The sequence below is a fragment of the Marmota flaviventris genome, chromosome 2 (genome assembly GCF_047511675.1).
Source record: "Marmota flaviventris isolate mMarFla1 chromosome 2, mMarFla1.hap1, whole genome shotgun sequence".
Classification (NCBI taxonomy): Eukaryota; Metazoa; Chordata; class Mammalia; order Rodentia; family Sciuridae; genus Marmota; species Marmota flaviventris.
Window position 1 is genome coordinate 32290239 of NC_092499.1, and position 72089 is coordinate 32362327.

General features: G+C 40.3%; 2 protein-coding genes, 1 non-coding gene and 2 pseudogenes across 3 annotated transcripts; 2 read left to right on the forward strand and 3 right to left on the reverse strand.

Annotated features, from left to right (window-relative positions):
* Nucleotides 1-260: 260 nt before the first annotated feature.
* Adam21 (ADAM metallopeptidase domain 21) lies at nucleotides 261-2713 on the forward strand. The gene has a single exon (XM_027931483.2). The coding sequence runs from the start codon at nucleotides 325-327 to the stop codon at nucleotides 2491-2493; it is 2169 nt and encodes a 722-aa protein (XP_027787284.2). The 5' UTR covers nucleotides 261-324; the 3' UTR covers nucleotides 2494-2713.
* A 15637-nt stretch (nucleotides 2714-18350) lies between these two features.
* On the reverse strand, nucleotides 18351-38334 carry LOC114089596 (disintegrin and metalloproteinase domain-containing protein 29-like; annotated as a pseudogene).
* LOC114089797 (U6 spliceosomal RNA) lies at nucleotides 21102-21204 on the reverse strand. Its single transcript, XR_003582239.1, has one exon. It is a non-coding gene; the product is annotated as a U6 spliceosomal RNA (small nuclear RNA).
* A 69-nt stretch (nucleotides 38335-38403) lies between the features above and the next one.
* Nucleotides 38404-40319, forward strand: LOC114089595 (sorting nexin-5 pseudogene; annotated as a pseudogene).
* Nucleotides 40320-50270: 9951 nt separating this feature from the next.
* LOC114089594 (disintegrin and metalloproteinase domain-containing protein 20-like) lies at nucleotides 50271-52502 on the reverse strand. The gene has a single exon (XM_027931470.1). It carries the CDS (start codon nucleotides 52500-52502, stop codon nucleotides 50271-50273), a length of 2232 nt encoding a protein of 743 aa, XP_027787271.1.
* Between the last annotated feature and the right edge of the window lie 19587 nt (nucleotides 52503-72089).

Genomic DNA, 72089 nt, shown 5'->3' on the forward strand with positions numbered 1-72089 from the left:
TATACCACTCCCAACTCTCTACTCTCATTTTTTAAAAGCAAATCCAAATAATTTTCTTGATTCATTACTCAATTTTTTTGCTACTCCATGCTTTTTCTCTCCTGATTTCCTAACCTAATCCTACCACTTGTCCCACCCTTTCTTTTGTTTTATTTATTTTATTATTTTTATTCTCCCTTTCAGCAGTGCAGCTCTGATGCTCCGACTCTGCCAGGACACAGATCCATAAGGTCAGCCCTGCACCCTGAGCAGCTCAGGGGGAAGGAGTCACACAAGCAGTGCCTCACATCCTGTCCTCTTCTGCTCTGGATAGATGGCTCCATAATGGTGGCTATGGAGGATGGAGCATCCATGAGAGCCACTCTTCTGCTGCTCTGGCTCGAAGTGTCTCTGTCCCCTTCTAGCCTCTCCCAAGCTGGGCCTACCCAACATCTCAGTTCCCCAGAAGTGGTGATCCCCTTGAAGGTGACCAGCAGAGGCAGAGGTGCAAAGACTCCAGGATGGCTTTCCTACAGCCTGCTGTTTGGTGGCCAGAAACACATTGTGCACATTAGGGTGAAGAAACTATTAGTTTCTGCACATCTTCCTGTGCTCACCTACACAGAGCAGCATGCCCTCCTGGAAGATCACCCCTTCATCCCAGATGACTGTTACTATCATGGTTATGTGGAGGGGGCCCCCGAGTCTCTGGTTGTTTTCAGTGCCTGTTTTGGGGGTTTTCGGGGAGTGTTACAAATAAATGACCTCACTTATGAAATTGAACCCATTAGGCACTCTGCCACATTTGAACACCTGGTTTATAGATTACACAGTAACGAGACACAATTTTCACCCACGAGCTGTGGTTTAACAGAGAAGGAAATAGCACGTCAACAATTGGAATTTGAAGTGATTGAGAGCTCAGATTGGAAACAAAATTCTACTGGGGACTGGTGGACCCACACATGGTTTCTGGAGCTGGTGGTAGTGGTAGATCATGATTTCTTCGTTTACTCTCAAAGCAACTTGTCAAAGGTGCAAGAGGATGTAGTTCTTATTGTCAATTTAGTGGATTCCTTATATCAGCAGTTGAGCACTTATGTAATTTTGGTTGGGATTGAGATTTGGAATCAAAGAAATGCTTTCCCAATGGTAAACATAGAACAGGTTTTAGAAGATTTTTCTCAGTGGAAACAAGTCAGTCTTTCCCAGCTACAGCATGATGCTGCACATATTTTCATAAAAAATGCACATATAAGTATACTTGGTCTAGCCTATGTTGCAGGAATATGTCGTCCTCCTATTGATTGTGGAGTTGATAATTTCCAAGAAGACCCCTGGTCTCTTTTTGCTAATACTGTGGCCCATGAATTAGGTCATACTTTGGGTATGTATCATGATGAGGATTTCTGCTTTTGTGGGGAAAAAGGCTGCCTTATGAGTACTTTCAGAGTACCAGCAGAGAGATTTACCAATTGCAGTTATGTTGATTTTATGAAGACCACATTAAACCAAGGATCATGTCTGCACAACCATCCAAAACCAGGGGAAATATTTTTGCTGAAGCGCTGTGGAAATGGTGCAGTTGAAAGAGAAGAGGAATGTGATTGTGGATCCATACGTCAGTGTGAGCAAGATCCTTGTTGTCTGGTGAACTGCACCCTGAGGCCAGGTGCTGCTTGTGCTTCTGGACTTTGTTGCAAAGACTGCAAATTCGTACCATCAGGGGAAATCTGTAGACAACAGGTCAATGAATGTGACCTTCCAGAGTGGTGTAATGGGTCATCCCATCAGTGCCCAGAAGATGGGTATGTGCAGGATGGGATCCCTTGTAGTGAAAGTGCCTACTGCTATCAAAAGAGATGTCATAACCATGACCAACAGTGCAAGGAAATTTTTGGCCAAGGTGCAAAGAGTGCATCTCAGAATTGCTACCAAAAAATCAACTCCCAAGGAAACCAGTTTGGCCACTGTGGTATAAATGGCACAGTATACCTAAAATGTAACATGTCTGACATCTTTTGTGGGAGAGTTCAGTGTGAAGATGTGGAAGACATTCCCCATCTCCAAGATCATTATGTTTTGCAGCACACTCGCATCAATGGTGTCACCTGCTGGAGTTCTGTCCATCATTTAGGGATGGACATACCTGACATTGGTGAAGTGAAAGATGGCACTGCCTGTGGAACAGGAAAGATCTGTATTGATAAAAAGTGTGTTAGTTTGTCTGTCTTGTCACAAGACTGCCTTCCTGAGACCTGCAATATGAAGGGGATCTGTAATAACAAACATCACTGCCACTGTGGTTATGGGTGGTCCCCACCCGATTGTCTGCACAGAGGCTACGGAGGTAGTGTTGACAGTGGCCCACCCTTAGGAAAAAAAATAGCTTTATTACCAGGAATCGTGATTTTTTTATTGTCTGTTTTGATTTTTCTGTTGACTATTGGGCTTTATGGATATCCTCGAATGCATTCTAGTCCCAAGGAGACCAAAACGCACTCACCAAGTTAAGAAAAAGTTTCCAATTTGATATTCCATGCATTATTAAGTTGTAGTTTCTTGGCCACAGAAATGTTAACACATGCCTGAAAGTGAGCACATTCCTGACATTTTACCAAAAGATGCTGGGATCTCCCCTTCCATCGGATTCAGAAGCATTGTTGTTAAGTACAGGTATTCTTACCTACTGTTCATTATTTTAAGTAACAAATAAAACTTTGTCTCTAACCAGTGACCCAAATTAATCCTTTTTGTGTTTTTCCCCTGCATTTTAATTGTGCATTAGAGTTGTACATAATTATGGGATTTGTTGTTACATATTCATATATGCACCCAATATAACAATATAATTTGGCCTGCCTCTTATAACTCATGGGAGAGACAAGAAATAGACATCAGTGTGTCCAGGAGTGACATTTAGAAATTTGGGCAAATTATTTAAATATTCAGGTGCTCTGTTTAAAAATCTGTAAAGAGGGATAGTAATAATTGCCCCACCTAACTCATTGTGTTTAGTTGGTAAACAACAGGGAGAAGTGAATTCTTGTTAAATATAAACAAATTGTTGTTTATTTAATAAAAGCTCCTGAACTTGTTTCCTGCGTGCTTCCTAGTCAAGTTTGCCTAATCTTACTCTTTACCTTCATTTGGCAATTTGGGTATCCTTTTGGAGAATTTGCTTTGAATATCGAAACATAAAGTCCTTGAGGGATTGTTTTAATCTGTTTTGCTCACTATCTTATCCCCAACACCTGAATTAGTGCTTAATACATAATAAATATTTGAGTGAGATAATGAACTTAAATGGAGTATTAGGAAAAGTAAAAATAATATTTTATCTGTCACCTTAAGGACATCACTCTGGTCCTCTTTCAAAAACTACTAAACTTCAACAATGATTATTTAAAATATGCTCATTTCAAATGCTCCCGTTTGTACCTGATAAAATTTTCTAGCTGTTTTGTACCCAATCTGTCTTCTCCTTAGTCTGTCTCAGCAATTTTTGAAAGCCCACCTTTTAAAAATGTAAATATAATCAGATACTCTTTTTATTAGCCAGAAAATTTCTAAATGGCACTCTATAAATTGAGCAAAGTGACCTTTTTGATACACTTTTTCATTATGCTTTACGAGCTTTGCATTCTCTAGCTGTTTTCTGTTTAGGATATAATTGTCTGTATTATTCTCTGCATATCCATCTGTACATGCAATTTCCATTTCCAAACTGTTGTTTACTATTCTCCCTGACTCCTTTTGCCCTAGAAAATTTCTGCTTTTGTCTCCATAGAGGTTAAATGTTATATTTGGGGAAATGTATTTTCTTTATGCAATGCTAAGTTTTCCATTTATGTGCCCCTGTCACTCTGTGGTTACTTTTTTTATGGTTTGATGCACTCTAGGAAAGAATGTGGAGAGGGCTAACAATGTACCGGTTAAGGATAAAAAGAATTAGTAGTGAAGTCATAGAAACAGGGAAGAGTAGACTAAGAATATAATCTGATTAAATTTGGCCATAGAAAATACATCGGAGATTCACATGCTTTAAGTGTATGTGTTTGTATGGAGACAAAAGATCAGTGCTCCAACTTGTTGACTCTCTTTTTGAAATTTTTTGTTGTAAAAAAATATTTCAATTGAGTTATAGTCGGATTTATCAGTCTGGTCTACTTATATATTTTCTGAGATTTTTATTTCTGCTTGAGATTACTTTGAAATAATCTATGTTTCCTGGGATAATGCCAACATGATTCAGAGTTTTTATGTATAAATTTGGAATTTACCTTGCCAGAAGCAATGAGTCAGGAATCCAACACACACTTTTCCAAATGGGTCGCCAGTTACCCTAATACAATTTATTTAATAAGCCATTTTTCACAGATTTACTGTAATCCATTGGAATTTACTGATAATTTATTGGAGTGAATCATTTTACTTGTAAACTTTTATAAGATGCAGCACATTTTGCTTCTGTGTAGTTATTTTATATTGGTTGAGTTAATTCAGGCTAGATCAGTCAATTATATCAAGGTTATTGGGTAGAATTAACCTCCTGTGACAAATCTAGGGTCTTATCTATTGTTTTAATTTGGATTCCTCAAAAAGTCGACCCAGAGACAAGAATTTAGGTAGACTGTTTATTTGGAAATCACAAAAGATAGGTTAATGGTCAAGTTTCCTCTCTGAGCTACTGGGGTCATTCTTTGTGGATAGACTCTCTGGGAATTCATGTGAAACACTGAAATATCACTTCATGGTTCTGGAGAAAAATATCAGGAAGAGAAGACATGAATCATCAGCATTTGAAGTGGGAAATTATCAGAGCATGGAAATTACCTGCTGTGGCTGCATGTAAACTCAGGTGGGACCAGGGGATATAGGATGGGGCATCAGCATCTATTGCATCCAGATTCTCCAGAAGGCAGGTACTGAGTAAAGGATTAAATTCAAATTCTTTATTTGGGAAATGCAGGGTAAAAGTAAAAGTAGAGAAATGAGAGTAAAGTAAAGGTGTTTGAGGTTGGAAAGAACAGTACAGCAAATGCTGGCAGTGCCCATTTATATTCTTTTAGACTCAACCTTGAGATTGTTTTATAGTACTGGTGACAATTCCTATACATACTAATGGCTTTCTACTTGACAGTAGAGTATTTAGGTCATTCATAGAGCAGGAATTGGAAATATGAGAATTATAAAATTAGATGGTTAAGAAGCTATGAAGAAAGATGACAATAGGTTCAGAACAATTAACTTCCAACTTGGGGAATGGTATGAAAGTCCTGAGACCTCTATGACAGTATTTAAAAAGAATTCTCCTTATAGTCAGAGGAAAGGCTGAAAATAATACCCAAGATGTGCCAGAGAATTATAAATATTATTAAATTTAGATCTCTGATTTCCCTTGTAATAAACAGAGGTTCTACTAGGAAAGAAATGTTACTCTGATACCTTGGATAGGGGAAGTTGAGTGGATACATTTGAAAAAACTTCAATCCCAATATTCTCATGAGTGTTCTAGCCAACACAACTTACTCTTCACCCCTTGATAGAAGAGAGCAGTCTTATTTCCTGCATACCTTGCTTTGCCAAAGATTATGCTTATCCTCTGGAAGACCCAATGTACCTCCCCTCACTACATCTAAACCAATAATTGTTATCAGTTGAGTATGAGAGGATCGGTATCATTGATCAAAAGAGCTTTGGGAGCTGGTTAATGTATACCAATAGGAGGCAGGAAAACATATATAAATGGATCCTGATGCAGGAAAAAATGGAATATAAGATTATACAAGAGAAAGCTTTTTAAATAAGGGGTAATTTAGGATTTAACATCTTTACAAAGATGCCCAGAGCTTATCTTAACATGCTTTTGAAATTTTTGAATCTTTGAGGCTTAGATATGTTAATAGATTATAATCATCGAGGTGAAGTTGCTAGAACTGTTTTGGCCCAAATGTGACAGAGGTCAGAATATTCAGAGAGGAAGGCATTTTAGAATGAATTTATTACAAAAGATTAGAGAAAGGACCACTGACTCTCTTACTGGAGGTCCTAGGGGGGCACTGTTGTAAGCATGAAGAAATGAAGTAGGAAGATGGGTACAAGTGTCATTAGGAATCGTACATCACTGTCTTTATGGGATTTATGAAAGGACATGGTGTTACAGAACTAGGCTTCCTAATATCAGTGGAGGTGATAACATTTCAGGATAGTAGAAATAAAGATAGTAATCCTTAACAAAAACAAGATGGGCATAATTACCATAATCGGCAACAAGACAGGAAAAGCCAACACTAGGCCCTGACACAAATGTATCTGTGGTCATGACTTAAAAATTTTGATGTTCCCAGTGTTGAGACAGATGGCCAAACAATGAGCGCTTTTTTTTTTGGTCTTGTAACCAAAATAGTTAAAAAGCTTATGATCAGTAGACTGATGCTACTTTCTGCCATGGGCATCTCTTGCCCATTTTTTTTTTTTTTAGACTGAGATCAATCACTGATCTATTGCTTATAAGATTTTGAATATTTTCCCCTTAAAGAAATGATAAGTGTTTGAGGATTTATCATAATAAATATTTGAGGATTTAAAAAGAGCCACCAGTAATTAATCATGGGCTCTCTGTTCTGATGACCTCATATAATCCTAATCACTTCTTAAAGGACCTACCTCTAAATACCATAGTTGTATTAAATTTCTTCCTTCTCAGTATCTAACAATATGGATTAAATTTCAACATGAAACCAGGCTTTGTGGAAATGCCTATAATCCAGCAGCTTGGGAGGCTGAGGCAAGAAGATTGTGAGTTCAAAACCCACCACAGCAGCTTAGCGATCTTGTCCCTAAATTTAATAATAATAATAATAATAAATGGGTGGTGATGTGGCTCCGTGGTTAAGTGCTCCTGAGTTCAATCCCTGGTACCAAATAAATAAATTTATTTTAACATGGTTTTGGGGAGGACAAGCCACATTCAAACTTTAGCATTTGGTTCTTGTCCCACCCTCAAATTCATTCATGTCCTTCTCACATGAAAAGTACATTGTTCAATCCAACAGTCCCAAAGTCTAAATTTATTTTAGCATTAATTCCAGACTCCAAAATGCAAAGTTTCATTTGAGACTCAAGGCAAACTCCTCTGGCTTTGAGCCTATAAAATCAAAGTTATCTACTTCCAATTATCTGTTTCTAATATACAATGGTGGAACAGGCATAAGGTATACATTCCCATTTCAAAAGAAAGGAAGGGGCAAGTATGAAAGAGAACAGACCAAAGCAAGATCCAAACCTAATCGGGCAGGCATTAATAATTTATGATGTGTGGGTTTTTTTCTGATAAAATCTTAAGGATCCACATTAGGCTTCCTGTGCACACTGCAATGGGAGATGGGCCATAAAGGCCTTGGGCATCCCTGTCCCCATGGCTTTGCTGCCTGCATTCCACACAGCTGTTCTGTGGCATATGCTTGTGGCCTTCCAAGGATGAGGTGGGGTGCTTTTGAATACTCTACCTTCCTGGGGTCTCAAGAATGGTAGTCCTTCTCTACCATGGCTCCGCTAGGCATTCTAATGGAGAACTTCTATGACAGATTTGCCCATATACTGTGTCTCTGCATGGCTTCCCAGTCTTTCCCTTGAAATATCATTGGAAACTGCCAAGATCTCACAGATCTTGGATTCTGTGCATCTGCAGAATCAGAATCCCATGAATGCCAAGGTCTGCCTCTTGTTCCCTTCAAAGTGATGACACAAGCCATATCTAGATTGTTGAACCATAGCTGAAGTAGTCATGGGTAGTCATGGAGTACTATCTGTAAAGCAGGTAGCCAAATCCTGCTGGCAGAGTTCAAAGTTAACTCTGCAACATGTTTATGGAAAAACAATATGGAAAGTTATGGCGTTGGAAAGAGACAAGTGGCACTTGGAGATGTAGAAGAGCAAGGTTTATTTCTGCACTGGTGCTGGCTCAGCGGAGTCTTCTCCGAAAGCTGAGCCCAGCCTTTTGTTCTCAGGATCTTTTATTCAAAGTTTTATTCAAAAGTTTCTCATGCAAGTAGCTTTTTTATTCCCCCCACCACCACCCAACCTCTAGGCAGCTCTGGTTCCTGCCACAGCTTCTGAGCAAGCATGATTACAGAAGCAAAAACTATCAGGTTACAGATATTATCAGAAATAAAAATGAACATCTTAGGAAGAACTTGAGTCATCACTTCATTCCCCTCTCTTGATACTCAGGATGCATCTGCAGCCTTCAGAGAGCATCATTTTACCACTTGTTGGTATCCTCTCGTGAGTAATAGATGAGAGGCTTTCTCGTTTTTAACAACTGTTTTCATTAAATTTCTTATAATGCTGTTAGGAGGGGCAGGAGGAAAGGAATAAGTAGACACCTGAAAATTTAGCCAAAATCACCCCCATTGTTGCCTTAATTCCTCCTGTCTAAGGACCCCATTCTCCAAATAATTGTTGTCTTTGGGACACAACTGTCTGTCCCATTCGTTCCAAGTCTGTACAGACACATGGCAATTTTTATCATTTGATCTACAATCTCTTCTATAACCTTCCCTGTGTCATCTATTTGTAAACAATAGTTACTCAAGTTCCATGCAACTCCTTGGTCTGATCCAGTTGCTTAGATACTTGGGTCACATGACGATGTAGAATCTGGTAGGACTGTCGGGGACCAAATTAATAACAGCAAGCAATAGCAATAAGCATTCATACTGAGAAAAGGAAGAAAGTATGTAACAATAAGGGAATATTGTGAAGAATAAAACATTTTTTTTTAACTAGGCAGTCAACTCCTCAGGCTTTAGCCGTGTATTGACTGAGCAGCTTCTGGTGTGGCCAGAGCAGGCTTTGAGATCATTGTCTCCTCTTTTGTAGCATCAGGTGCAGGAGTCTCTCCAGATTAAGACTGTCCTCCATTTCCCCCATTCTCTGTTGGGCCAGCATATTTGGCTCTGGAGTGGTGGATCCAGGTGTCTATTCCTGTTACTTTGAGAGAAATAGAGGTGGTTAAGATTACAGTGTGGGGTCCCTTCCAAATTGGTTTTAAGGGTTCCTTTTTTTTAGTCTTTTATCCATATTTGCTCCTCAGATTTATAGGGGTGAAGAGTTATACCCAAAGATATGGCTATTCTGTGACCCACTTATGTATTTGTGAGACAGCGAGCTCCAAACTTTATAGCTGTTTATATAAATCTAAGTCTCCTGAATCTCTGGTGTCTCCCTTAAGCTGACCAGCAAAGGTGGTTGCCCATACAGGATTTTAAATGGCGAAAATCTCATGTTTGCCTGGGGCAAACATCTCACTTTTAAGAGGGTGATGGGCAGCATGTAGTTTCCACCAAATTTTTAAAGCCCTTGTCTATTATTTGATCCTATGATTAGAGGCATCCCATATCTGGGAATAATGTCCCTAGGAGAGACTTAGTTACCTCTTTTGTCTTTTTAGTTCAGGTTAAAAGACTTCTATCCATCCCACAAAAGTACACACAAAAATAAGTATATCCTCGGCTCAGGATGACTTCAGTGAAGTCCACTTCCATATCCTTAAAGGGGAACAGTGCACAGTGCACAGTGCTGTGTTCCCACTAGTTTGTTAGGTCCCTGGCAAGCATTGTTTAGTAAGCTGTTCATGTAGCACTGGGAGACAGCAGAGCAGAGTGCTGGGAGATGAGCAATGAGGTGGTACCAGCCTAATAAGATTTCCATGGCAATTTTCCCCATGTGGGTCTATTCATGTTGGTGGACCAGTCTGTAAGCTAGTTGTCCCAGATTATAAACTCAGTAGTCTCATGTGAGCCACCAACTTGTCCTGGCCTTGGCTCCCCTTTCTTCTTCTTCTTTTTTCTTTTTTAATCTATTTCTCTTCCTAGGTAGAACAGCTGGCATTTCTGGGACTAGCAAGACTTTGGATTTTTTTGTCAACTGATTCTGGGCAACCTGTTTGGTGGCAGCCTCATTATGGTGGTTCCCTTTTGACACTGGGTCATTTCCCTTTTGGTGACCCTTGTAGTGGACAACTGTCACCTCCTTTGGCTCCTATACTACTTCTAGAAGTTTCAAAATTTCAGCTTGGTTTTTGATTCCTCTCCCTTCTGCAGTGAGGAGTCTTCTTTTCTTGTATAAGTTTCCATGGACATGTAGAGAAGAAAAGGCATAACATGAGTTGGTTAGATATTGACCCACTGGTCTTGGCTGAGTTGTAATGTCCTAATTAATGTCCATAATTCTGCTCTTTGTGCTGACCATCTTTGGAGAAGTGCCTCTGCTTCCACCACTTTAGAGTCAGACACCACAGCATACACAGCCATCCTCTTTTTATCTTCCATAAAATTATTTTCATCAATAGGATCAAATCTGGGTTCTGAAGCAGTCTATCAGTCAAGTCTGGTCTGCTGAAAACCAGTGCTTTTAAATAGTTATGGTCAGGGGGCCCTGTTTTGCCCAGTAGGAAGGGAGCTGGGTTTACAGTTTGTACAGCTTCCAGTTTCACCCCTGGATTTTTATATAGCAACCCTTAATAGTGAGTCATTTCTACATTTGTGAGCTATAACCTCTGATGTTCATCAGGGTTACAACTGAGGGTGAGACTTTAACATTGAGGTTTTGTCCCAGTGTTAGCTTGACAACTTCCCTTATCAGCAAGATAGTGGCTGCCAGTGCTCTGAGACAGGGCAGCCATCTGGCTGTGAGTGAGTCTGGTTAGGATTCCCAAGGCCATTCCTTTCTTTTCATGAACAAAGAGGTTGAACCCTGGTTATGTCAGGAAGTCCTAGGGCTGGGGCCTTGGAGAATTTGGCCTTGACTGTTTTAAAGGTCAGTTCCTGGCTTGGTCCCCACTCAAGAGTTGGGGAGCCTTTTTCTCTCCTTTTAAGGTATCATATAGGTGTCTGGCCAAGTCCAAAAATCCAGGGATCCATATTTTGCAGGAACCTGTTGCTCCTCGGAATTCTTGGACTTTTGGACACATGGTGGAGGTGAGGATGGCACAAATTGCACATTTTCTTTTAGTCCCTGCATGATGTTAAAACCTAAGTATTTAACCTGTCTGACAGATTGGTGCCTTTTTCTTTGATACTCAATATCTTGCCTCTTTTAGTATTGAAAGGAGGGCTTTTGTTCCTTGTAGGCATTGAGCCTGTGTTGAGCTGGCCAGCAGAAGGCCATCAGCGTATTGTAACAAGACACAGTTTAGTTCCTTTCCTGGAAATGCATCCAAGTCAGTGGTTAAGGCTCCACTGAGGAGTGTAGGGGAGTTCTTGACCCCCTGAGGAAGTCTCATCCAAGTGAGCTGTCTCTTAGTTCCCATGAGTGGGTTTTATTTGAAGGCAAACAATGTCCCAACTGAGTTGTGGAAGGGTCACATTGATACTAATGGCATCATGTTATTTGTTTGTTTATTTATTTATTTATGCTTTGAGGAAATCTCTACCATATTCTACCCTTTGAGTTTCAGATCCTTTTAGGGCCAAAGAGCATCCTCCTGATATAATGGTTTATATTTCTATAACACCATGAGCAACCACTTTGCTTTTAATCAGAATCTCTATGAAACTAGAAATAGATCTTATAACCAGGGGTAACAGGCAAGGCAGGAGACTTATGAGACTCTTGAATTTCCCCCAAAAGTAGAAAACCATCTTCCAAATAATTTCCTGGGGTTTTAAACTGTTCAGGTCTAGAATGGGATGTGGGTGACCTTTTAATCCAACCTGTAGGTTCCTGAGATAGTTCCCTGGTAGGAGAAATGGGTATGATAAAGTAGGGTTGTGGTGATACCTTGGCCTGATTGAGTGATTTGAAGACATGGGTCACAAGGTGAGAGGGTCAAGTCCACAACGGGAGCCAGATCAAACACAACCAATAGTAACAAAGCATCCTGTCAAAAGGAGGTAAAAGTCTGCTAGCAGAAGCTTTTCAACCCAGAATCAATGAGCTGGAGCAGTTGCTGGTAATCCTAAAGTGAAAACTAAGGCTAAGACTGTGGCAAGTGAGACAGGAAAAGTGTGGCAGTGTCAAAGCATCACAGTAAATAGACCAATATAGAGTAGTCCATTTATTCCAGGCAGGGTTGATATTTCTCAAGCTTAGGCTGTATGGAGATTAGTCAGCTTCTGGAGTGACCAGAGCAGGGCTGTTGTCCTCAGTGGCCTCTGGGGGTGTCTGTCTAGGACTAGACCTAATCCTTAACAAAGCAATTGACAACACTTGATCTAGTGTAGGAGGGTTTCCTGACACAGTTTGCTTATTTGTAATTTCCAGATGATCTTCAAACCCTTTATCACCTTAGAATGAACACCAGCCTATGGACGGCTGTGCTTTGGTTATAACTCTCCTGCCAGGTGTTTAAGGCCAAATTGGTCAGAATGACCTTGTTCCTATTTACTGTTAATAGTCAGATGAGATTCCTTGGGGGAATTTTTCTTGGTGGCTAGTGAGAAGCTTCTCAGCTCCATTAGAGCCATCTCTTCCAGTTGTGCCATCTGCCAGGATGAGTCACCCATGTGTGGCTTCCCTTAGAAGCATTAGAGGCATTTTCCTTTTATTTACCAACTTATAAAAACACATATAGTACTTAAAAATATATTATCTATGGAATTCAAGAAGTCAGGAGTACTAGAGTTTATAAGTAGCAATTGATATTTAGTATTTTATTTTAATATTTATTTTTTAGCTGAAATTGAACACAATATCTTTATTTTATTTATTTATTTTTATGTGGTGCTGAGGATCGAACCCAGGGCCTCGAACATGCTAGGCGAATACTCTACCACTGAGCCACAATCCCAGCCCTGATATTTAGTATTTTAACTTGATAAATTAACTAAATGTCTCCTCTAACAAACACATTTAGGAAAAACAGTCTGTTTATTTTTAGTCTAATTTACTTCATTTTAATTGTTAACTGTAGGCTACCCATAAAAAAATCAACATATCAGACCAATGTAACTAACAGTATAATCCATGTGCTCCTGCTAAAGAAAAATCCTAGAAACAATGGATATTACATTTCTAAACATTTTATAGAAACCAAACACTCTATTGATTCACCACCTAGAAAAACGTGTGGGTAATTTTCAAGACATTTTTATTCTTATCTGTTTAACCAATTTAAATTAAACTTTTTCTTAAATGTTTAAGTCATGTGGACTAAAAAGTCTTTGTTTAAATTTGTTAAACAAATTTATTAAATTTAGGAGTGCTCATTTATCTATAAGCCAATTTTGATACCAGGTACATGATACACACACACACACACACACCATATAATACATTGATGTACACAAATATATAAAAACTATCAGGAAACAAAGACTTCATAGCTTTTCCTTGAATAACTTCTGAACAAAGCAGGAAAAACATAGGACTAAATAAAAACTTCAGTTGGACAAAACAAGACTAATTGGAACAAAACATATTATTCTGGGCGAGCAGAACCAAATGTGAATTTATCACAGAAACCATGAGCTTAAACAACACAGGTTTTTTTAAAAAATATATTTATTTTTTAGTTGTAGTTAGACACTGCCTTTATTTATTTCTTTTTACGTGGCGCTGAGGATCGAACCCAGGGCCTCACACATGCTAGGCATGCGCTCTACCACTGAACCACGACCCCAGCCCAACACACAGGTTTTGAAGAAAAAAATGACATGACTGGAATTACTCCCGAGATGTTAGGTTGTCCTTCAAATCAGTCCTTGTTCTGCCACCCAAAATAAAATTTGAATATATTTTGCTCTAATTCCTTCCTTAGCTTGAATGGTGAAGGATACAGAGCAGGTGGAGGAATGGGAGGCTCTGCAGCTGGCTCAGATTTTCTTTCCCCTTCATTGTTTGCATCATTCCTGAAGGCAGAAGTCAGGGAGTTTGGGCCTTTAGGAGGCCTAAACTTTGAGTCAGAATACTGAAGGCTTTAGGATAGTTTCTCGAGTCCAAATAAATCAACAGTATTTTTATCGTCTTTTGGGTTCTTTTTCTCTTTCATCCTAGGACTTTTTAAAATATTTCAACATAAGGTCCAGAGGAATATCTGGGGGGATTTTGTTGTCTTTTCCTCTACCAGCATACTTTTTCTCTAGACTAGAAGTTTTGAAGCTAAGCTGCCCATTATGTGAAAGTTCCCACCTGGAGCTGGTGCCGCACAAGGAGGAAGGAATGCACACCTTTGTCCACCTGTCCACTCTCTTTGCAGATATTTAGCATCAATGGCAGGTCATTGCCATTGACCTGCCTGGACCAACCCTGCAGGAAAGGACTCTGGACCAACCCTGCAGGAAGGGACTCTTGATCTCCTTACACCTTATGAGGTCACCCGAGAACTGCAGGTTAGGACTCACTCAGATTCTCTAGTCCGAAGATGGTGGAGCATGGACTCTTGTCATTCCAGCCCTCACCCCCAACACACATACAAAATAGAATTGACGACCTCCTGAGGAAGCCGACACTCTGGTCACTGGGAAGTGATCAGTTTCCCCTTCCACCATAGGGCAGGACCTGACTTGGGCAGATTCCTCTGAGGGACTCACCAGTTTGGTGTCCTGTCCTGAAACCTGCTTTTGTTCTCCTTCTGAGTCTGACCCAGGAAGCAGTGGGAGCTGGGACCAGCACAGCTTAAGTGAGAGTCAGGATCTGGCAAGTGGCCAGGTGGCACCTATCCATCTGTCACCAGGTCTACAGCCACAGCTTTCTCCAGTTCCCCCACAACAATCATTGGTTTCCCAGACCATACACGAAAATGTTACGGAAAATTATAGTGCTGGAAAAAGACACGGGGCACTTGGAGATGTAGCAGAGCAAGGTTTATTCAAGCACTGGTGCTGGCTCAGTGGGGTCTTCTCCAAAAGCTGAATCCAGCCCTTTGTTTCAGGTTTCAAAACTTTCTCATGGAAGTAGCTTTATTTTTTTCCCCCATCTCCAAAGCAGCTCTGATTCCTGCCACAGCTTCTGAGCAAGCATGATTACAGAAGCAGAAACTAGCAGGTTAACAGAGATAAAAATGAACATCTTAGGAAGGACTTGACATTTCAATGTTGCTTGCAAGAGATGTGGTCTCTCCCTCTTATAAAGCCACTAGTATTCACTCGTGGACACTTTTTTAAAAAATATTTTTTAGTTGTAATTGGACACAATACCTTTATCTTATTTATTTACCTTTATGTGGTGCTGAGGATGGAACCCAGCGCCTCGCATGAGCTAGGCAAGCTTTCTATTGCTAAGCCACAATCCCAGCCCCTCATGGGCACTTTTGATATCCTTATCTAATCCTAATTTCCTTGAAAATGCCCCAGTTGTAAACATCATAGATTAAGTTTCTACCTTCTCAAAAGTTTCTTCCCTCATAAAAACCTCACAATGTGGATTGAAATTCAGTATGTGTTTTGGAAGGGACAATATATATTTAAACCATAGCATCCCTGAAGTTTTTGCCATTATGTTATCTGGGAGAAAATCCAATCTTGTTGACAAGGGCATGATGAATCTGTCTCATACTTCAGAAACCAACTATAAACCACTTTTAAGCAATAAGGTTAAAACTCATGCCTCTAGTGAGGACCTCCATCTCCAACTGTACTTCAGGTCTAAAGCCAATATTAGATACTGTTCAGAAACATAAAATAAGTCAACTGGCCATAGCCATTCCCAAGTTTCAACTTGAATTTCACCATTTTGAAGATAGCTTGCCAAAGAGAAAACGAAAACAGAAACAACAGACTCTTTAGGAATATAATTCAGATCAAGAGGAATACATACAGATATGGAAGGGTGAGATGGGAAGGACGAAGGGAGAAGGACAAATGCTGCACAGGAGAAGGGCAGGGCTAGTTAAGTACTAGGAACCCTGGGGTGACAGGCATGTGCATGGGCTTGCCTACACACACACTTGCAGCAGTCCCTGGGATTCATGGCCAAACTTTCAGAGCCATCTCTGACACACCAAAGAAAGGCAGGCTAGATAGATACTGTTAGCCCTGAGGGCACAGGTGTGTGCACACTGGCCACAATTGCTGGGATTCCCAGTGAAATAAGCCAGATTCAGAGAGTAGAGTTATATGTTTTCTCTCAAATGTAGATGCTAGAGAGAAAAAACATAAAAGGATCTAAGGAAAACAGAAGGGAAACCAGTAGGATAGAGAAAGGAATGGAGGAGGGCAAAGGGGGATGGGGGAAGGTACTGGGAATGAAATCAATCCAATTATGTTCTGGGCTTATATGAACATGCCATAATGAAACACCCTTCTGTACAATTATCATACACCAATAAATTTTTGGAAATACCATGAATCCCATTTTAATTGCCAAGACATTTTATTTCAAAATGGCAACCTCAGAATGACTAAAGGTTTGTGTGTTTACCAAAGTGAGTGATAATCTTTCCCCTAGGATGTGTCAATTGTACTTCCTCTGATGAGTGGTCTTCCATTAGCATTTAAAAGACATAATTTTTCTGGTTTAAAAGATATTTTTTTCTGAGCTCCTTCAAGTTTCATTCATTTTGGAAGTTTTATTGTTTTTCTTTTCCCTGATGTTTTAGTTTATCAGCGTTTTCCTGAATTCTTTTCTATAATGGTTTAACTATATTTATATCCATAAGGGCAACAAAAGAAAGTGAAAACAGAAACAGCTAAATGGAGAAATACTGTAAATAGTAAACCTACTAAAGATTTTAAACCATGGACTATTTTGAATCAAATATTGTGTTATCTGTTGGTTGAAGGGCTACACTCTGTACCACTCTCTGTCACAAAATGTTAGTCTGTGAACACAAAGACAGTTGCAATTTTATTTCTTGTTACATACCCCATTTGCATCAATTCACATCACAGTAAAACCCCATATCTTCCTAATAAATACAATTCTGTAATATATAGTTTTTCATAGGCCAAATGTTATATCATCTACTCCTTTGCTCATGGGGCCTGTCTGGGCCCAATCCTCTGGGAACTCCCGTCCCCTGCCTGCTGTTCCCATGCCCCACCAGGGTAGCATTTCTCTTCCTCTGAAATCATAATCCCTAGAAAGGTGTCCCACAGAATGGGTGGAGTAAGAGGTGAGATGCCAGACCAGTTATGCCCAAAGTGTGCATCATATCAAAAGCATTTTTCTTCTTTATTGCCTTGCACTGTAATATGAAAAAAATGTAGTGTTCCCCTTCTCTAGGAATATGTGTGACACTACTGCAATGCAGCATTGGGCAAAAAAGATGATCATTGTCACACTTTAAAGGTTTCTCATCCTCTCATGTCCAACATTGCCTCATAGTTTCCAAACCGATTTCCCATTAAATTGAATTTCGATAGAATGCTGGTCTAACATCTTTTATTCTCTAGTAAAGAAAGGCTTGACATGCACTTCATGATCACTATAGTTTCTTTTCACACATATATCTAAGGCTGAACCTCGAGTTCCTAGATATAAAGGCATGTGGGCACCAGTGCATTTTCCCATCACAATATTCTGGAAGATCACAAATACAAACTGTGTTTCTGCAAATCACTATAGGGAAGACAAATTTGGGTCCATGCAGCAGCCTTCTGTGTCACATAACAGTGCCAAGGGTAAGAGCACAACTGGTCTCATGACCCTCACAATTAGTATATTCTTTTAAGAAGCTGTAGTCATTTTTTTTTTCTGATTTATGATCTTGTCTCTACAATAAGGAGCTACAAATGAATACTATTGTATGGAATATTTGGCACAAGCAAAGATCCCAAGAATAAAGCTAATTGTGCAGTTTGTCAAAGGAATAGTTGCTTAGCATAAACCAAGGAACAGACAACAAGATTCATGAAATAGTTGCCTGTTCAAATAAGAACAAGGAATTTTGTCATATCTGAATCCAATGACATCTGTAGCATGTGTTGAAAGATTTCAGCCAGAAATAAGTGATACCTTGATTAAAACCTAATGATACTTGTTAGTTTGGGGCTGCATACTCCAAAATGATAAAAACAAAGTGAGGCCCCTAAGATTTCATGCCTTCTAAGAAGAAGTAAAGTGTCAGGAAGAATCTTATCTAAAACATCCTTTATATTTTCACAAAACAAAATCAGTTATAGATATTGAACTCTATATCTGCATACTAGTTTCAACTTACTTTTTTAATCCAATAAGCACAGAAGATGTATGTAAGCATCCACACAAATTGTGTAGCAAATAGAATACATTTTGTAGTTTATACTCACTACATTCTATATTATATGTGTGATATTTGTTATTATGTGCAACGAGTTAGAAGCTGTGTGATATAGCTTGAAGTGTTTTATATTTGCCACAAATGAATTGTGCTTGTTCTGGGATTTTTAGCAAGTTTTACTTCTTCAAATGCTTGATCTGTCTTTTCCCCTTTAATATCATACCTTTCAGCTTCTTCTATCTTCTGACACAAGCAGAGAAACCACATGCTCAAATTTGGAAGAAGCCTCCCATGGTTTGATTTCAAAAGCGAAGTCATCTGCCTGCAGCATGCCACACGGACCTCTGTAGCAGGTGTCCAGGGTGGCTGTTGCTTCAGGAGCCCTTTCCAGGTAGCTGTAGTAGTAACAGTCATCATTGGTCATAACAGGAAAATGTCGGGGTGGCAAGTTATTTTTGAGCTTCATATAGATCATGTCTTTAGCCCCAGAAGCAAATGCTGCAGGAGAGAAGGTTTTGGCATCTCACTTCTACCCATTCTGTAAGGCACCTTCCAGGGAATCACACCCTCAGAGGAAGTGAAGCAGCATCCTAGTGTACTAGGTGCTTCCTCCTAGCAGAAGACAGGGGAGAGGAGTACCCAGAGCACAGGCAGCCAGAGAATACCTGTCTGAAGGATCAGGCCCCTTGAATGAGGGATACTGGGACAAATAAATAAATAAATAATAAAAAAAGAATGCAATCAAGTGGGAGGCAGGCAAGACTATTCTTGAAACACCAGGTTTCATAATAAGCTGGTCTTGTGGAGATCAGAGAGAGGGCCCAGGCTTGGAACCCTCTGAAGGGGGAGGCCAGGCTATTACATAACAATGCTGTGCTCATCAGGGGAGGCTGTGCTCAGTGAGCTGAATACCCTAGGGCCTCTGGGGGGCGGGGGAAGAGGTATTTGGGAAAGATAGTATATACCTGGGCTAAAAAGTCTAGTTACATAGTGAAGCAATAAATAGGGGAAGAATAAATGAGTTTGGTGTAATTTTAGGATAATTAATGATTTTATCAAACAGAAAAGAATCAAGGGATCATTTGTGATTGAAAGACAATCTTTAAATAGTAGCAAGATAAGTGTACACTCCTCTTCACAGAAATTTTGATGGGGGAGAATTGGAGTTTGTAGAAATTGAATGGAGTTGAGGTGACTGATGAAATACAAGAGTAAAGTGATGTTCTCTGTGGGAAATGAGGATGTATGACAACAGTGTCCCCAGGGAACTATGCCATTTACATAGTCCCGACACATGTGTGTCCTTTGATTACACAAAGTGTTAATGGGTGGGTTCTTTGTCTCCTGAATTTATTTATTTTTTATTGGTTCTTCTTAGTTATACATGACAGTAGAATCCACTTTGATAAAATCATACAAGCATGGAGTATATCTTATTCTAATTAGAACTCATTATTGTGGGTGGGCAAGATGGTGGGATTCACTTAGGTATTTTCATATGTTCACATAGGAAAACTATGTAAAATATATTCTACTGTACTTCCTATTTCTATCCCACTCCCCTCCTTTTTTTCCCATTGTCTAATCTACTGAACTTCTCCTTTCCCTCTTGTGCTTTATTATGGTTTAGTTTTCACTTATCAAGAAAAACATTTGACTTTTTTTTTTTAGATTGGCTTATTTCACGTAGCATAATAGTCTCCAGATCCATCAATTTAAGGATAAACATCATAAAGTCATTCTTCTTTATGTCTGAGTAATAGTCCATTGTGTATGTATACCACATTTTCTTTATCCATCTGCTGAAAGGCATCTAGGTTGGTTCCATAGCTTAGTTATTATGAATTGTGCTGCTATAAACATTGATGTGGCTGCATCCCTGTAATATGCTGATTTTAAGTCCTTTGGGTATAGACAGAGGAGTGGAATAACTGGGTCAAATGGTGGTTCCATTCCAAGTTTTCTGAGGAATCTCCAACTGCTTTCTAGAGTGGCTGCACCAATTTGCAGCCCCAACAATGTGAGTGTTCCCTTTTCCCCACATCCTCACCAATATTTATTATTACTTGTATTCTTTTTTAATATTTATTCTTAAGTTTTAGGTGGACACAATATATTTTACATTTATGTGGTGCTGAGGAACGAACCCAGTGCCTTGTGCATGCTAGGTGAGCACTCTATCACTGAGCCACAAACCCATCCCTTTATTATTACTTGTATTCTTGATAACTGCCATTCTGACTGGAGTGAGATGGAATCTCAGTACAGTTTTAATTTGTGTTTCTGTATTTGCTAGAGATGTTGAACATTTTTTTCATATATTTGTTGATCATGTCTCTTTCTTCTTTTGAGAAGAATCTGTTCAGATTCTTTGCCTATTTATTGATTAGGGTGTTTGTGGGGGGGGTGTATGTGTGTGTGTATATGTTTGTTTGTGTGTGTGTGTATGAGAGGTTTTTGTTGTGTTTTTTGTTTGTTTGTTTTGGTGTTAAGCTTTTTGAGTTCTTTGTACAAACTGGAAATTAATGCCATATCTGAGGTGAAGGTGGCAAGGATTTTCTCTCATTCTGTAAGCTCTCTCTCCATGCTCCTGATTATTTTTTTTGCTGTGAAGGAGCTTTATAGTTCGATGCCATCCCATTTATTGATTTTTTTTAAATTTTATTTATTGTGCTTTAGTAGTCCTGTTAAGGAAGTCAGTTCTGGGCTAAGGTTGTAGCTCAGTGATAGAGCACTTGCCTTGCAGGTGTGAGGCACTGAGTTCAATCCTTAGCACCACATAAAAGTAAATAAAAGTATTCTGCCCATCTACAACTAAAAAATATCAAAACAAAACAAAAAAACAAAGGAAGTCAGTTCCTGTGCTAATGCGTTGGAATGTTGGGCCTCCATTTTCTTTGATCCTCTTTGGGCCTCCTAGGTCTTTGATCCACTTAAAGATGATTTTTATGCAAGGTGAGAGATAAGGATCCACTTCAGAAATATGGAATGCTTCATGAATTTGCATGCCATCCTTGTGCAGGGGCCATGCTAATCTTCTCTAAATTGTTCCCATTTTAGTATATGTGCTGCCAAAGCAAGCATTGTCTGGTGAATTTGAAGATTGAAATCCACAGACCCAAGAGGGAGGGAGGGATGGGGGGAGAGATAAGTAACAGGATTTATTAGAGCAACAGAAAGAAAGCAGAGCTCCCAAACATGGAGGAGACCCAAGAAAGAGGTGCCAACCATTGTCTGTTGTCTAGGGGTTCTTATACTCCGTTAAAGAGGAACTAACCTTTCATTGGAAACTCTTCTCTTATTTGTTCTCTTTTTGACTCAATTGAAAGTATACAATTTAAATTTCTTATTCCTGTAATGGGATGGTTTGATGTCTTTGTTTACCTGAGTTTGTCCTGTACTTGTTCCTTAGAACAAAGGAACTGCTTGAGTTAAAAACAACTCTTTGAGGTTGACTAATGTTAGGGTAGTCAAGAAGATATCATTACCATTGTAGCCTTACCTCCCAGGAATGTATGGTTACCCAAGTGTGAGTGGAGATTTCCACTCAGGCAGCTAAAAACAAACACAACACAACAAAACTAGCGTTAGCCTAGGGCTTTAGTCTGGGGTAGTGGGACCCCCATTCTCTGAGGTCCCTATTTCCATCTTCTTATAGGTAATCTAGCTCCTGCTTCACTTCCACAATGTCAGAATTTATTGAATAACAATAAACTCACCAGCTATATAACATTCATCAGCATTTTTTGAGAAGTGATTTTATGTATTTTAATTGAGTTTATTCAATTATGATTTATTTGAGTTTATTCTTTATTCTTTAACAGTAAAGAAAGAAAATAGTAATTGACATTAAGACTGCATGAAAAACGTTACATGATTAGAAATCGAAGGTTACAGTTTATTAGCAAGGAAAATGAAATAAACCTCTTTCTGTCCCCCCCTTTTCTTAATAAACATATTTTTTTTCTAAGAAAAGAATAGGATATCCATACTTGTCATAGGCTAGTAAGAAAATCATAACAACTAACAATAAGTGATTTTAGAATAGCCCATTAATCACAAAACAAACTATGTAAAAAAATTAAACCTAACACCATATTGGAAGCACACTTTGATTCACCCAACCTATATATATCAAAATACAAAGAGAAAAATCGTACTAACTCACTTTAAAAAAAAATCACAAAACACCTCCTCTACTATTAAATCCACCTACTATTGCTTAAAGAATACTTAATCTTATTTGCAAAAAAAGAAGAAATCAAATGTACATATAGATGTCCTAGGACCCTTTTATGAAGGCCAGTGTGTGTGTGTGTGGGGGGGGGGGTGTATCAGGGAATGAGATGAATTCACCAAGACAAAGAAAGCAATTAAAAGAGTTTATTGGCAGGAGATAGTCTGCAATAGCCACAATAGGAACAGAGAACTGGGGACTGGGCTTATATATGCTTCTGAATTCTTTGTTTGTCTTTGGTGGGCTGTTTGCTAGGAGTGGTTTATGCTGAACTAGAGGTGACAGGGTGATTGACAGATTCCTCTGCCTTGCCCAGAGTGCTTATTATGCATGTGTCCAAACCTGTTTCCCTAGATTTCATTAGATGTATGAGATGCAAGCAATAGGTATCAAATCTTGAAGGGGGGTTCTCCCTTATTAAGTTACTCTAGATCCAGTTTGGATCTCTGAGTATGCTCCTCAACAGTGGTCAGGCAATCTTTTTAAAAAATAAGATCTTGTTATTTTCACTTTGGGGACTCTAGCTCCTCTGATAACAGCAAGAGGGCAGGACGAAGGGGAGGTCCTTAACTTCACATCAGTTCTGCTAATTGAGGTGGGGTGGGGCCTGAGATAAGGCTAATCTATCATACCCTAATAGATTCATATTAAAAATGAGTCAATGGGTCTAATTTTTTGAGTTCCATTGACTCATTTTTAATATGAATCTATTAGGGTACGATAGATTAGCCTTATCTCAGGCCCCAAAGAACTCAAAAAATTAGACAATAAGAGAACAAACAACCCAATCAACAAATGGGCCAAGGACCTGAACAGACACTTCTCAGAGGAGGACATACAATCAATCAACAAGTACATGAAAAAATGCTCACCATCTCTAGCTGTCAGAGAAATGCAAATCAAAACCACCCTAAGATACCATCTCACTCCAGTTAGATTGGCAGCCATTATGAAGTCAAACAACAACAAGTGCTGGCAAGGATGTGGGGAAAAGGGTACACTTGTACATTGCTGGTGGGACTGCAAATTGGTGCAGCCAATTTGGAAAGCAGTATGGAGATTTCTTGGAAAGCTGGGAATGGAGCCACCATTTGACCCAGCTATTCCCCTTCTCGGTCTATTCCCTAAAGACCTAAAAAGAGCATGCTACAGGGACACTGCTACATCGATGTTCATAGCAGCACAATTCACAATAGCTAGACTGTGGAACCAACCTAGATGCCCTTCAATGGATGAATGGATAAAAAAAATGTGGCATTTATACACAATGGAGTATTACTCTGCATTAAAAAATGACAAAATCATAGAATTTACAGGGAAATGGATGGCATTAGAGCAGATTATGCTAAGTGAAGCTAGCCAATCCCTAAAAAACAAATGCCAAATGTCTTCTTTGATATAAGGAGAGTAACTAAGAACAGAGTAGGGTCGAAGAGCATGAGAAGAAGATTAACATTAAACAGGGATGAGAGGTGGGAGGGAAAGGGAGAGAGAAGGGAAAATGCATGGAAATGGAAGGAGACCCTCAGAGTTATACAAAAGTACATACAAGAGGAAGGGAGGGGAAGGGGAAAAATAATACAAGGGGGACAAACGAATGTCAGTAGAGGGGGCAGAGAGAGAAGAGGGGAGGGGAGGGGAGGGGAGGGGGGATAGTAGAGGATAGGAAAGGCAGCAGAATACAACAGACACTAGTATGGCAATATGTAAATCAATGGATGTGTAACTGATGTGATTCTGCAATCTGTATATGGGGTAAAAATGGGAGCTCATAACCCACTTGAATCAAATTGTGAAATATGATATATCAAGTACTATGTAATGTTTTGAACAGCCAACAATAAAAAATTAAAAAAAAAAAATGAGTCAATGGGGCTGGGGACGTGGCTCAAGCAGTAGCAAGCTCCCCTGGCAAGTGTGGGGCGCTGGGTTCAATCCTCAGCACCACATAAAGATGTTGTGTCCGCCAAAAACTAAAAAATAAATATTAAAAAGTTCTCTCTCTCTCTCTCTTAAAAAAAATGAGCCAATGTAGAACATGATATATTTATAACTTTTACCACATTTTTTCATATTGTAAATTTTTTAGGGAATTACACATGAATTGGTTTTTAATAGTTTTTTTATTACTCACATTGATAAAATTTCTCTCTTGTGTGATAGGGCTTAAAATATTGGTAAAAATGAAAAGTGTTCCTGTATTTTAAAAATTAATAATGTTTCAATCATCTGTGTAATCATACATTTTTTTCAGGATGTAGCCACCAGAAGTATTGAGAAACTGTGAATATTCTTGAAGGCTCTCACTACAGTGATTGCTTTTATGGCTTTGATTTGTACTGAAATGACAGAAGACTTTCATATTTTAATATTTATAGGATATCTGCCCATTTTCACTTTTCTCTGTATGAAAAAGTTGATAGAGGAGTCTGTATGCAGTCATTTGCAGGAAAGTGAATGGAACTGGAGAACATCATGCTAAGTGAAGTAAGTCAGACTCTGAAAATCAAGGGTTGTAAGTATTATTGCATATATAGAAGTAGAGGGAATAAAAATGGATTGGAGGTGGATGGAAGAATCTAAAAAAAAATAGAAGGGAGACAAGTAGCACAGAGAATGGGGATTTAGGAGAGGGAAGATGGGAGGGAAAGGGGAGGCACAAGGAAATGAAATTGACCAAATTATGCTATGCAGAGGTAGGAATACATCACAATGAAAATTAATATTATATATATTATAATTATTTAATATATAATTATTATTATGTACAATTACAGATTCCCATACACATATGAATACGTATGTGTATGTGAAAATATTTTTGTGTGTGTGTGTACATGTAGTACCGAAGTTTGAATGCAGGGGTGCTTTACCGCTGAGTTACATTTCCTAGCTTTTATGATTTCTTATTTTGAAACATGGTCTTGCTAAATTCCCAAAGCTGGCCTCCAACTTGTGATCCTCCAGCTTCAGCCTCTTGAGTTGGTGGGATCATAGGCATGCACCATCACCCCTGGCACCAATAAAAATATTGTTTCTAAGTGAGCTAGAATCACTGAGACCTTTCCTACATTCTTTATATTCATAGAGTTCCCTCCTCAGTCTGAGTCCTTTCGTGCCATAAAACTGAACTAGGAGAATTAAAGGCTTTCCCACAAAAGTTACATTCATAAATTCCATCTCCGGTATTCAATACCATGTATCTTCTATAACTTTCAACAGAAAAAAGTGATTTGCCACATGCCTATAATCATAGAATTTCTCTCCAGTCTGTGTCCTTTCATGTGTTTGAAAGGAGTAAAGATCACTGTAGGCTTTCCCACAGGTCTTATTGTTACATATTCCTGAGTCTCATACAGATTGTACCTAGTTTCTATCAGCAGAATTCTTCCTATTAAGGGATGAGTGACACATTAAGAATATTCCAGGTACAATGCATTCATATCATTTTACTCCATTAGAACTTCTTTTGCTTACATTAGGATTTGGAACCTGGCTAAAGATTTCTCCACTGAGATAATGGTCTTTGCTTTCACAGGTTGCTCTCCATTGTTATTACTGTAAAACATGAGTTTTTACTTTGAAGATTACTACAAAAACATCTGTCTTGTTTTTGTAGTAATCTTCAAAGTTCCTGTCTTTACACTTTTTTCCTAGGAAGGCGTAGTTACTGAAGATTTCCCACATGACATCACATCTGTAGCATTTCTCCTAGGAAGGGTCCACCAGAGCCCACTCCTCCTGGTTGAAGTCCAATGACTATATCCTCTAAGGCCACTGAGCCCATTTCTGGCTTCCAGAGTGTTCTGGTGTCCTCTCCACTGTTCCCTCAGTTACTGCAGGTCATGGCACATCACAGCTTCACTGGCAGAGCCACCTCAGTGGTTATGGTCAGCTGAGATGTGCTGACAAAGGCAGTTTTAAACCATACCCATCAATTTTAATTCTCTGACTCCTCATGGTTCATTTGGTGTCATGACTATGGCAATTATAAATTCTCTTATTTCATTCCAATCTTAATTACTAACACTACAGTACACGAAGCACCCATCGCAATTTATAAAATGACATATATGTCAAAGTGTGGCTATGAAAGAGTTAACAGTGACCATGTGATTTGAAGACAGAACCGAAAGCAAAGGCAGAATGCTGATTTGGAGCAAAAGAGTCATTGAAGGTAGTCACATAAGGGACAACACAGCCAGGGAACTTGTGGGAGGCATGGAACTTGTTCAAGGAGTAGAGTTTTTCAAGTGGGGAGCTGTTCAAGGGAAGGCCAAGGTCCTGAAAGCAGGCAGGTTGGCAGGCAGTTTTGATGTGAGCCAGTCAAGAAGGGAGGTAGAGCAGAGATGAAGCCCCAGGCTTGTCAGGAGTCCCTCGCCTATTGCATTCATGATTCATTGATTAGGTCGACTGATAAGGTGACAAGTTGGTGTGTACCACTACCTTAATTGCCTCTCCTTTTATACATTTCAGGTGAGAGGGTTTCACTATTCAGCCATTTGGTCTGTTTGATAAGCTGGCAGACCTTTTGCTAATATGAGTTTGATATGCCCATGTATTCATGTGCTTCTGGTTTCATTGTGTAAGTTCACAGGTGGTCATTTTCTGTTAGCATGATTAATTTATCAGTTTGGGTCTTACGATTGTGCTGTGCCACTGGTGGTTATTCCTTTTGATATGTTCTGCATGTCCTACATCAGGAATACATGGTGGTTATCTTGTTTAACCCTATAAGTTAACTCGTTCAGCCTTAGTACTTGTACTTGGTGGAGTAATCCAGGGGAAACTATGCTTTATAAAATGGAGTAATTCAGGGATAGGTGCAGCCTGAAATCTGTGTTCCATACAACACAGAGTAATTCAGAGCTGGGCACAGCCTGCTCTCCAGTAATAGGTTTTTTATCAAGTAAAACCAATACGTACTCAATGATCTGCAAATTTTAATTCTAAGAACTTCTACATGTAGTCTTGTCTATGAATGCTCACATCTGCATTATTCATAAGCTTATTCCACAAAGTAAGCAAAAATGTGGACCAACTTGGTGACTGAATAAGATCTTACAGTAATCGTCTCCCCCTCCACACACACAGAGATACACCAATTTGAACAAATATTCACCCAAGAAACTATCTTCACAAGAGCTGAGGAAGTCAGATGAGAGAACATAGTGCCTGGTTTTAGTATAACAGTAAAAGACACATTGCAGAAGGCACTAAAAAAGAGTTGTGTCTGTCACTTATCACTTATCCCCCAATTCTAAGCAATGCAACATGGAAAGTCTTGTGTCTTTCACTTAGTGAAAGGAAAAATAATTCTTTCTAATCCTAGGGTTAATATCCAGCACCAGGCTCATGGTTGTGCAACCTAGTGCCAACAAGAGCCCCATGACTCCTGCCATTACCATGGACTCAGCTGCTGGAACTGTGTCAGTCAGGTGACCTAGAGACTGCCTCCACCACCCTACCCACAACATTGGGAAGCAGAATGATTGCAAGACTCCACCTACTAGGGTGCAGGGTGTAAAAGGTAGCACAGGACTTTGCCCTGGAGCTCTGTGCCAAGCCAATTCAGAGAGACCTAGCACAAGGGCAGAAAATAAAGGCCCCTCTACCCAAGGCAGAGCTTACAGAGAGATCCTTTAGAACTGTTCCAGCATTAGGAGGAAACCTGTGCCCTGTGAGACAGGCTAGAGTTTGGAGTGGGTCTGGAACATAAGCTGTCTCACTCCCAACTGCACAGGTGCCTATGGCTGTGTAACTCAGCTTAATGTCAGACTTGGAGATCAAGGACTTGGAGGTCCTCTGACACTCCCTCCTTACATTCAGCAACACACCTATCCTCAGGCCAGTATTCTCAGAAGGACTTCACCTGTCTCCTCTTGACAGACATGCACCCCAGTGGTATACACTCATTTCTTCCTGTATCACTGCTGTCTATAGCATGGTACTGCTGCAAAACCTAAGACCATGCAGGTCTTTGTGGCTGCGAGATTAGGTAAAACTTAGCGTCAACCTTGGTGACCAGCACACTGGCACGTCAATATCATGCAGCACAGAATGGAGCAAGATTCCATTTGCTGTGAATAATGGGGTAGAAAGTACAGGACTTTGTCTTGGAACTAAGTGCTGGACTGGTAAAACCCAGTAGTGAACAGGTCTTAACAGCTCCCATTCCCGAGCCAGCACCTGCAAATAGAGCCTCTGGAACAGTCCCAGTGCCAGGCATAGACATGTAATTCCGGTCTATTCAGAAGATATTCCAATCAGCATCACCTGTGCCTCCTTATAGACAAGTAAATTAATGAAAAAGAACAGAAGACACAAGAGACAAACCCACTCAGATATAGTGCTCTAATCCCTGACAAAGATGTGAAAACACACACTGGAGACAAGACACCCTTTTTAAAATGTTGCTGGAAAAACTGGTTATCCATATGTAGAATAATGAACCTACATCCTTATCTCTCAACCTGCACAAAAGTCAACTCAAAATAATCAAAATCATGCAGTTTGTTACTATAGCTTATAATATAAATTGAAGCACTACTTTTTGGCTTAGAATTACTTTGGTTATTCTAGGTCTTTTTTTTTTTTCTTTTCTTTTTTCTCCCAAACAAATTGTACGACTATTTTTCTAGTTCTCTAAAGAATGTCATTGGAGTTTGATGGGGATTGCATTGAACCTATATATTGCTTTTGATAGAGTTATGGTTTGGATATGTGGTGCTCCCCAACAGTTCATGTGAGAGACAATGCAAGAAAATTTAGAGGTGAACTGATTGGTCTGTGAGTGCCTTTACCTAGGCAATACTTTGGTCCCTTTCTAGGATGGCAACTGGGTGGTAACTGTGAGCAGGTAGGTTGTGGTTAGAGGAGGTAGATTATTAGGGGCATGCCTTTGGGGTATATATTTTGTTAGCTGAGCTTAGTCTCCCCTCTCTGTTCCTCCCACTTACTGATACCTTGTCCCCAGGTGTTCTCCTCTACCATACACTTCTGCCGTGATATTCTGCATCATTTCAGGCCCCAAGGGATGGAGTTGGCCATCTGTGGACAGAGACCTCTGAAACTGTGAACCCCCAAATAAACTTTTTCTTCTCTAATTGTTCCTGTCAGGTCATTTTGGTCAAATGGTGAGAAAGCTGACTAAAATAGATAGTATGGCCATTTCAACAATTTTAATTTTGCATATACATGAACATGGGAGGTCTTTCCATCTTCTTGTGTCTTCTTCAAATTCTTTCTTCAGTGTTCTAAAGTTTTAATTGTAGAGATCTTTCACTTTGGTTAGATTTATTCCCAGATATATTTTTGAGGCTATCGTGAATGAGATTGTCATTGTGATTTCTTTTTCAGTAGATTTATTCTTGGTGTATAGGAAATGTATTGAATTTTGTAAGTTGATTCTGTAAACTGCTACCTTGCTGAATTTGTTTATTGGTTCTAGAAGTCTTCTGGTGGAGTTTTTTGGATCTTCTAAGTATAGGATCTTATCATCTGCAAACAGTGATAATTTGACTTCTTGCTTTCCTATTTTTAGCCCTTTTATTTTCTTCTCTTACCAAATTGTTCTGGCTATAATTTCTAGTATATATTGGATAGGACTGGTGAGAGTTGAGTCCTTGTCTTGTTCAGGATTTTAATGAAAATTCTTTCAGCTTTTCCCTATTCACTACTATGTTGGCTTTGGGTTTGTGGTATAGCCCTATTTTCTTTAATTTTTATTGTAAATGGGTATTTTATTGAAGGCTTTCTCTGCATCTATTGAGGTGACTCTGTGATTTTTGTCCTTAGTTCTTTTATGTGGTAAATTACATTTGTTGATTTCTATATGTTGAACAACCTTTGAATGAAAACTTTGATCATGATGTACAGTCTTTTAAATGTGAGTTTCAATATGATTTACTAATATTTAAAAATTTTGCATCTGTGTTTATCAAGCATATTGGTCTATGGTTTTATTTCCTTGAAGTGTCCTTATCTGGTTTTGGAAAAGCATTATAATGCTTCATAGAATGAGTTGGGAAGTGTTTCCTGCCTATTTTGTGGAACATTTTGAGGAACACTGACATGAGTTGTTCTCTGAAGGTCTGGTAGAATTTATGTGAGAATCCATTGGGTCCTGGGCTTTTCTTTGTTGGAAGGCTTTTGACTACTTTTTCTATCTCATTGCTGGTTATTGGTCTGCTGAGGTTTTCTGTGTCTTCTTGATTTAATTTTGGCAGGTTCTATGCGTCTAGAAATGTATCTGTTTCTTCTGGGTTTTCCAATTTATTGAAGTATAAACTTTGAAAATAGTCCCTAAAAGTCCTCTGAACCAAAAATAAGTCTGTCCTCCTTTAAGTTGATTTTTACATATATTTTGTAAAATATATAACAGGTCTTTGGAGGTCTCATTCAACAGGTTTCCTATTCTATCCCTTCCAAAGACCTGTTCCCTTCTATCTACTTTGTTTCTTTTTCTTATAACCTCACTATTTACATAGGCCTTCTATCCTGATCCTGGTCTACTTTTTGGCTCCTTTCCATATCCCTATTATGCATTATTAGTATTACCATTGGACTCAGAACATTAACTCCCACTGTATATGACAGAGTTCTAGAAATGGGGGGAGGAGAATCCTGTAAAGGTTTCTTTTAAAGTTTTCTTTCCTTGTGTTGACTAAGTAAATGCAAATGTGTTGACAATGGTATGATGAGTCTATCTCAAATATCTGGCACCAATTAGATACTGCTTTTCATATATCACCTTAACAATGACACTGCTGCCTTTTAATTTATGGCCCCAAATCTGAATTATCAAATACTACTCAGAAACTTCAGAGACATGACAGATCACAGCTGCCTCTAGGTACAACAGCTTGGTCACTATTTTGAAGACTGCATGATAAACATCAAGTAAACCACACTGGTTCAAACTTACCATACCACAGAGCATAGTAATGGCTCAAGGGAAACAAAGAGGCCTGAATAAACACAAACCACATACATAAGGATACCAAGCGAAATGAGGAAAGAGGTAAGGGGGAGATGAAGGCTTCTGAGCCCACGGTTATCATGCTTTGGCAAACAGGCTGCTCAAACAGAGCCTGCATGACTGCCCTTCTATAGAGAATGACAGGCTGTAGTTTCATTTATTGCCTTTGGATCAAGAAGAAACATCCCTACTTTGCAAATGGTCACACAGACTTGCTTTCAGTAGGTGCTGGTATTAGGTGAAAATGCAGCTACTGATATTTGAGAAGGGCTCAATAAACAGGAACTCAGACCCATCTTAGAGGAGCATGCAACTTGCTCTATCACATAAGCCACCTGGGCAAGAACTGCTGGCCCACAGAACTCTGGAAAGATGGACAAACTATAATGTCACCCTGGCAACTCCACTGATTCTCTCCTTCTGTATCCTTCTTCTCCCCTCTGGTACTTACCCTAATCCAGACTCCCTGTGAAGAGGAAGAATTTGAAATGAGACCTTTTAAAAGACCACCAGACTCCAAACCCTTTAAATGAGACCCTTGAAAAGGCCACCAGATTCTGAACAAGCACACTGTTTCTGACGTGGTTCTTCCTGCCCTATGGTTAGTTGCATGCTACAATTTGTAGCCGGGCTGAGTTTTTGCAATTCCTGGGATTTTGTATGACTTTGACTTCAATCATTAGAAGCATTAAGAAGTGCTCTATTATTGCTCATGATTTTTCATGTGATTGTTAATCAACAAAGTGTCAAAGACTTTGTGCATAGAATATCACAGGTTTAGCACAAGAGAATAAATCTGAAGATAATGAGACTGATGGCCACTCGCATGTACTCAGTCCTAAAACGTTCCAGGCTTTCCTTAGGTGCCATCATTCCATTTTGATTGCTTATATGGAGAAGTACATTTCATGTCTCCATGATAAATTTAGTCCTCAAAATTCTGAAAGATTAGTGCTTTTTCTATAAACTCTTGGTCAGCAGGTATCAAAACCTGAAATCAAGATGCCTGTAACATAAAAGTTTTCGTCCTCCTTGTGTATCACTGACAGATGTCAATTTTTATGTTTATTAGTTTTATACTATCAGTAAAAAGAACAAAGAATAAGGACAACAAAAACCCGATGCTTACCATTTGGAAACAGACTGTGACAATGTTACAACCAGGCACAGTGATGCAACTAAGATTTACTACAGAGGCATCTAGAAGACTTAGAACCCACATTTTACAAACATATCTCCTTTTGCAAGTGAGTCTGAGAGTTTCTGTTTCACCTCTACCAATATTCAGAATATGACCAGGGATGTAGGGTATAAACTCAGTAATAGAGCACTTACCTGGCATGTGAGAGGCCCTGGAATCTATGCCCAGCAACACACACACACACACACACACACACACACACACACAAACACACACACCACCAGATATGAAATGTTAAATGAATGTGAACACAGAGACCCATTTTTTAATACCCCAGTGGTTTTATTTTAAGGTGACAACTTCCAGATGACAACTTCAGAATGACTAAAAGATGTGTAATTGTCAGAGTAATTATTGAGCATTTTTTCCAACAAGTGCCAGTGTGATTTTCTTCATTTGATTTCTTCATCTATTTCCTCTTTTTTTTTTTTTTTGCTCTGGTATTTCTTCATCTTTTGTCTCTATAATTTCTTCATCTTTGTTCTCTAGTATTTCTTCAACTTTAGTACTCTCAAGTCCTCCTGGACATAATTTCCTTATTATACTGCTCTTTGGTTTTATAATTGCACCAGCAGTAATTGAAAGCAGGAAAAAAATGAATGAAAAATCACTAAGACTACTGGCTGGTTTATAGTTACAATTATTCTGACTTGCATATGTGGTTGTCTTTGAGGTGGAAAGCCACTATCTATACTACCACCTGTTCCTTTCTGTTCACAATTTGGTGGTTGGCAACCCTGCATATAGTGACAGTATTTTTTGTTATTATACACACCTTTGAATCTGCATGTGTTCACATCACAATCAAAACCCATGTCTTAATGAAAAGTACAATCCTGGTTCAAACAGATTGCACCATCCACTACAAGCCACATTTCTGGTATTTTTGTGCCATAGTGTGCATCATATCCAAAGTATCTTTCAGGTTTGATATTGTGAACTAATATTTGATGAAATGTGGTATGTTTGCCTCCCTCAGGAATACATTTAATTTTACCATAGTGCAATATTCCACATAAAACATCGTCTATTTCACATTTCATAGTTTACTTCCCCCTCGTTGCAACCTAATCCCACAGTTTCCAAATCAGTCACCCATTACATTCAATTTTTCATAGCCTGCTAGTGAACCATCTTTTACTTGGGTATCCAAAAAGGGCTTGACACTGCATATCACGGTCACTGCAGTTTCCTCTCACACAAACAGCCAGTGGTGAACACGGGGTTCCATCCTGGATGTAGAAGTCATTTGGTCAAATCTTCATTTTTCCATCACAGTACTCTGGAAGGTCACAAATACCAAGTGTGTCTCCTTCGGAGAATATTTACAGTTTTTATAGCAACGTCCTCAATCACACACACTGCCAAGAGTGGGGGCACAGAAGTTAGTACAACACTCATCATGGGAACATTCTTTTAAGGAGCCACAGTCACATTCCTCACCTATAGTTATGTTCTTGTCTCCACAATGAAATGAATAATAAGGATAATTTTGGTATGGAACATTTTCACTCAAGCAAGAATCCCATCCATGAACATGAACATGTCTATATTCATAAGAGCAATTGCTGAACATATCTAGAAGGCCAGGCCCAGGAGCCATGGCACAATTATTTCTTCGAAAACAAACACAACCAGGACCATCATGGAGTGTGCCTATATTATGATCAACGGCGTGAGCTGTAATAGTGGTGGCCAAAAATATGATACTTTACTGCATACACATACAGTACTCCCCAGTTGAGGCTGCATATTCCTTGATAGCTGGCATAATAATCTTGACTTGCAATTCTGTGTCCTATAGAAAGCTAAAGTCGAATGTGGAATTTCATCATACCATCCATGCAATTTCCACAAATCGAAATCAGTTACACACGTTCAGCATGGTACCTGTTATCTAAGTCAACCCAATCTCACCCATCCCATATACACAAAACATGTATGAAGACATTTAAATTGGTTGGTTTGAAAATGGTATCTAAGATGCTGTTTTTAATTACTACATTCTCTATGGTAAGGCTAATGTTTCTGGCTTGCTGAGCTAATGAGTTACAAACAGTGTAATGAAGTCTCAAGTTTTTCATATGGGTGTACCACAAATATGCCGGGCCTGCTCTAGGACTTTCAGCTAAGTTTACCCCTTCAAATGCTTGATCTGTCTTTTGCCATTCAGTGTCACACCTTTCAGCTTCTTCTGCTCTGTCTTCTGACACAAGCAGAGAAACCACATACTCAAATTTGGAAGAAGCCTCCAATGGTTTGATTTCATAAGTGAAGTCATCCACCTGCAGCATGCCACACAGCCCTCCATAGCAGGTGTCCAGGGTGGCCACAGACCCAGAAACCCCTTCCAGGTCGCTGTAGTAGTAACAATCTTGAGGGACATATGGGTAGTCCTCCTGCTTGGCCCCTTGGTCATTATTAGTAACAACATGAAAATGTCTGGGCACCAACTTCTTCTTGAGCTTCATGTGGATCACATGTCTTTGGCCCCGGAAGCAAATGCTGTAGGCAAGCTGGTTTGGCATTTTAATTTCACCCCTCCTCTGGGGTACCTTCTTGGGAATCACAACCTCAGAAGATGTGAAGCGCCATTTTGGGGGGCCATGGGAGCAGCAGACAAGGCAGAGGAGTACCCAGAGTACATGCAGCCAGAGAACTCACGTCAAGGGTCTCTGGACCCAAGCAGGCCCCATGAATAAGGGAGCCTCCGCCCAAAGTAAATAAGGCCAAGTGGGAGGCAGGCAAGACTGTCCCTAAGGTGGTAGTAGTCTGGAGGACAACAGTGACTGCAGGCCTGACCAATTCTGAGAGGTGGAGGGAAGAGTGAGGCTATTATATCACAATGCTGTGCTCATCAGGGGAGGTTGTGCTCAATGAGCTGGGTACCCTAGGGCAGAGGATACTCTAAGGCAGGAAGAGATATAAAAGGTAGGGAGGGTATTTGGAAAAACAGTGCATACCTGAATTGAAAACTCTCCAGTTCTAAAGGGAGTCATAATCAGGGGAAGAATAAGTTGATTTGGTGCAATTTTTAGACAGTTATGGCTTTTTATCAAACTAGAATGAACCAAGATATTACTGTGATTAAATGATGGACCAGTAAACAATAAAGTCATAAGTGGGGGAAGAATAGGTGGGTTTTGTCCAATTTTAGGACAGACATGAATATTTTTCAAAGCTGTATGAGTTAAGAATTCAACGTGTAAGAAAGACAGGAAACTTAAACAACAGAGAGCAGATACTCAACCTTTTATAATGTTATGGAGGAACCAAACCTGAATATAAAATGAAATTATAAGAACATTATGATGAAGAACCAATGCCTGGGAAAGGGTTAATTCCCCCCTCCCAGCCTCTCTTTAGGGCAACTTATTAGCCGTGGTGAAGCCAGAATTAAAGACAGGCAGTTAGTATAAATAGACAATCTGATCAATTGAGAGAAGACCAATTTGGGTTCAGAAAGACTGCCCCTGAGGAACTGAAATGTTAATGCCTTCAGAGGCCTTCCTTCACTCTTATCAAGATAAACTGCTCCTGCTCCAATCGGTTGCTAAGGTAACCTGTCCCAGGAATTGTCCCTCCTTATAAGGAGTTGTAAAAGTTGTTAATTAATATGTCCTGGGCTGCTTCCTGCCTGGATCACTCCAGTTGGCCCTTCCTACAGTCCATCTGCTTCTCACCTTTTGGCTATCCCACCATAGCATCTCCTGGGCCTAGATACATATGCAGGAAGGAGAGAACTCGGGGTAAGAGAGCAGGAGAAAAAAAGCCTAGGATGTATAAAAGCGTAAGAATGCTCTCACATCACAGAAAATTTGAGGGAAGAATGGGAGTTTATAGAAATTAAATGGAGCATTGATAAAATTCAAGAGGAAAGCAATGTCATGTGTGGGAAATGAGGGTATATAACAATGGTGTTCTGAGTAAGTTATGTCATTAATGTAGTCCAGAGACATTTGTGTCCTTTCACAATGTCAGAATTTATTGAATACCAGTAAATTCACCAGCTACAGAATATTTTATCAGCACTTTTTTTTTAAAAGTTGTAAATGGACACATGCCCCTATTTTATTTGTTTATTTTTATATGGTGCTGAGGATCAAACCCAGTGCCTCACACGTGCTAGGCAAGCCTCCTACCACTAATCACAACCCCAGTCCTCAGCACGTTTTTTTGGACTTTACATATTTTAATTGAGTTTACACAGTTTTGAAAGTAGTTATGAAAATAACAACACAAGGCTAATTGATAAACATAGTTAGAAACTGAATACAGCAATTTATTGGATAGAAAATGCAAGAAAATTTTTCTGCCCTATTTATTTTTTTACAAAACAGTTTTTGTTTTTTTTCATAAGGAAAAAAATGAAATATCCATTGCCTGCCACATAGGCTGGTAGGAAAATCACAACTGACAAAAAGTTATTTTAGAATATCTCTTTAATCACAAGACAATTAAACTATGTACAAATTAAACCTACCACCATATTAGAAAAACACTTAAATTTACCCACCTACATATATTAAATGGAAGGATAATTGTATTAAATTGCTAGGAAAAACACCCAACCTATTACTATTGCTTAAAGACTGCTTAGAAAAATATCTCACTTTAATTTTATTTGTAAAAAAAGTGAAATCAAATATACATAGATATATATCAAAATTGAGCTAGTGTAGAACATAATATATTTATAACTTTCAAAGCATTTTTTTCATGTTATGGATTTTCTAGAAAAATACATAGAGATCCATTTTCAACAGGTTTTCCTAATCACTTCATTTAAAAACTTTCTCCACAGTGTGATTTTTTTCAGATGAGTTAACATACTTAGTAAATTGGAAAATCTTTCCACATTATAATAATTAGTTGTATTTCAATCCTCTATGTAAGCTTACATCCTGCTGGAAAGGGTATAGGCTACCAGCAGCTTTGACACACTGCATGTATTCATAGACTTTCCTCACCAGTGTGAGTTTTTAATGGGTTTTATTTGAACTGAGAAGACAGAATGTTTTCCCATATTTTCATAAGTATGGAGCATCTGCATTTTATGCATTTGTTTCTTTGTTTCAGAAGTTACAAGAGAAATTAAAGGATTCTCATGCAACTTAAATAGAATTTCTCTGCAGTATGAGTTATTCCATGAGTTGGAAAGAAATTAAGAATTTTCAGGCTTTCCAAATTTGTTCAATTAATTTGGTTTGTCTCCAAGATGAACTGTTATTTCTGATACTTAAAACTAAGTAAATCTACTCACGCTTTTACCACACTACTTACATTCATAGTAATTTTCTTCAGTGAGGCCTTTTGGGCCTGAGAACTGAGCTGGGAAAGTTAAAGTCTTTCCCACAAAACTTCCATGTATAAGGTTCATCTCCATTAAGAACAGTCATGTGTCATCCAATGTTTGCAAAAGAAATGAAGTTTTCCCCACATTCCTAGAATTCATAGTTTCTCTCTTATGTGCATCCTTTTGTGTACTTGAAAAGAGTGAACATGAACAAAGGCTTTCCCCTCATTATTAATATTTGTAGGGTTTTTGACCAATGTGAGTTTTGTCATGGACTCAGACCCAGAACCACACATAGCTTTCCCACATTGCATATAGTTATACAGTTTCTATCCTCGGTGAATCCTTTCGTGAACCCCAAAAGAACTAGAATCACTAAAGGATTTCCACGTTTCCTACATTCATAGAGTTTCTCTCTAGTGCCAGTCCTTTCATGGACTCAAGCAGAACCAGAATCATTGGCACCTTTCTTACATTCGTAGGGTTTTTTCCCCATTGTGAGTCTCTTCATGCCTCAGAACTGAACAGGGAATCTTAAATGCTTTCCCACCAAATTTACATTTATATGGTCCATCTGCAGTATGAACTATTGTGTGTTTTTCAGACCTTTTAGAAGTGAATTCTTTCCACAGTGCTTGCATTCACAGGGTTTCTCTCCAGTGTGAATCCTTTCATGCCATCTCTAATATGAAAAATTCAAGTCTTCTGTAGCTTTAGGAGAAATGATTTCCCACATTCCTTGCAATCACAGAGCTACTCCCCCCAACCACTGAGTCCTTCCATGTCTTTGAAAGGATTAGTGATCAGTGAAGAACTTCCCACATTGCTTACAATTATGTAGTTTTTTCCCCTACCCCGAGTCTCATATGGTTTGTGTCTGATTTACATCCACAAAAGTATGCCTATTAAGGAAAGAGTTCACATTAAGAGTAGTTCAGACACAATATATTCATAGGGGTTGTGCTCCACAAAGAATTTTCTTGCTCATATTAGTATTTAAAAATCTGGCTAAAGATTTCTCCAACATCATGATGCTCTTTAATTTCACAGGCTCTCTCTACATTATTATTGTTACAAAACCGAGAACTTAGGAGCCATTAATTGCTCCGTGGATGGCCAAGATCTCTCTGTCGAAGCACACCTCCCTGGAAGAGTGTCAGTGGCTCCAGTCCATATTATAGTCCTAGAGTCAGTGGTCTCTGCATGGTGCCGAGCAAGGCTGAGGTCTGTGTCTGTGAACCTGAATTTTGATACCTCACTTCAGATTGACCTACCTGATGCACTCAGTGAGAATAGAGAAGGTCAAGTATACCGTGCACACCAAGACTACTCTGCCCACTTTTCAGAGCCCAGTTTTCTGTTACAAGACATGAAGACTTCCTGTGGCTACATGATGATCCTATTGAAAGCATAGACTATGCTGGACTCATTATTGCTGCTGCTCCTACAAAACCAGATTTTGGCGGTCCTCAAGAAAAGATGCAGAAACTGAGAAGAGGGTGAAGGGTCTATGACCTAAGAAGAATTTGCAAAGATGAAGCAAGAACTAGAAGCTGAATAGTATCTTACAGTCTTTAAGAAGACTGCATCCTCTCACGAGGTATTTCTTCCGCGGTTTTCTTCTCATCCTATTCTAAGTGAAGATGACAACTTTCATGTTTTCCTGGAATATATCAGGATCTAAGTATTAGGTGGAAAAATACCACAGAAATGTTTGGTGGCTTCTTTCAAAGAGTGGTGAAAAGTGCTGATCAAGTTCTTTTTTTTTTTTTTTCTGGAGTTAAGTGGGTGGGTGACTTCTTTGAGCAAGAGAAGAACTTCCTTATTAATTATTCCTTGACCCCCAAGGTCCTGCTGCTCAAGCTGAAAGAATGACCACATCTCATAAAAATGTTGCTGAGGACTGTATTCGCACTTCAGCCTGCTTGCAGAGGCTGGCTTTAGGTGAACCCACTGAAATAAAAAAATACCTATTGAAGGGTGCTGAACTATTTGAAAAACTTAGCAAAGTAGGGGGTCAGGTCTCATCAGATGAAGACTTAAAGTGGAGAGAGCTTCTCTGATACTACATGCTCAACATAGAGGCTGCAGAGTATCTCATATACAGATGCACCAGAGCCCTCTGACTATGAGAACTCAAAGCTCCTGATAAGGCCCGGTTAAAAAAGCAAAGATGTCAAGTCGGTTGAGGCACACCAGCAGGAATGCTGCCAGAAATTTGAACAGCTTTCTGAATCTGCAAAAGAAGAACTTATAAATTTCAAGTGGCAGAGAGTGGCGGTGTTTAGAAAGAACCTAATTGAGATGTCTGAACTGGAAATAAAGCATGCCAGAAACAATGTCTCGAGCTGCACTGACTTGTTCAGGAACAACCGATCTGTCTTTTCTCTGAAGGAAACAAATGTGAAAACTGCATCACTTACACTTAAATCATTACCATGGAATATAACTAGCTTTGACTTTTCTTTAAAAACTCTATGAATAAATATTCTGATTTCTAAAAATCTTACCATGTGACCATGTTGGTTTAAAAATATTTTTATTGCATGCTACTTGGACATAAATAATATTTTCCTGATGCATTTAATACCTCAGAGTGAGCAGAATCTATATACTGGATTCTCCTCTAGTTTGTCTTCAGTTACTTAAGAAAGGATGTAGAAGATGTGTGTCTTCTGGAAATTAGTAGAAGCAGTCAACAAGCCTATGTCGATCTCCCTGATTCATAAGCCCATGTCCCTGCAGACTGATTCAGATAGGGAGGTGCCAGTTGGACAGAAAATAACAGCTATTTGTTACAGCTAACAGACATTCCATTCCTTCATTAGGTATTTTTCCTCCTCATTACTCTTGTGGTTCTTGAGTCACCTCAAGTGTCTGTATAATAACAAGGGCAAACAGATCTCATGTATCTCTGTAAAAACCCTTTGCAGTTCCATTTTTGTAGTTGGGATATAAATATGTGAGGAAAGAGAAGTATGTAGGGGTCTATATAGAAACAAACAATATGGTGTGCTTTAGAAGACAAGAAAGATGTAAGCTCTTTCCCTGATGTTGGGGGGAATGTGTATTTGGGCTTTCATTTTCTATAAAGTATGCAATAAAATAATAAATCATCTTAAAAAAAAAGAAAAAGAAAAAACTAGAAATTAACCCCCTTGTTTTGGTAGCAATCTTCATTCCGTGGCTTTCTTATCCTGTTCTTAGTAAAGATGACAACTTATGGTCCCACTTTTTTTGCTAGAGAAGCCAACTTGCTAAAGGTATCCCACATTAAGTCTCTAGAATTTCTTCTGGGAAGGATCCAGCAAAACTCCTCCTGGGTGGAGTCTACAACTACATCAATCAAGGCTGCTGAGTTCATACCCAGCTCTCAGAGTGTCCTAGTGTCCTTCCCATCCTTCCTTGGTAACTACCTACAGGTTACTTCAGGTCACAGTTCCACAGAGAAAACCACCTTATTATGGTTTGAATATGAGGGTGACCCAAAAGTTTATGTGTGAGACAATGGAAGAATGTTTGGGGGTGAAATGATTAGGTTATGAGAGACATAACCGAATCAGTGGCTTAATCCATTGATATGGATCAAGTGAGTAGTAATTGCAGGCAGGAAGGGAGGGTATGGCTGGAGGAGGTAAGTGACAGGGGTATGCCTTTGGCACTTATGATTTGTCCCTGGTGAGCAGAACTCTCTCTCTGCTTCCTGAGTGCCATGTCTTAAGCTGCTTTTCTTCTCCATACCCTTCCACCATGATGTTCTGCTTCCCCTGAGGCCCAGAGCAATGGAGTTGGCTGTCTGTGCACTGAGACCTCTGAAACCATAAGTGCCAAATAAAACATTTCCTCTTCTAAAATCCTTGTCAGGTCTCTTGGTCACAGCATTTAAAAAACTGACTAAAACCCACCTCATGTAGTTATAGACACATGAGATGTGCTGACAAATGCCTCTTGAACCATTTTCATCACCCTTAATTCATTGAACACTCATGGTTCAATTGGTGTTGTGACCATTGTGATCCTTATGTCTCTTATTCCATTTCAATCTTAATTACTATATATTTCTTAATTTATACACATATATGCGCACACACACACACACACACACATTTCTAGACACACCTCTACGGGTAATCTGAGAAACGGTTAACATTGGTCACAAGATTTGAAAAGACTAGCCGGAAAGCAAAGGCAGAGAACTGATGGAAAAGAGTCACTGCAGGTGGTCAGATAAAGTAAAGCCCAGCCAGGGGACTTGAGGGAGGCTTATTCAAGGCACAGAATTTTTCAGGTGGGAACTGTCAAAGATAAGGCAATTGTCCTGACAGCAGGAATTTGGGCAGATAGTTTTGAGGTGAAGTAGGGAGATGGATGTGAACTAAAGTCCTGAGGACTGAGTTAGGAGTTCATCACTTATTGACCTGGTGATTCTTTCACTGGGTGGTCTGATAAGAGGACAGGTTTACAGGTCAGTGTGCCACCATACCACTGCTTTAGGTGCTTTTCCTGTTAGGTATTTCATGTAAAGAACTTATGACGTTCAGTGATCTGGTGTGTTTGCTAAACTCATGGGACTGGGTTTCTCTGGTATGGATTTGATATGCCAGTGCATTCATGTTCTTCTGATTTAATTTGACAAATTCACAGGTGGTCATTTTTTTATTAGTACAATTAATTCACTTTTTAGTTTGTGACTTATGGCTGTGCTATGCAGTTGGGGGGTTATTCCTTTTGATATATTGAGCATGTCCTACATCTGGTGATTTATCTGCCCAGACAAGGCACCAAATCATTGTGCCTTAGCACTTGAACTCCAAATGGAACATCTCAAGGAAAACTGCTGCTTTACAAAGTGGGAGGGAATTCAGGGCTAGGCACAGCCTGAAAGCTGATGTTCTATACAACACAGAATAACTCAGAACTGGGCACAGCCTGCTCTCTACAAATAGTTTTTATCAAGTAAAACCTTATACATATAGTCTATATATGTTGTTTATAAAGCCTATGAATGTTCACACCTGCATTATCTGTAAGTATATCCCACAAACTAGAAAAAAGCAACCCATCTTTATATGAATAGTTAAGCAATAGTTAAGCAAACTGGTATGTTAATTCACTGAGATGTTTCTCTGAAATAGCATGAGCATACTTTTGAGAGGAACAAGGGCATGGATGAATCTCAGCGACATTATGATTAGAAAATGAAACCAGACCAAAGGGAATACACAATTTAATTTGAAACCAAACCAAAGAAAATGATTGATACATGATTTAATTTAGATAATGTTCAAACATATTTTCCAAAATACTCTGTGCAATTATTGATATAACCAGTAGTTTCCAGGTGTACATAAGAGGGAAGGGAGATAGGACATAGAGGGCCCTTTCTGGTACAAATAAATATCCTGATTGGGATGGCAGTTTGGAATTAAAACTTATCAAACTGCCTCCTTCGATTGTGTGGTTTTTACCCTATGCTGAGTGTTATAGTATGCTTCTTTAATAGCCTCTGAAATTCTCAAGTGTTAGACAATGCAGCAATGTTTGGAAATGAAATTATTAGATTATGGTGACTGTCAACCTATCAGTATTAATCCATTTGATAGATTAATAATTTGTAGGCAGGTGGGACATGACTGTAGGAAATAGGTCATAGAGTGTGCTATTGGGGATATCTTGTCACTGGATCCTCCCCGCCCCCCGCCACTCCCTGTTTCCCATTTGCCTCAAACTGAGCAGTTTTTCTCTGCCATGATCTTTTTGCAGTGGAGTTGACCAATTATAGGCTGAATCTTTCTTCCTTTAAGTTGTTCTTATCAGTATTTTGGTCACAGTGAAGAAAAGCTGACAAACACACTCAGTTTAGCTCAAATGAGTCAGTTTTTAAGAAAGGGTCTCACTTTAGCTTCTATGAGATCTAGTAAACACACCACTAATTTATCTCAGGAACCATCTTTTTTACCTTTTCAAAACTCATTTCAACCTAGAATTGCATATAAATGAGCTCAACTTGATATAAGAAAATTACTGAGCTTTATTTCTTTTGTTTTCTCCTATTTGGGTCATATCTTCTATTAGGAAATAATAGCATGCAGTACTATTTAGAAATATGATCACATTCACATTTAAATGTGCTATATTTAATTTTGGAAGATTAAAAAACAACAGAGATATCCAAAAAGTTACAAGTGTGTCATTATGTCATCCTGCAATGAATTTTCTGTGATAAAAAAGTAATTTCTAAGAAGCAAGAATAATTTATAAAAGGTCACAAGAAGAATATAAATAATTATAACATGAAGAAGTATGTAACTGACTAATTCATGCATTAGATATGCCTTCAGAGGTACTGAAATCCATAAGAATGATGATACAAGGAGCCTTATGTGGGACTGATAAATAGCTACTTTCAATATACAGGTTCTAGAAAATGCAGGATCATTTGAAGCCCCAATAAACATACTGCATTCATTTATAGATCATCTAAATAGTATGAAGGAAACTATTTGTGGAGACAAGGAAACCAGAAATGAGTTAGATTTGACTGATAATGTTTGTGAGTGAGGGAGTGTGTCTTTACTCTTTGAATGAACTTCTTGAACTTCTTTTGTGTCTCATCTGCTGTTGGTTACTATGTGTTATTTTTGAAATTGGAGAAATTTAAAAATTTGGAATGATAATAGCATCAGTAATAAGTCATGGTGCAAAGCTTGAAGTACTCATTCCGCATTCCGAAAGCACACATGCAAAACAAAATCAACAACAACAACAAAAGTAAATAAATAAATAAAGCTATCTCAAACAACTCTGGAGACGTTTTGGAAGAAAATATTTGACAACTTTCCAGAAAAACCCATTAAGGAAAGCTCCCCTTCAAAATGTGACAGGAATTCAAGGAATGATAAATCATAATCTCTGGAAATATGAATTAAAGAAACAGATATGCATGATGAGAGAGTGTCTTGGCTAGAGTCCTTTGGAAATGTTTCTAAACAAGAACAGTACAGATTTCATCAAATTTTTGAAAGCAGCATTTGAAAGAAAAAGGATATATTTTCCAGTCACCACATCAGAAAATCAAATATCCTATTCTCAACAAGAAAATTACAAGATATACAAAGAAACAATAAGACACAACTCATTCTAAGGAACAAAAGAAATCAAGAGCAACCATTTCTAAAACAACCATCTCTAGATCAATCACATGCAAGTATGAATACATAACAACAAATTCCAACATCATGTATAATTATAAGGTACCAATAAAAATGTGGAAGAAAATTTAGATAAAATGAAATTTTACTGTTAAATTTTTTAAAGTCCTAGTTTTACTATCTAAACTTGACCAGCTTTAAAAAAAAAAAAAAAAAAACTAGGTCTGCAGACTTACTAGACAAAGTCTGTGAAACAAATCTGGTAAACATATTCAAAGTGTTAAGGGGAAACATGGACAAATAGCTAAAAGAAATAGAAAAATAATACATGGAAAAAGCAATAGTTAAGGAAAAGAATTATAGGAAAAAATAGAAAGTCTGGATCTTAAAGTGGCAATAAATAAAATAAAAAGTGATCTAAAATGGTTGTTCCTTCTGCAGATTTGGTCAGGCAGAAGGAACAATCTGAGGATGATTGAAATTTTCCAATCTCAGGAGGAGAAAGAAATAAGAATTTAAACACTCAAGCAGAATATAAAAGACTGGTAATCCAACAAACATGTACCATGAGGGTCTGAGATGAAGAATACAAACCTAGTCTGAGAATTCTCCAAATCTTTACACTCTACTTCATTTTTAATGTAAATTCTATTTTAAAACTGTTTATTTTCACATTTTGCTATAAGAAGTAAATAAAAACCATAGAGATCCTTTCAAGGTTTGTTTAGATGCTCTAGTTCACATCTCTCTTTGTTTTTGTAAACATTCATTTAGTTGTCAATGGAGCTTATTTATTTATTTACACGTGATGCTGAGAATTGAACCCAGTGCCTTATACATGCTTGGCAAGTGCTCTACCACTGAGCCATGACCCTAGCCCTAGTTCACACCCTTTTTTTAACACCCCTTTCACAAAACCCTCAGGAATGGACACAAGTTACTCACATTTTTGCAATTTTATAACAAGGATGACCTTTTCTACAAATTAAAACAAGTTATTCCTCATTTTCTGCAGTTGACTGGCAGAGATGACACTGCCACTACCAGCCAAGCTGATGCATTTCTAAATGTATTAGTTCTTATTTATGTTCAAAGCTTCTGACTTTCTGTGTCACTATGATTATTTTACCATCTAATGTTGAATCTCAGTGAATTCCCTCAGTCATCCACCTTGATGACGTGCATTAGTCCTGCTGCTGGAATCTTGAGCTAAGGAGAAATTGGAGAATGCACCCTTTCTCTAATCTGTCATTTTCCATTTTGCCTATGCCTTCTTGCAGCAGTCTTGGTCACAAGTCCTCCTCGGCAATAGGCAGCTGATTGCACTCTGGGCCTCGGTCCTTTCAGAGTGCTGTGTTATTCTTGGCAGGCTGTGGGCTCAGGGTGTAACATGACCTTTTGGTGTTTGGGGCCACAGTCATGATTTGAGAATCTGAAACTAATTTCTGTGTGGTGATTGTGCTCTGGGCCCAGGATGGTGACTCTGGATGAGGCCAACTGGGTTTACCATTGCCTCAGGGACAGGCTTGTAGGGACTACTCTTTTTAAGTATACCCAATTTCATTATAACACACTAAATGTAAATTGGGACGTAGAAGGTTTTGGTTAACCCTGTTGTTGAAACAGCAAAAACTTGACTTTCCCTTTTACTTCCCTGTAATAGTATCTGAAAAACAGCGGCCATATTAAATGGGGTATTCGACATGATGCTGCTTCAATTAAGTAAAAATCAAAACACAGAGAGAGAGAGAGAGAGAGAGAAAACCCCACAAATAATAGACTCATGGCAATTCTAGAACATAGGGTTCCATCTAATGCAAGGAAAAAATGACTCTAGGCTTAGTGAAAATCAGCAGCCTACTTAGAGCTTAATTCTTCAATACCCTAATGATAATGCATATCAACAAGTATCAAGAACTTTCATGGAAACATGTACTCAACCAAATATCAAACAAGGCACCAGAAACTGTCCATAGAGAGTGCCCAATGGGAGAACCTTCAGAAGACCTGAAAGCATCTTTTTCAACAGAACTCAATGAGCTTCAAGAGAACACAGAGAACAGATGCAAAACCCTAAGAGAGAAACTTGGAAATATGGAAGCAATTTGAAAGCCCCAACAGATATTGAGCAGAAGGATATGCCAAGTAAAAATTAAGAACATGATTATAAATAGAAGAATAAATCAAACAGAAGAAAGAATGAGTGAGCTTGAAGACGGGCTCTTGAAAATACATAGTCTAGAAAGCAGAAAATAGAAAAAATAGAAATGGAATTTGGGGACAGCATTTGGAGAGGAAATATTTCGGTTGTTGGGGTTCATGTCGGACTTGAGAATGCCAAAGCAACAGAAAGTTTATTCTAAAAGATAGTAACAGAAAACTTCAGAGGCCTAGGAAAGTTGTTCTGGTTTAGATATCTTCCAAAAGCTCATATATTAGATGACACAAGAATATTCAGAGGTGAAATCATTGGGTTTTTAAGAGATGGGCTGGGGTTGTGGCTCTGTGGCAAAGCACTCGCCTAGCACGTGCGAGGCCCTGGGTTCAATCCTCGCACCACATAAAAATAAATAAAAATAAGAGACTTAACAAAATCCACGCAATACCTTCATCTGCTTGAATTAACTGGGTGGTAACTGTAGGCTGATAGGGTGTGACTGGAGGAGGTGGGTTGCTGTGATTTTGCCTTTGGGATTTATGTTTTGTCCCTGGTGAATCAGGCTCTCTGTGCTTCCTGGTGGCCATGTCCTGAGCTGCTTTCATCCACCACACTCTTGTGCCATGAGATTTTGCCTCAACTAGGGCCCAGAGTAATGGAGCTGGCCATGTATAGACTGAGGCCTGACATTGTGAGCACTAGGTAAATTTTTCGTCCCTGTAATTGTTCTTGTCAGGTTTTCTGGTCACAGTTGTGAAAAAAAAAAAAAAAAAAAAAAAAAAAACTGACTAAAAGAGAAGCATACAAAAATTCTGGTACAGAAAGGTCCAACATTATCCATCAGATAGAACCCAACTAAGCCTACCTTAATGTATGACACAATGAAGCTCTCAAAGGATAGAGATAAACTTCTCAAGGCAGTGAGGAAAAAGGAAAAAAATAATGCAACAAGGGTGCTCCAATTAACCTGAAAGCAGACTACTGAACAGGAACCTTATGGGCTAGAAGAATGTGGCATGAGATTTTTCACAGCACTGAAGGTGGGGGAAAAAGCTGACAAACATAGCATAGCAAAAGTATAATATATATCCCCAGAAAAAACAAAAACTGAGAGATGTCTCCTATAAGAAATGTTAAATGGCATTCTTCAAACTGAAAAAAAAAAAAAGATCCCTTAATGGGTAGGAAGAAAAATTGGAAGGTGTACCTCATTGGTAAGAATAACTATACAGACAAATTCAGAATCTCTAATACTGTAAATATGGTACATTTATATATTGACTAAAGACTAAAAAAGAGAAGTTTTTTTTTTAAGATAGAGAGAGAAAGAATTTTTTAATATTTCTTTTTTAGTTTTCGGTGTACACAACATCTTTATTTTCTTTTTATTTTTATGTGGTGCCGAGGATCGAACCCAGCGCCCCGCACTCGCCAGGTGAGCGTGCTACCACTTGAGCCACATTCCCAGCCCCAAGAGAACAGTTTTTAAAGTAACTTTATTAATATGTTAGGTAAGCAATTAGAAACTCACTTCAACTCTAAGGAAATGCCTAAACTGAAAGTGATGGACAGAATAAGATATCCCAAAGAGGAACCCAAAAGAAAGCAGGAATAGCCTTGCTAATATCCAGATGAAATATAAGTTAAAAGCAGTAAAAGAGACAAAGAAGACTAGTATATAATGATAAGTGGTCGATTCAGCAAGAGGAAATAACAATTCCAAATATATGTGCACCCAATATCAGAACACCCAAATATAGAAAGCAAATATTAACAAACCTAAAGGGAGAGATTAGATGGCAATTTAGGGACATTTAATGCCCCTCTTTCTGGGATGGACAGAACTCTGGAAAGATGAACAAACTATAATATCACCATGGCAACCCCACTGATTCTCTCCTTCTGCATCCTTCTTCTCCCCTCTGGTACTTACCCTAATCCAGACTTCCTGAAGAGGAAGAATTTGAAATATGACCCCTTTAAAGGAGGAATATATTATCCTGGTCACTCACCAGGCTCCAAACAAGCGCACTGTTTCTGATGTGGTTCTTCCTGCCCTCTGGTTAGTTGCATGCTACAATTTGTAGCCGGCCTGCGTTTTTGCAATTCCTGGGATTTTGTATGTGCTATCCTATGATTTCAATCATGAGAAGCGTTAAGAAGTGTTCTATTATTGCCCATGATTTTTTATGTGATTGTTAATCAATAAACTGTCAAAGACTATGCATAGAATATCACAGGTTTAGCATAAGCTAGGAATAAATCTGAGGATAATGAGACTAATGGCCACTGGCATGCGCTTAGCCCTAAAACGAGATAAGATTACAACTAGTGAATTTTGGCTTTCATAGGCTTTTCTTAGGTGCCATCATTACATTTTGATTGCTTATGGAGAAGTATGTTTCATGTCTCTATGTTAAATTTAGTTTTCAAAATTCTGAAAGAGTAGCACTTTGTCTATAATCACTTCGTCAGCACGTGTCAGAACTGCTGTTGAAATTTACAATGCCTATAATACACAAGTTCATTTTAGTCCTCCCTGTGGATCTCTGACAATTCTTACCCTCAGTAGTTTTCCACTAATGATAAAAATAACAACAAAAACCCAGTGCTTACTAGTTGGAAACAGATTGTGACATTGTTAAAACTAGAACATCCTAGCACATCCGGGATCCAGAACAGGGCATATACGAAAACTTAGAGTCCACATCTTCAATGAGTTTCTCTTCCTAGTGAATCTAAAAGTTTCTGTTTCACCTATAGGAGTATTAAGGATATGTATAACCTGGTCAGTGGGTGTAGCTCAGAGGTTGAGCTCTTACCTGGTTATTGCAAGGCCCTGGGTTCAATTCCTAACAAAATACACACACACACACATACACACATAAAACATACACACACACACACACACACACTCAATCTCTCTCTCATTCAAAAATATGATCAGACATGAAGCGAATTTAAGCACAGTAAACCATTTTTAACTTTCCAGTGAATTTTATTTCAAGATTAACTTTAAGATGACAACCTCAGAATCACGAAAATTTATGAAATTGTGAGAGTAATCATTTCTTTCAGCAAGTGCCATTGTACGTTTTTCCATACAGTGAGTCCCATTAGTATTCATTTCTTAGGAGGTTTAGCCTTTTTCTTCGCATCTGCAGTTATTTTTGCTTTTATAGCTGCACCAATACAAATTACAAGAAGAAAAGCAGTGATTCGAGATAAGATTACAACTAGTCCCTTGTTTACAGTGACTTGAATTTTGGCTTTCATAGATAACTCTTTATCTGGTGGAGGGCCACTGTCTTCACTGCCACCTGTTCCTTTCTGTTCACAGTCTGGTGGTTTCCAACCCCTCAAACAGTGACACTTTTCCAGATTGTTGCACACACCTTTGTAATTGCATGTCTTCACATCACAGGTAAAAGGAAAATCCCGATGAAAAGTACAGTTTTTATTTAAACAGTATTGTCCAGGGCCACAGGTTGCACCATCCACTACAAGTCCCACTTCTGGTAGTTCTTCACCATAATGTGTATCAAATCCAAAGCATGATTCCAGTTTAGCGTCACCTACATATATGTGATGAAATGTGCTGTGCTCAGCTACACCAGGAACTTGTTGAACATTACTGCAGTGCAACATTCCACATAAAACATCATCTATTTCACATTTCATAGGTTTAGTTCCCCCTCTTACGAACTTAAGCCCACAGTTTCCAAATCGGTCACCTATTACATTCAATTTTTCATAGCACATTGGTAAAGCATCTTTTACTTGGTATCCAAGAAGGGCTTGACACTGCAAATCACGGTCACTGCAGTTTCCTCTCACACAAACAGAGAGTGGTGAACATGGGGTTCCATCCTGGACATATAAATCATTTGGGCAATTATTCCCTGTCCCATCACAGTACTCTGGAAGGTCACAAATACCATGTACATCTCTGCAAAGCATTCCTGCACTAGCGAATTTACAATGATCGCAGCAACCTCCAGTATCGCATGTACTGCCAGAAGTGAAGGCACAGTTGGTAGAACAACAAGAGTTATTGGCACACTCCTTAAGGGAGCCACAGTCACATTGTTCATTCGAATTTACATCCTTGTCTCCACAACGATTAGCAATATAAGGAAAATTGGAGTATGGTTTATTAGGTAGACTCAAGCAAGGATCCCATCTATGTACCATCCAATGCAACCTATCATAAGAACAATTGCTAAACATATCTAGAAGACCAGGTATTGAATTCATAACACAACGATGTCTTCGAAAACAAACACATGAAGGGTCGTCATGAGCTATGCCCATGTTGTGAGCAATTACATGTGCCGTAACAGCTGCGATCTTAAATATGTGATAGTTTTCAAAATACACATATGCTGCTCCCCAATTGGGGTTGCAGAAGCCAGAATGGGAGGCATAATACTTCGAACCTCCTACCATATATCCTAGATAAAGTATTGAAGTGTCATGTGTAAAAACTTTCCACAGATTATAAAATTTCCATAAACCAAATTCATGTGTAGCCGTAGAAGCATGGTTGTATGGTTTCATGTTAAATGTATCCTCTTTTTCCCAAATGCACAGAATACGTATGTTGGAATATAAATTGCCTGGTCTGAAAATGGAATCCAGGATATTATTTATAATCACTACATTTTCTATTATCTGGGTCTGATTTTGATTCTGCGAATATACTGAACTACTAATTGTGAAATGAAGCTTCATGTGTTTCATGTGTGATCGCCACAAATAAACAGGGCCTGCTCTAGGACTTTCAGCTAAGTTTACCTCTTCAGGTATTTGATTTGTCTCTTCCTCTTCAATTTTACACCTTTCATCTTCATCTGCTCTGTCTTCTGACACAAGCAGAGAAACCACATGCTCAAATTTGGAAGAAGCCTCCAATGGTTTGATTTCATAAGTGAAGTCATCCACCTGCAGCATGCCACGCAGCCCTCCATAGCAGGTGTCCAGGGTGGCCACGGACCCAGGAACCCCTTCCAGATAGCTGTAGTAGTAACAATCTTGAGGGACATATGGGTAGTCCTCCTGATTGGCTCCTTGGTCATTATTAGTAATAACAGGAAAATGTCTGGGTATCAAGTTCTTCTTGAGCTTCATGTGGATCACATGTCTTTGTCCCCGGAAGCGAATGCTGTAGGCAAGCTGGTTTGGCATTTTAATTTCACCCCTCCTCTGGGGTACCTTCTTGGGAATCACAACCTCAGAAGATGTGAAGCGCCATTTTGGGGGGCCATGGGAGCAGCAGACAAGGCAGAGAAGTACCCAGAGTACATGCAGCCAGAGAACTCCCGTCAAGGGTCTCTGGGCCCAAGCAGACCCCATGAATAAGGGAGCCTCCGCCCAAAGCAAATAAGGTCAAGTGGGAGGCAGGCAAGACTGCTGTGGAGGTAGTCAGGAGGACAACAGTGACTGAAGGCCTGGTCAACTCTGAGAGTTGGAGGGGAGAGTGAGGCTATTACATAACAATGCTGTGCTCAAGTAGCTGATTACTCAGAGGATTGAACCTTCTTGGGAAGGGAAAAAATTGGGGTTGTATTTGGAAAAAAAAAGGTGTATATCTGAGCTGAAAATCTCCAGTTCTAAAGGGAATTAATAAGAAGAGGAAGTGTTAGCACAAAAAGATCGGGCCTGACACTTCACAGATTAGCCCAAATCCCTTATTCAGGAATGGAGTCATGGTTCTCATGGACCCACTCTCCTAGTGGGAAAATGTATCACTAAACAAAGGAGGGGATTTGGCTTATGAAGGTTATACTAAGAGGTGATTTAATTAATGAGCATGTCAGCTTGGGCACACAGGAATTTGGGGTCTGTTTTACTGGGTCAAATGGGAGGGAGTCTGGGGTCAATGGTCGGTCTCTGGGATTTATCTTACTGGGCCTGGTGGAAGGCCTGGGGTCAGTGGTTGGTTTCTGGAAAGGATTTGTTTAGGGAAGGATTAATGCTTTGACCTCTTCCCAGAGACTGCCTTTCTAGCTTTGATGGACATCTCCTCTCCAGGATTTTTTTTTCACTACTGGAAAGTATATACTAGGAGAGGATCAATGTTCTCAATGTGTGACTTTCCTTCCCACTCCCCTTTTCCTAGGTCTCACTATTTGGGAGTTTGTCATTTTCCATATGCAATAGGAAGGATACATTGATTTGGTGCAATTTTTGGACAGTTATGGCTTTTTCTCAAACTAGAAGAACCAAGTAAATAATAAACAATAAACAGTAAACAATAAATCATAAGTGGGATAAGAATAAATGGGGTTTGTGCAATTTTAGGACAAATATGAAGTTTTTCAAACCTATATGAGTTAAGGGTTCAATAGTAATTAAGTTAGGAACCTTATAAAATGTAGAATAGATATTCTCTTTGGGAATTTAGAGGGGAGAATTAAATTTCATGGAAATTGAATTGAGTTGAGGGTGACTGATGCAATGAAAGTATAAATACATGTCAGGAAATGAAAAAATATAAGGTGTGAAACAATTTTCTTATCAAATTCAACCTTACCTACCCTGTGGTCATCAAAAAATTCCAGCCCTATAGGGTGGCTCAGTGGAATCCATTTTGTTAATACCAACAATTAGTTGCTTCATACCCAGTGTGGAAACCCGAAGGGCATTTCATGGGTCTGCCAGTCTTGGAGTGATCAGCTTCCAATTCACCAATACTAGTAGCAATTATCAGCAATCAGCCTGAGATAGGCCTGTAATCATGTTTTTTATAAGGTCTCTGTGTCCTGGGGCATCAATGATAATCACATAATACTTGCAGCTCGCTCTCAAATTTCCACAAGGAGATGTCAATGGTGATACCACGCTTATACTCAGCTTTTTTTTTTTTTTTTTTTTTTTTGTCCAAGACCCAGGTACACTTGAAGGAGCCCTTTCCCTTCTCAGCAGCCTCCTTCTCAATTTTTTAATGGTTCTTTTGTTGATGCCACCACATTTGCAGATCAGATCCCAGTAGTGATAAACTTGCTTGAATCTATGAGACCAATGATAACAATGTTGTTTTCCCTTTTCCATTTGATTTAGTGGTAGTTCTTTTAATGGTGTTCTGGCACCAAACCCATGGGGCAGGGTGGGATGGGGTGGGGGCCTTTTTTATGTATCTTCTTCATTTGTGTGTATGTATGTGTGTGGTGCTGGGGATTGAACCCAGGCCCTTCTGCATGAGAGGCAAGCACTCTACCAACTGAGCTATATCCCCAGCCCATTTTTCATGGATCTTGAAGAGCATTTTATAGTATCATTTAAAGGTTCACTTTACTTTTAGTGGCCTCATAGTATCCTTTCATATAGATGTATTCAAGAAGTTTCCTAATAATGGACTTTGAGATGACTTCCTATTTTATTTGGTTCTTACAAACTACTCTGAGAACATACTTATAACATATATTTTGGAGTACAGTAGAAAGTATATTCATAGAAAAAATTCCTAGCAGTGACATTGTTGCATTAAAAAATTTGAAAAATAATTTTCTATATTATTGAACTAAGTAAAGCATTATAAAGTTTGGTCCTGTTATGGTTTAGAAGAGGTGTCCCCCAGAAACTCACATGTGAAACAATGCAAGAAGGTTTGGAGGAGCAATGATTGTGTTACCGCCTTAACATAATCAGTGAATTAATTCCTACTGGGATTAACTGAGTGGTAACTAGAGGCAGGAGGATATGGCTGGAGGAAGTAGTTTTGTACAATATATTTTGAATCTCTCTCTGCTTTCTGATCATCATGTGAGCTGCTTCCTTCCCCCACACTCTTCTGCCATGATGTCCTGCCTCACCTGGAACCCTGAGGAATGGAGTTGGACTTTTATGAACTAAAACTGTGAGCCACCAAATAAACTTTTCCTCCTCTACAATTGTTCTGGTCAGGTTCTTTTGTCACAGCATTAAAATAGTTGACTAATACTATTTTTTAAAAAATCCAATCCTAAGAAGTTATACGCATAGCCTTGTCTATGGTGCTCAAAGTGTTATTACTAGGGAAGAGTACATCTTGTGTCCCCTAGGGTCACCTAGTAATAACAATAATTTTTCAGGATATTCCAGAAAAATTCAGAGTCAATTTGGTAGGAAAATAGCCAGCTTTGAATGAAAGTGGAGGAAACTTAAATGTTTCAAAATTTCCATCTCTGAAATCCCTGAAAATTAGAACTTTTAAAGAAGAAGAGGCAGGGAAATGTACATAAGTAGATTTAGGCCTGAGTAAGCAATCTTCATTTCCTTCTCATGGAGCCTGTGTGGGGTGGGGGGTCACAGCCTCTCAGCTTCCTTTCTCAGCAGGAGGAATGTTGTTCCAGATTCAGGGGTGTGGCCTGTTTACTTTATATCCTGATTCTGAAACCAGTAGTGAAAATTCTCTGGGTACTTGCATCCTATGTGAGAGAAAAAGTCAGGCAAGTGTAACTGTTTAGCAAAAGAAATTTTTTAGGGAAAATGAGGATGGAAGTAGAGGCAAATGTTCACTCTTATGAAAGCCAAGGGAGAGTGAAAGTGGGAGAGTGGACTGATTCTGAAGAGGAAATAGGCCTTATGTTTCTTTGTCTTCTATAATTTATTTGGTTTTAAACATGCACAGCACTGCAGATATAGCTCAGTTGCATGCACAAGGCCCTCGATCCCCAGCACCACAAAACAAACAAACAGCAACAACAACAATAAAACATGCACAGCAACTACACTCCACCTACTAGGTAACTTAATTCCTTTCTTATTGCCATAATTCACAACAATAACCCTAGTTATATAACCATTTTGGCTGTGAAACAGCAACTCCTTCCTAAGATGTTTCTTTTTATCTCTGCTAATAACTTCAACTTGCTAGGTTTCACTTCTATATCATGCTTGCTCAGCAGCTGTGGCAGGAACCAGAGCTACCTGGAGTAAGAGGGAGGGATCAAGGCTACTTGCATAAGAAAATCTTAAAACCTGGAAGTCTGTATTGTATAAAAGATACTGAGAACATGTTGAGGGCCACAGCGAGTGGGAATGATGCCTGGCATTTTGCCAGAGGGAATGGTTGAAAGGTGATGCCAGCAAGCCATTGAGATGATGATGGTTAGTTAAGCTGTGTATTCAGTTGTATATTAGACCCTTGCTGTCCGGCAATAGGGCGGCTCTTGCTGCCTTGGGCGCCTGCTACTTTGGAGTTCCCAGTTGAGTTCTCCTGGGGTTCCAAGACGGTTGGTGCGGAGCCCGGGGGAGAGCTGGGAGAGTTTCCGGGGAGTGTGTGTGGAGTGCTGGTGGAGTTCTGGCAATAAAGTTTCCTGTTTGAACATACAAGTGCTTTGTGGCGGCTCAGTGATTTGTGCCCAGCCAGACTGCGGCAAGAACAAAGGGCTGAACTCAGCCTTTGGAGAAAACTACTGAGCCCACACTGGTGCTGAATAAACCTTGCTCTTCTGCATCTCCAAGTGTTTGTCTCTTCCCATTACCATAATTTTCCATATTTTCCATAACAGCAATATGCATATTCATTACCCATAGGCACCAAGCCCACTGGTGGAGCAAATATGAAATTACAGTAAGATGTAAATGATATGATAATCAAGCAAATCAACTATTGGTCACTCAAAATGGCGAGAGCTGGCCCTGTCTTTATTGACTGGAGGAGAGTGTTTTACTGTGTGGATCCATTTTCTCCCCTGACATAGAGTCTGACAGTCTGGATCCTCCATTTAAAGCTATTTATCTCCCATGATCCAAGGACTATTTCTAGTCTAACAACCTAGATTTCTCTTTTGAAGTGCTTATCTATCCCAGCCCTGGATCATATGATATTTGAAATATAAGAAATTAATTATAAACCTAAGAATCTTAAAATGGCAACTGTCACTTAAGATGGCTGTCCAGATGCTAAGCAAGGACCTTACAGTAGTTATGAAGGACAAAGTTCATTAATGTCCTTCTCTCCTCCATATTTTCCAGGGTTGAAGATATTCCCTTCTCAAATTCTAGGGTTGTTCTCTTCCTCTACTGCTAGAAAATTGGTATTTTTTTTCATCCCAGTAGCTAAAAATTAATTTTGAATAGTCTTCTAAAAACATACTGCTCAGACTGATAAACCCAGCCTAATTCCCTCTTAAGATCAGGAGCCATCTTGTCAAAAGTTATAAAAGATACATTTCTGTTTTCTGTAAAATATCAGGATTTCTATTTGGCCTGACCATATTTTGATGTTTTAAACTTGCTTGGAATGCCTGCTCGTGCCTTGAACTCACCCATGCCTGGTTTTCCCTGACCAGATAACAACCCTCTCTGAAACCCTAATGGCACCTCATAAATTCTGATGTTGGGACCTAAATTTACTCCCTATGTTCTGAGCCATTTAGACTATTAACATACTACCTGCCTTTGCATTATGCTTGTGAAAATTCTGTTACCTGTATGTTCTCAAGACACCCTCCTTTTGCAACTTTTTTTGCTATAAAACTGCGCTTCTATAGAGCTGGAGTACTGTTCTCTAACCCAAGATTTCAGGAGAGACAGTTCCAGCTGGTCGGATTATAAGGGTCCCGCGAAACGTCGGAGAAAGAGACCACCAAGTGACCATTCATGCAATTCGCAGAAGGGGATTTATTGAACCAGCATGCTGGGGCTCCGTGCCCACTCACGAAGGGAAAGCAGCCCAGAGCCCCGAGCAGGGGCTGAGCACTGCTTAAGTACACTTTTTGGGGAGGGCGGAGGGCTTTGTATACATCAGAACAAATCATCATGAGGCGCGGGAAAATTGAACAACAACTCCTAAACATGATTAGTTCATTCATTGGTGGGAACAGGTCAGGCTGGAGTGATAGGTCATTCCTAAGGAGGGGGTTACATTCAAACTGATTGGTTTTAGGGCCTAGAGGACTATGTGACCAGTTACACAGAGCCCTTCAGTTATTAAACAACCAAGTAGTCAGGGGAAATATTTACTGGGCAGTCCCAAGCATTGTCTTAACAGCTACAGAAATTTCAGGTTTTGCAGGTAGCATAGAAACCTAACAATACCTAATCCTTTACATTTTAACTCAGACTTTGCAGCTTAGAAACTTTACAACACCCGGTCTTTTACCCTTTAACTTTTACGCTTTAACTTCAATTTCTTTTACCCTTACAGGATTTACATGCTTGCTTTAATTTGATTTAAAATTGGAGTCGCTGGTCTTTTCTTTACGTCGTGGTTTAACAAGACCCAGGCTTTCCTTCCTTGTACCAATAGGACAAGAGAGAAAAGAGCATTTTTATGAAAAGAATTAAAGAGAATTGACTTTAAATTTCCTAATCCCCTTTCTGTTTGGGCTGACACCAAGAGGATGTAGTTCCAAGTGGTACACCAAGAAGATGAAAAATGCCTTGGAATTGTCAAAAGTACCTAAAATTTCAAAATAGTGCTATATAACCTCTTGCCCCTCTTATCCTGATATTAATTAGGAAGTACTCAAAAGAGTATGCTTCCTTTCTAGAGATAGTTGCATTTAATTACCTTTCTAAGCCCTTACTAAGAAGTTGTGTGAGCCATTGTGCAAGCCAGGAGATACAGGAGGTAAAGGAACAGGTAGGTTAACTATAACACCTAACAATACCTAAAGCCTGTAGATGGTAGGGAATGTGAATGGATTGTTGAATACCTTGACAGCCCATTGTTGAGTGACTTTAGCAATCAAATATACACCATTGTCGGGTTTCAAATGGTCTTGAAATTCAAAAACATGATGCAGAATAGTTTCATGTCCTCAATTACAATTATGTGGCTGAGTTCAAGTGATCAGACTAGAGCAGCAATATAGGTAAGTCACTACTGATAGCCCCAACAAGGGATCAAAGTTCTGATGTAATTGGTCTTCCGGGAGAAAGCTGGGGCAGCACCTATGAAATGCAGACTTCCTCACTTTGAAACAAACAGGTCAACTTTTAGCAGGTATCACAATTCTGGAAGGCAGTTGTAGCCTCTGCATCAGACATATAGTCCTTATTTTCTGCCTAGTAGAAAGGAAATTGATGTTATTTGCTTGTAATTCCTGAACTATAAGTTTCTGCCCAGAAACTAATGGTGTCATTGTGTGGTATGATAATAGATACAGGCAGGAATGGTAGTAATCTAAGTCATGTGTGCTCAATCAAAGCCAGTCCACTCTTCAAACATTGTTGAAAGGAAAGTCTAGAACAAAATCTATCAGTGCTAATGTATTCAAGATGTATAGAAATGTAAGAGATCCACACAGAATTGTCTCTCAATGAATAAAGATATAGAAGTGTAAATACTGTCTAAACTTGGTCTGCTGAGAAGGACTGTTGCAAATAACTCACTCGCAGGTCAGCATGAGAAAGAAAGAAGCAGCAGAAGAAGCCCAAGCAGCAGAAGAAAAAAAAAGTCACTTTATTGTATACAACAATCTTCTTATAGTATTGTGAACAAAGAAGGCAGCCTTCCAACAGCAATAAGTCAGGTCTTTCAGCTAGATAAACATAGCATACAGAAGTCCTACTTTCTAATCAGAAGTGACCCACTTCTGATGGCTTAATCTACTCTTGGCCCGGAGCATACTGAGCTCTGCTCTTTGTTAAGAACAGATAAAAATTTTCTCAGTGCCCTCCTAGCCCACTTGGCAGAACTTTCCGTTTGCGAGCAAGTCCTCCCAAGGACAGCAGACACCTCGTTTTCAAGCATGTTCGCTGTTACCTATCTAAACCTTGAAGGAACCTCTCATTTGCGAGCAAGCTCATCAAAGACAACAAACATCTCGTGTGCAAGTATGCTTGCTGTCACCTTATCTAGACTTTGATAGAATATCCCGTTTGCAGGTAGGCTCCATCAAGGACAGTAAGAATTACGTTTTCAAGCTAGCAGTCACATCTAATTCTCTATAAATGACTATAAGAAATCATACACCAGAAACAATGAATATATTTAGTATCCCCCATCCCCTGCCAGTCTTATTCTATAAATACCATTATCTGTTCAAAAGAAGTCAGGAGTCCTGGAAAAAACTGCTGTAAAAAACCAAACAAGCAAAGAAACCTAGAACAGGTAAAATATAAGATAAGCCTATAATATTTTGTGCCGAAAAGTAATGGTATGCTCAAAGAATAACAGAGACATGTTGAAAGGTGACAGATGATAGCTTAAATGTGCTCCCACCTGTCAATTCTGACAATTTAGCCTTAAAATAAATGAATGAAATAATGGATTGTTGGTAAAGATGGCGCCCAGAGCACTTCTCTTCCAGGAGCTCAGGTCCATGACGACTGAATGACATGTGAACCATCACCTCCAATCCCTGTGAATGGCGCAAACTTTGAATGGTGCACCTCCAATCCCTGAAGTGGCGCGAACTCTCAGCCAATGAAGAAATAACAGCCCACTTGCCTTGCTCCTCCTCATCCTGTGAGGAGCCCATAAAAATCAACACTGTGTTCATGCTCACTCTCTTACGCTCCCTCTCTCTCTTACTCTCTCTCTCTCTCTCTCTCTCTCTCTCTCTCTCTCTCTCTCTCCCCCTCCCTCTCTCCCCTCCTTGTCTTCTGTGACTGGCTGCTACGGTCCTGCTAATAAAATCTCGGACAGGTAAACAATTGTTTTGGCTTGATGAGTTTACGGAGCTTTTCCACTGTTCCTTACATTGGTGCCAAAACCCGGGATGGGGATCCCCATCGCTCAAGGTGGAACTCCATTCCCAAACTCTGAGCCCAACTGTTCCTGCCGTAGTCCACTTCCCTGACCACCTGCCTGACATCCACCACTGGCCTGCAGATTGGTGAGTTTCCCCATCCCATGAGTGCCTGAACCCTAACTCACCAGAACAAGGGAATTGGCCGTTGAGTGTCTGGCAATCCCCTCGGGTGTTTTAGGGGGGGAATGCACCCCACTCAGACCCATCAGGGTTGTGGTGGACCCCAGGCACTCTGCTAGGACAGTCCTGGGAATCAACCGCCTGGGATGTAGGATTAATTCTCTCTTTCTAACTCCTCCGTCTCCCTTCACTCTTAGCTCCCCTGGACGGGTTAGCGCAATTGCTACAAAACTTCCCGAGTCCGGAACTCCATTCCTCCCAGATGGAACTCCATTCCCGTTCCAGACTTTTTCGTTCCAGTCGAAAAACTCTCCTGACGTCAGGTTGCCCGCAGCCCTGGCCCTATTTGGATTTCACAGATCATACTTTACTGGTGACCACCGGGAAGTGCCCTCTGTATTTCCCCGCGGCAGTCGGTCATTTGGGGGACGCCCACTTGATCCTCTGTTCACTCCGGAGCTTCCAGGAAGCTCTTTCCGGCCCGGGTTTTTCTCTCTCCCTCTCTCTTACTCTTTCTCTGACTCCCATCTTGCCCTTCCAGCATGGGAAATTCCTTGTCCCTCCCAGCCGATTCTCCCTTGTGGTGCCTCTTAGATAATTTGAAAACCCTAAGCCTGGCCCTTGATATTAAACCGAAAAGGCTCATAAAATTCTGTACCCAGGACTGGCCTACGTACCCCTTAAACAACCAAAACGTTTGGCCCACGAGTGGGTCTCTGGATCCCAATTTACTCCAGGATCTTTTAATTACTGTGAGCAATCAAAGAAGTGGAACTACATTCCCTATGTGGAGGCTTTTTCCTTGCTTCGATCTCATCCAAATCTCTGCATCCAATGCAAGCCTCAACAGTTACTCCTCGCTCTCAAGCCTCCTTCCTCCTCTTGTTCTCCACCCTCTGCTCCACACCTTCTCTCCCTTCTTCCTCTTCTCTGCTCTCCGCCTCCACCTTCAACCCGGCTGATGAACCGCCTCCATACCGCTCTCCCCCACCCTCAGCCTCACTTTCCCCACTTTCCCCACCTCCCACTTCCCCATCCTGTATATCTGTAGCTTCTTCTGTGGACACTCCTCCTCCTCTTCCTCCCAATACTTCCGCACAAACTCCTCCACTTCTGTTCCTTCTGCCCAGTCCCTCCACCTCAGTTTAGTCCACCTGCCACCCGTTCAGCCACCCGTTCATGCACTAATGCAGCACCTAACCCACAAGTCACTACATCTCATCACCTGACTCAAACTTCACATGTTGTGGCCCCCCTTCGAGAGGTTGCCGGGTCGGATGGGATTTTAAGGGTTTATGTTCCTTTTTTCTATACTTGATCTTTCTCAAGTAGAAAAAAAATGGGATCTTACACTGCTAACTCTGTCTCTTATATTAAAGAATTTCAATACTTAACTCAAGCCTATAGCCTCACCTTTCATGATCTCTATATGATTCTGTCTAATACTGTCTTCCCTGAGGAAAGGAGAACGGTCTGGGACCAGGCTAGGGCCTATGCAGACCAGGTTCATCAAACTAATGCCCACCATCACATAGGGGCCTAGGGGGTTCCAGACCAAGACCCCCATTGGGATTATAATAACCCCCAAGATCTGGGACGTAGGGACCACCTTATTGCCTGTCTGATAGCTGACCTAAAGGCGGCAGCACAAAAGGCTATTAACTTGGGCTGGGGATGTGGCTCAAGCGGTAGTGCGCTCATCTGGCATGGGTGCGGCCCGGGTTCTATCCGCTGAAAACTAAAAATAATAATAATAATAATAAATATTTAAAAATTTGCTCTCTCTCTCTCAAAAAAAAAAAGGCTATAAACTCCAGGAAGTCATCCAGGAGAAGAATGAAAACCCATCAGCCTTCCTAGACCGACTAACAAAGGCTCTCCTTCAGTACACTAATTTGGACCCTGAATCCCTGGATGGGAGGCAACTTCTTATGAACTGTTTTTTCTCACAAAGCTACCCCGACATCCGGGCAAAGCTAAAAAAATTAGAGAAGGGACCCTTGACTCCTCAGACCGAGGTGTTGGCCATGGCTTTCAAGGTCTACCACAACAGAGATGAAAGAGCAAAATGCCAAAAATGTCAGATGTTGGCCCAGGTGTTACAGGGCTCCTTCCAACCTATGGAAAGGGGGAGACAATAACCCCCAAAATGAGGACCCCCTGAGCCCTGCTTCCAACCTATGGAAAGGGGGAGACAACAACCCCCATAACGAGGACCCCCTGGGCCCTGCTTTAAGTGTGGCGATGAAGGACATTGGGCTAGGGCTTGCCCTAACCCCAGGGAACCACCCAGACCATGCCCCAGATGCCGACGTCCTGGCCACTGAGGATCAGACTGCCCCAATTCCCAGAGGGGAGCTGAGGTCAGTCCCCCCGCCAGTGACTTGCTGGGCCTAGCAGCCGAGGATTGACGGGGCCCTGGGTCTTCTATCCTAACCTATTCAATCACCAAGCAGGAACCCAGGGTGGTTATCCGAGTGGATGGGCGTCCCATAAACTTTTTGGTAGACACCGGGGCCACATTCTCAGTTCTGAGAGAGTTTTGGGGAACTACCTATCACTCCAAATCTCCTATTGTCAGGGTAGGAGGTCAAACCATCATCCCATGCAGAACTCCTCCCCTCACTTGCTCCTTATCTGAGTTCTCCTTTTCACACCATTTTTTGGTTATGCCTCAGTGTCTGGTCCCCTTGCTGGGAAGGGATATATTATCCATCTCAAAGGCCTCCATAACCTTACCCTTATTGTCCTCCCCTACTTATATCTTCATCATGGCTTTACTTCCTGACGAAGAAGAAACTTTACCCCTTTGTGTCTGGTGTGGAGACCCCAACGACCACCAGAACACACATTTCCCCCTCCCCTGTAAAATAGTAAAACCAATTGTATGAGACACTGAAACCCCGTCCTCTGCAAATTGCTCTCCTGTGGAAGTGCATCTTAAAGACCCTGACTACTTCCCAAACCAGGCCCAATACCCACTGCCAACTGCCAGTCTTAAGGGCCTAAAGCCAATCATTCAGAGCTTACTAAGAAAGGGGTTCCTCTGGGGCTGGGGTTGTGGCTCAAACAGTAGCGCTTTCGCCTGGCATGCGCACAGCGCTGGGTTAGATCCTCAGCACCACATACAAATAAAAATGTTGTGTCCACCTAAAAATAAATATTAAACTCTCTCTCTCTCTCTCTCTCTCTCTCTGCCCCTCTCTCTTTAAAAAAAGGGGGGGTTCCTCTGTCCCACACACTCTCCATTCAATACCCCAATTTTAGCCATAAAAAAGCCTAATGGAACACACCGTTTGGTGCAGGACTTAAAGTTAATAAATTCTTCAACCAGGCCCATACATCCCCTGGTTCCAAATTTTTATACTATCCTTTCCTCCATTCCACTATCTTTCTCTTCCCAAGACATATTTGCCTTCACCTGGATTGATCCAGAAACTAGACATTCCCGACAGTTAACCTGGACTGTCCTGCCCCAGGGGTTTCAAGACATTCCATTTTTGGACAAGTCCTCACTGAAGATCTTGAGGATTTTTTCCCTCTATGCCCCCACTTAACCCTCCTACAATATGTTGATGACCTCCTCCTCTGTAGTCCCTCATTAGAAAACTCAAAGTCTGACACAGCCACCCTCCTGAATTTTCTTGCTCACCGAGGATATAGGGTTTCTCCGCAAAAGGTGCATCTCTCTCTCTCTCTCTCTCTCTCTCTCTCTCTCTCTCTCTGGTTGTTTACTTAGGGTTCCACATTTCCCCAGGGAAGAAAGCTATCACAACCAATAGAAAAGGCCTTTTTGAAAGCCTTCCAGTACCAAAAACTAAAGAGGAGATTCTCTCGTTCCTGGGTCTGGCAGGCTATTTTAGGGCATGGGTACCAAATTACTCATTACTTGCCAAACCATTATATGATCTAGCAAAGGGGAATAAGCACGAGCCCTTGTTACTTTCAGCTGCACCACATTTCAGAACCCTCCAGAAAGAAGGTACAAGCACTGGCTCTACACCTGCCAGATGTTAATAGGCCTTTTACTCTCTATGTTCATGAAAACAAAGGGCAAGGCTTGGGGGTGCTGGGACAAATATATGGGCCCACCTTCACTCCGGTAGCATACCTCTCAAAACAGTTAGATCCAACTGTCTGGGAATGGGCTCCTTGTCTCCGTGCCCTAGCAGCCTCCTATGTTTTATTAAAGGAATCGCAAAAGCTTACCTTTGGAGCCCAAATCACTGTCACCTCTCCTCATCACCTCAAGGACTTGCTAACATATAAAGGACTACAAACCCTCCTTCCCTGTCGAATTCTCTCTCTTGGTCTCTTTCCTCTACGACTCCTCCGTGTCCTTCCAAACCTGCATCCCTCTCAACCTGGCAACTCTGTTACCCATTCAGGCTCAAGGTCAAACACAGTCCTCAATACATAAATACAGGGAAATTCTAGAATTTTCCTCCCATGCCCAACTAATATCACTGAGGGACCTCTAGACCAACCTGATTACACCTGGATCACTGATGGCAGCTCCTTTATGCATGAGGGGATCAGAAAAGCTGGATATGCCATAGTGTCCCTCTCACAAGTAATAGAAGCCAATTCCCTGCCTGCAAATACCACCAACCAACAGGCTGAGCTGGTAGCTGCAACTTGAGCCTGCGAATTGGCAGCGGGGGAAAAAATCTTATGCTTTATACTGATTCCAAATATGTTTTCCACATTCTTTTATCTCATGCAGCAATTTGGAAGGAGAGAGGTCTCCTGAACTCAAAGGGCACCTCTATAACCAACCCCACATACATCACCCAGCTACTACAAGCCTCCCAGCTTCCTAAAAAACTTGGAGTGGTCCATTGCAGATCACACCAAAATGACTCCTCCCCCGTCACACAAGGGAATTCAAAGGCAGATCAGGCAGCCAGGTCAGCTGCCCTTTCAGACCCCACCGGATCTCTCATTGCCACGTGCTCTCCATCATTACCCAATAATGGAGACCCACCTAAACATGCCCTCTTTACTTACCTCCACTCCATTTTCCACACCAGTCCGCAGACTCTCAAAGCCTTTCTCCACTCTTTCTTTACTCTGACTCCCCAGGATAAAGAAGTGATACAGCAAATCACAGCCTCATGCCAGATATGCAAAAGAGTGAATTCCAATATATCTTTAAAACCCGGAACCTTCCCTTCTCATCAGGCTAGGGGCCATATTCCCAGAGCAGATTGGCAAATCGACTTTAGCAACATACCCAGAGTAAAAAACTTCAAATACATACTAGTTTTAATAGACACATTCTCAGGTTGGGTAGAGGCCTTCCCCACCTCAAATAAGTGGGCTACCACAGTTGCTAACATCCTCCTAACTGAAGTAATCCCTCGGTTTGGGATGCCTGCTTCAATCCAATCTGACAACAGGCCTGAGTTTGTCTGCCAAGTAACCCAGAATGTGGCAAAGACATTGTCCACCCCATGGCACTTTCATTGTCCCTATCGCCCCCAAGCCTCAGGTAAGGTTGAGCGAGCCAACCGCACAATGAAAGACATCATAACAAAACTATCTTTAGAGACTCATTTAGATTGGGTTAAACTCCTCCCTCTTGCCCTACTACGACTGAGGGCTTTACCAAAAAAGCCATCCCTTGCCTTCCCCTTTGAGATAATGTATGGTTGTCCCCTTCTCCCCCCAGGAATCTCACCAGAGCCTTGGCCCCTCCCCGACCAATATGTCTTCCCCTCCTCTTCCTTATACGCTCTGAGCTATGGAAGCAACAAGATTTGTTGCTTCCGGAACCAGAGAACTCAGCTGCCTCCTTTCCACTCAAACCAGGAGAATGAGTCTACTTTTCTTTCCCAGGGGAAAGATCCCCCCTAACCCCAAAATGCGGAGGGCCATTACAGGTAGTCCTGTGTAACCCAATGCTGCAAAACTCCAACAGGAAGGAAAGAAACTAACCCCCTGGATTCATATTTCTAGGTTAAAATCAGTGGCAAGCCCTCCAGAAGACAATCCCACCACAGCTTCCAACCTTGCAGGACTCCCACAATCGCCCAGATTTACCTGTGAGATATCCCCAGATAACCCACTCAAGCTCCGTTTTTCACAGTCACGCACCACCCTTCATCCCATTCCGGAGAAGAACATTCATAAGAATGGGCCTCCCAATGGGATCTAGGAACACATGGCAACACAGTACACCCACACCCTTTTTAGACTTATGTCTACTGGCCTTATACCTGCTAACTCTCTTTCAAAGTGTAGTGCAGGGAAGGTTAAACCCTGTACCATCCTGTCCCACAAACTGTAGCCAAACTCCTCCTAGGAAGAGTCTTAAATTCTTCAACGAAACCTCTCCAAAAGACTGTTACCACGGTGATCCCCAGGCCTGTGAACACAATAACAATAGATACTGGGTGGCCATTGGGAAAAACCCAGGCCTGGCTCCTCCCACACCATGCCCAAGTGGCTGGACATTCAATAGGAAGAATTGCTAGAAGAGGACGATTGATATACCTAATTGGCTGCCTGATTTGGTTAAGGCAAAAACAGTCAAAGAACCTCTTCTCTCTCTTAAACTTGTCAATATCTCTCTCAATCTGTTAAAGGCTACCATAATACAAATTGTGTACAGGGATGTTGGCTGTGTTTGTAGGCTACAACTGAATCCCCAAAACTAATAGCATACCCGATAAATAGTTCTCAGGCTGCGCTCAAGGAGGCCTCTTCAGCCCAAGACACCACAGTCAAACTCTCAGGTGTCCCTCTCTACCAGGCTGCTCCATTATGTTTTCAGTCACCAGGAAACATACCAGTCAGTAGGAGACTTATCTGAGAAGCAATGTCAACAAAAAAACTCTACCAAAAGGTAGTAAGGCCCACTGCCCACCAGTCTCCGAAGCATCACTCTTATGTAGGATTTTTATATACCACTGTATGCCCCCTGACTAGGCAGGCACATGTACTCTTGTTCTATTGTTTCCCTATGTAGACATAGTTCCAGGAGATACAGAAATACCAATCTCCCTCATGACACACATAAGACCCAAACGGGCAATCCAATTCATACCTCTCCTTGCTACTTTAGGAATTACAGCAGGTTTGGCGATGGGTACAGTGGGTTTGGCTACCTCCTTCACATACTATGATCAATTATCCAAATTGTTCATAGATGACCTCCAACAGATGACTGAGTCCATACTTACCCTCCAAAATAAATTAGATTGCCTAGCGGCAGTAGTCCTACAAAACTGCCAAGGCTTAGATATACTCACAGCGGAGAAAGGAGGCCTCTGCCTGTTCTTACAGGAAGAATGTTGTTTTTATGTTAATCAGTCAGGGATAGTGAAAGATAAGATTAAACAGCTACAGGAACAACTAGAAAAAAGAAAGCAGCAATTGGCACAACAATCCTATTGGGACCTCTTCACAAACCCCGTCAGCCGCTGGATTCTCCCGATACTGGGACCTCTAGTTGGGGTCTTTTTATTCTGTGCCTTCCTTCCTTGCATTTTAAAATTCCTTTAAGGACAAATTAACAAAATCTCTAACCAAACTTTCAATCAGTTCTTCCTCAGGGATTACCAGCTACTTGCCAATGAGTCAGATGACATGCACATCCAGTCATCCCAAGAAACCTCCACCAAGTGCTGAAAGATGAAGATACCGAATGACAACTCCACTGAAGGGCCATCTCTACCCCACCATGCCAAAAAAAACAAGCCCTTGGTTTTCAGCTTTATATGTTCTAATCTGCCTTCTCCTGGGCATAGGCTTTTTCTACCAGCCCTACAGACTGGACAACATGCCAGAAATTAATGCTGTTTCTTTTTATAGTTGCAGGGTACATTCATGGACTTCTCCCCAGAGGAAATCCATGCCTTCAGTGCATGGATATGGAGCCTCCTGGCCCTTCTTCTCCAACCAACTGACCTCCCTCCCTCCCTCTAAACGATGCCCCTACTCAGCAAGAAGTAGCCAGATCAAGTACGATGTCCCCAAACCAAAACAAAAAAGGGAGGAATGTTGGTAAAGATGGTGCCTGGAGTGCTTCTCTTCCGGAAGCTCAGGTCCATGATGCACTGAATGGTGCACAATCCCTGTGAATGGCACAAACTTTGAATGGTGCACTTCCAATCCCTGAAGTGGCGCGAACTCTCAGCCAATGAAGAAGTAACATCCCACTCGCCTTGCTCCTCCTCATCCTGTGTTAAGCCCATAAATATTTCAACACCCTGTTTGTGCTCGCTCTCTTACTCTCTTACTCTCCCTCTCTCTCTTACTTTACCTCTTGTACTCTCCCCCTCTCTTCCTCTCTCTCCCTCTCTTTTCTCTCTCTCTCTCTCTCTCTCTCTCTCTCTCTCTCTCTCTCTCTCTCTCTCTCTCTCTCCCCCCCTTCTCTTCCCCAACTGGCTGCTATGGTCCTGCTAATAAAATCTCGGATAGGTAAACGGTTGTTTAGGCTTGTTGAGTTTACGGAGCTTTTCCACCTTTCCTTACATCTACCACTCCCCCAGATGAGTTGGTTATTATAGCAGCTCCAAAAGGAGTTACTTTTTCTTTTGTTAAAGTTAAAACCTCCTGAAGAAATCATTACATTAAGGTCTCCTCCAGGAGGTCCGGAAGAGCTCAGCTAACCAAGTCTACAAATCATGAGCTCAAAGCTCTCAGGAAGTGCAAAACCTCAGAGATTTCTTAACATTCCTGCCCACCCTTACTCAAGCTGCTTGAGTGTTGGGGAAGAGGAAGGCAGTACATTCAAGGTATCCCAAAACCAGGTAGAAAAGATGCTTAGTAATCCACAGCCATCTCATCTCTTAGGCTACTTCTTTGGAGAATATAAACCCACTTTTTGGGGGGCAGGGAGAGAAACAGCACAGTCAGAGATGCCAAAGCCAGCAGGGTAGAGGCAGAAATAGCTCTGGAAACTTCCTTCCCAGGGTTTCCTTGGTTAGAGTTTTGATTAGTTTCTTGCTTATTCGTCTCTCAGAGTTGCCTACACTGTCTTCAGAAATCCCTGTACTCAGAGGGAAAATCTCAAGCCTATTAAGTAAGAATTTGAGACGATTAGGAGAGAATTTTACATGTTAACAGGCCTAAAGGTCAAGAGGATAAATGGGTGTGGCAGATTATGAAGTGGGGCCTGGTGCTTCTTAATGGTGGCAGAACAACAGGAGACTCAACAAGGGGTTTAATAATGTAGAGGGTCTGCTGAGACCCTAAGATTCAAGGACAATTCAGGAGACCCCTGATAATAAACAAGTGAAAACTAGGGCTGGGGGTCTAACTCAGTGATAGAGTGCTTGCCTGGCATAGGTGATGCCCTGAGTTCCACCAGAGGGTGGGGGTGGCTGAGGGCATACCAGATGAAAACCTTTGGGAAAGGAAGTTTTTTGCATGTTGCACATCCAAATTTTGGGTTTTGCCTTCCCTTCTCCAAGACAGGCAAGAATTTAATTCAAACTGATGCCCTAAGTGAGCTAGATTCGGGGGTTTGGTTTTTGTTTTGTTTTTTGGTGTGTGTGTGTGGGGGGCGGTACTGGGATCCCACCTAGGCCTTGTGCATGCTAGGCAAATGCTCTATCTCTGAGCTACACCTACCCAGCCCATTTTTTCTTATTTATTTTTTGTGCTGGGGATTGAACCCTGGGATGCTTTGCCACTGAGATATATCCCCAGCCCTTTTTGTAAATTTGAAACAGGGTCTCACTAAGCCAGGGTTTTGCCAGGTTGCCCAGGATGGCCTTAAAGTTCCTGATCTTACTGTCTCAGCCTCCAGAGTAACTAGGATTATAGATAACAGGGCCCAGCCAGATTCTGCTTTAACTTTAGGTGTTGATGCTGTTACTAGAAGTCAGCCAGGGAAACTGCCTGGCCAGCAACCCTACTGGCCAGAATCAGCTGCCCCAATGTATAAGAAATAAGGAAGCAAGGAAATAGGAATTTTATGCCTGTTTTGACCAAACTGGGGAGAAGCAGCTAGATTGTTTCTCTCTAGGCCCTAAGGAAACTGGTCACAATTTATAGAAACAAAAGACAGGAGACACACACGTACAGATTTAGCTTGGCTATGTAGCCAAAGAATGTGTCACTTTCAACTTCCTTGGTGCCAGCTTGGCCATGGGGTAGTTTTTCAGTTTGCACTCTGATGGTGAAGAAGTTGGGGATGCAGAAATCAATTATCAGAACATTGCTCTTCATTTCAAAAGAAGTCTGTTTTCAGTGCTATCTATACATCTGAATTTAACAAAAGCTCTTCTTGATCAACTTTAATCATGTCCCTCTGAACACTTTTCTCAACTAAGCCTCAATTTCCATACCCTAGTTTAGACAGAATCTCCCTACCCTTGCTTTTTCATCACTCTCAATATTTAACCAAATTCTTCACACTCCTCACCCTTGATGTCCCATCACCCTGGCCTGCTTTCAACAAGAATCCTACTTAGTAATTCTAGTAAGAATCCCCCCCTACCCTTGATGTGCTGTAGTAATATTCCATCCACCAATACCATCAACCTGCTCCTTGGCTATACTTGTACTCAATGACAAAATCCAAAACAAAAACCTTCCATACTGCAATAGTCTTAACACATTGACCTATCACAATAGTCCTCAATAAAGTCTTCCTTATTCTGTTAACTAGGATCAGATAAATTTTTATTAAAAGAAAAAAAAAAAAACAATCCCTGCCTATTCTAGACAGCAATAACATGCGTCTCCAAGGATTAAGAGAGACTTATCAGGATCTTATTACTTGGTAACCTGGGATGGCGGGCGGGTGTAGGACCAAATCAAAGGATACAACTTTCTCCCAGTATTTTTTCCATTTCTTAGGCAGAGAGAGAGAGAGAGAGAGAGAGAGAGAGAGAGAGAGAGAGAGAGAGAGAGAGAGAATCACATCCTTAAATGCAATGAAGTTGTGATATGGAAAAAACACATTTGATCGTATGTTATTGTACCTTATATTGTTATAGATACAGGGCTCTGCTCTCCTCGCTAAGGGATCATTGCAGAAGACTTCAGTTGTGTAGATTGTACAATGAGGAATCCTAAAGGGGTGGATTGTTGGGGAAGGCCAAAAGTGGCTGTAGTTAGGCTGCCTTGATGAGACTTCTGGTGGGCTATGTTATGTATCCAGGGCTGGAAACTGACT

Excerpts from the sequence above, each read along its gene's own strand:
- Adam21 (XM_027931483.2), top strand. The coding sequence starts at position 325 with ATGGTGGCTATGGAGGATGGAGCATCCATGAGAGCCACTCTTCTGCTG.
- LOC114089594 (XM_027931470.1), bottom strand. The coding sequence starts at position 52,502 with ATGGGGTCTGCTTGGGCCCAGAGACCCTTGACGGGAGTTCTCTGGCTG.